General features: G+C 36.1%; 1 protein-coding gene and 1 pseudogene across 1 annotated transcript; one reads left to right on the forward strand and one right to left on the reverse strand.

Annotated features, from left to right (window-relative positions):
- The first annotated feature begins 15,217 nt into the window (after window positions 1–15,217).
- Window positions 15,218–51,703, forward strand: LOC132434240 (telomere zinc finger-associated protein pseudogene; annotated as a pseudogene).
- Window positions 51,704–62,626: 10,923 nt separating this feature from the next.
- On the reverse strand, window positions 62,627–71,472 carry RERGL (RERG like). The gene is made up of 5 exons (XM_060026130.1): window positions 71,388–71,472; window positions 70,221–70,277; window positions 65,822–65,895; window positions 65,187–65,335; window positions 62,627–62,909 (listed from the first exon to the last, which is right to left on the reverse strand). Exons 1-5 carry the CDS (start codon window positions 71,437–71,439, stop codon window positions 62,627–62,629), a joined length of 615 nt encoding a protein of 204 aa, XP_059882113.1. The 5' UTR covers window positions 71,440–71,472.
- Window positions 71,473–72,089: the final 617 nt, after the last annotated feature.

Genomic DNA, 72,089 nt, shown 5'->3' on the forward strand with positions numbered 1-72,089 from the left:
TGGTCTTCAAATGTCAAGCTTCTGGCATCAAGGACTCAATTATTTATCTTTTAGACCAACCATACACCTCAGTCTCAGCTTTAGTCGTTATTGGTGCTACCAAAAAAAAAAAAAAAGACTAAATATATCTTATAACCATCTTGCACTCAGGCCTTCTGTTTCTATAGAAAAGAAAAGAGGGCTGTTTTATTTTTTTGAGAATACAAATATCTTTATATTTCTTTCTTTCTTTTTATAACTCATTCATAAGCAAGTAATAATCTGCCCCCTGATTAGAAGACTGAGCTTTTTCTCCTCTTCATAAAATTTATTATTCTACATACCAAAATAAAATGCCCCATCAACTCAGTGTATCCAAAACACCTTAATAACTCCAGCTACACCTTGAGCTAGTAACTTCAATGAAAACCACCTTAAGTGAGAAGATCCGTATCCCCTTACACAGATTCTAGTGTTTAAAAGCAGAGTATTGCTGATTTCCTAAAATCATATCCTTTGACATTTTTGTTCTCCAACTGAAATGGAAATTTTAGAAAAATTGCCTTTGGATGGTTTGGTTTCTGTCCCTGATATGAGTGTTCAGTTGTGAACAAAAGCTGAAATAACATATGAGCTATAAGAAATAAACTCTTTTGAACATGAAATGATGCTTGAATTTTTTCTTTTATTTAAATAAAGAAATAAGCTTAGAAAAATCTTTTAAAATATTCAATGCAAAGGATAAATTTAGACAAATACACATTTTTACAATAAACTAAAATTAAAGAATATTTTAAAATTAATTATCTATTAAAAGGTTTAAAATACTTAATCAATGTAATAAAAAGTAGAGTTCATCAATTTATATTGCTGAACATCTGTTCCTACTTATAATAAAGTTGGATTGGTTGCAGAGTGTACCTTCACATTTCAGATCATCTAAAATCAGATGCTTTGAAAAATTTTAAGTGTATTAAACTTGGTGATAGATACCACAGTCTTGGAAAAAATTTTCATTCTGTATTGTTTGTACTGTTGAAAATAGACATTATTTAAAGATGAAATCAATATGTAAAAAATTGAAATAAAGTTGGCATATACTAAGACATGACAGTAGGGACCATGAAATGTCTTTACTATCATATCTACTGGTATATAAGTTTTCAAATTTTTCAAGTTTTATTTCCTATGTACCAGGTATTAGCAAAGTTTGTCACATTGGACTCTATAGTATCCTCAAGTTACTGTGGAATGCAAATCTAAGTGTATTTTTCAAATCTGTTAAGCTACATATAAAATATTTCTGTATTTAAATAAATTTCTTTAAATCACTTTAAAGAAGAAAGGCATTCGCTCATACAACATAGGGTTTTCAACCTTGTTTGTATGCCAACAATATGCTAGCACTATCCTAGGTGCTGGGGATGCAGTAGTAAACAAAACTTTTCTCATACTAGTATGCATTCTAATAAGCAAGTTGCATTCTAATAGAAATAAAAAAGCTAAGCAACAAGTTTTATTTTAGCAATTATACCCAGCTGTATACCTCTCTTAAATATATCATCTAGTTCTACTTAGATTTAAATCATATCTTCTCACTTTTCTATCTGGTGGAAACTACTCAGCCTTTAAATTTCACTTCTTCGAAGCTTCCTTTTATACCACTTCTATCACTTCACCCTTGTGTAAAATCAATTACTTCTTCTGAATTCTGATAGTAGCAACTGCATTATATGTGTGTTGTGTGTGTGTGTATATATATATATATATATATATACTCACTAAATTGCTTTATTATTAATCACATCCTTGACTGTGAGCTTTATTATTAATAGCATACTTGACTGTAAGCTTTTTAACATGTCTTATTTGTTTTCACAGTTCCTATACCTAACACAATGCTAGATATATGTAGCCACTAAAAAATATGTATGTATATTATTTATATATCACATATATACTCCTATGTATAGGAATATAATATATATATATATTATATATATGTAGGAAAAAAGTCAATGAAAAATGAATGGAAAAATTTTGGGATGTCTTCACAGATAGCATATCAAAAGGATAAAATGGTTCAATGAGGAACTAATATTCTATTAGATTCTAATTGCTGCCATAACAAATTACCACAAACTTAGTAACTTAAAACATTAAAAATTTATCATCTTGCAGCTCTGTAGGGTAGAAGTCTGACCTGAGTGTCACTGGGCTAAAATCAAGGCAAGGCTGCATTCCTTTCTGTAAACTTTAGGGGAGAATCTGTTACCTTGTCTGTTCCAGCCTCTAGAGGCTGCGTGCATTCTGTCGCTTACGGTCACCTTCATCCATCTTCAAAGCCAGCAATGTCTCATCTCTCTGACCTGTCTCTCTCTGTCCCTAGCCAAGAAAGTTTCTCTGCGTTTAAAGATTTCTGTGATTAGATTGGGCAAATGAGATAATCCAGAACAATCTCCCTATATCAAGACTCGAGGTCTTTAGCCTTAATCATATCTACAAAATTCCTTTTCCATATAAGGTAAAATATTCACAGGTTCCTGGGATTAAGATGTGGACATCTTTGCTTTGGGGTTGGGAGCATTATTGTGTATATTATGATTAAGAGCATAATAATAGCTTGGACATGGGTTGTAGTGACTGTTAGTAATATGTAAAAATAAAAAAGACCAGTAATAGACTAAGTTGTAACAGTCAAATTAAGACATTATAGAAATGTATCTAGTGAAGATATTTTCTCCATACTTTTTGAAGAATTGAATAAGTAAATAAGTAATTGAGTAAATGGAGTCAAGGAAAATTACATAAAGAAGTAAGCAAGCAAAAAAAAATTGACAGTAAATATAGGTCTAAAAGCATCAAAGCCCAAAACAAGGTTTTTTGTAGAAAATTAGTTTCAGAATTATAACTCTCTTCCAATAGAGAAGCAGAAAATATGAGGGGAAATTCAGAAGTCTGAACTTCAGACTTCAGTTGTCAGATATAAGTTTTGAATGTACTGAAAAAAAAATAGATCTTTTGCAATTTCCCCAAAGAGGTCAAAGCACTGTTAGGGCAATTGTCCTGATGTCCAGGCTGCAATTTCAGCGGCTCAGTTTTGTCCCATCTCTTCTACTTACATTCCCAGGAGCCATCCACAGTAATTCCTCACCATTTTGATAAACACATCCATCAAATACTACTACTTGTCAGTGACATCAATTTAATTTTATTGGAGACAGGGTCAGGAGCAAATATCCAATTGACTACCATCCTCTAAATCACATATAAAAATACCCATATTTGTTGTTGTCACCACCATTTATTTGAAGGAGAGAAAGAAAGAAAAAAAAAGAAACTTTACCCTTGTAAATGTCAGCAAGGAACTAAATTTGGATAAAAGGAGAGTGGTGATCTCTCAAGGAATTTTTTTTTTTAATTAAGCTACTTTTTCAATTCTGGTTTTATTTAAGTTGAAAAGCTGGGGGATTTTTTGTATTTTTAAATTTTTTTGGCCTTGCCTCACGGCATGCAGGATCTTAGTTACCTGACGAGGGACTGAACTTATGTCCCCTGCAGTGGAAGTGCAGAGTCTTAACCACTGGACAGCCAGGGAAGTCCTGAAAAGATCTTCTTATTCTGGTTTTGAGCCTATTCATTTGGCTTTTCAACATCTAACAAAACTGCCATTCAGACAGTCTGTCTATCCCCATAAGCATGTGAGGTTTGCTTATCTCCATAAATCAAATGATTTGTTCATTTGTGTAAAATACAGTTACAATCCTGTGCTCTGTTATAGAAGCAAAGTTTCATTATTCTCTATTTTAAAATATAATCAGATGATTTCAGAGTAATACTGTATTTAAGAAATTATCTCATTTAAGCCCACACTTTAGAGATGAGCAAACTGGAGGGATTTAGTGATTTGTCCAGGGTCACATAGCTAGTTGGTGGCAAATTAGGAAGTAAAACTCAGTTTAAATATATTTCAATATTCTTCCTCACAACCAAGCTTACCTTCAGAATTTCTCCTTTCTTCTAGCAACATCAACATTTGCATTCACGTTGTTCTATAATATACGTGCATATTCTCTCTCCTAATTAATGGTAAAGGACCAGAACACTACTGTCAGATAACATCTGCCATGATGATATTTGCATTTTTAAAAGATCACTCTGACTTTGGGAACTAAGGCAGGGATTAGAAGATGGAAAAATAGTACACATAAGATGAACTGTTAAAAATAGATTGCAGTAGTATAGGTGGGAGATGATGGTAATTTTGTCTAAATGAATGTCCATGTAGAAGCAGAGAACATGGTTCTAAATTAGTTAAAATTAATAGGATATGGTGGTGGGATAGTTATGGAGAAAGAGGGAGCAGAAGGTGACAAAAATGATTTCCAGATTTTGGGATTACACAGTTAGAAGTATGGTAATATTATTTACTAAGATAGGAAATGTTAGAGAAGAACCAAAGTATTAAGCAGATTTTGGTAGGCTACGATGCATTAAAATAATTCCCCAAAAAATAAAATAAAATAATTCCCCAATTTTAGTAACTTTTATCAAAACAAAGTTTAGTTTTTTTCTTCATTATTAAAATACAGACTCTGGAGTTAGACTATCAGATTATGAATCCCAACTACACTTACTAAATGAATGTTCATGAGAAATTTACATAACCGTGCTCTGTCTCAGTTTCCTCATTTGCCAAATAGGATTTTCAGATGAAGAAAATAATTGTAGTTTCTTCCTACAGTTGTTGTAAGAATTACATATATATATATTTTTTCAAACAGCAAGATTTCAATGAACCTTAGCTAATATTATTACTATTCCTATACTCATTCCAATGAAGAGGAAACTAAAGTATAAGAAGTTGTCTATGGCCATACCACCCTGAACGCACCCGATCTCATCTGATCTCGGAAAATAAGCAGGGTCAGGCCTGATTAGTACTTGGATGGAAGACTTTTCTTATGACCTAGAATATTGTCTTACCTAGTAAATGATTAATGTATATCTAAAAAGAGTGTATATTCTCTTAGAACAGTAGAGTGATTAATGACAAATTTTCTGGGGGTGAGTGCTTGGATTTGCATCTGCACTTGAGCACTTTCTAATAGGTGATCATGGAAAAACACTTAACCTCATTGTGATTTTGTTTCTCTATTTGTGAAACGGGAATAGAATGAAAATACTTAGCTCATACGTATAAATATCTTGCTCATCTTTTATAAACAGTAAACATGCCATATATGTTAGCTGCTGTTTGTTTTATGATTATCATAATACTTGCCTTTGTCATCATCATCCACAGCAGCAAAAATTACATCAAATAAACTTGAAAACACATTGAGACTCAGTAACCTGATACAGGTTACTATGTATCAGGTTACTGAGGGTGATTGGAAAGTGTGTGATTGGAGAAAACATTAATAGATCATCTCCAAGGTCACCTTCTCTTCTACTCTATACTTCCTCTATAGTCAATCTCATCCACCTAACTTCACACAGAACTTCATATACTAAACATACATTCATTCATGATTCCCATATTTAAAATTTTGAGCCAGACCTCTCTGAACTCCAGCTGTCCTAAGCCACTGTTTACTAAAAAGCATTACTTAGCTCTTTCAAAGACTCTTGAGGGTCCACATGTCTGTCTCTTTTGATAGATGCACGTATATGTCTCTCTGTAAGTGCCCAGTTGCATGTCAAAGCTGCATTTTGAAAGATGAACAGTCCTGTGCTGCAGAGGACAAGGTCTTGGACCAGCAACCTACGGTTCTCTGCTGCTACATTCTTAGCCTTTTCCTTGGGACTTGCCAGAAATGACATCTAGTATTCTCATTTTATCACATATCATTTGTTCTAAAGCTTGAGTCTGTGCAGAGCTTTCTCTTGCTCTGTAGCCTACTCTGTACCAGTGGTCTTTTGAGTCACTAAGTATGTTATTAATGTCTACAATACCCTAAAAGGCTCACCAAGCACTGTGCATCTTTCTGAGAGGTAGGAGTTACAAAGAGCAATGACTTATTCTTTATCTTGGATGGGATATATTAGATCATTGTACATCTACAATATTCCCTAATAAAGTAGTCCACTGTATCTCTGTAGGATGAATTTTGTATCCTCTTATGCTCATGTCTCCTACTTTGTCATAGTTCTTTCCATCCCCTGCTTCCCAAATATAATTAAAATGTGTCATCAATATAAGAGAACAATTTGAGATTTCATAGAATATCCAGATGATCAAGTTTTCTTTGGACTATATTGTGACAAAGAGCAAGAAAATAATTCACGCTATAGCATACAACAATGAAGATGTATTGCTGTCCAGTCCAAAGGAACACAAATTGTTCTGTTCCCCTTTCTCCATAAGGACAAAAAGAACGCATTCACCAGATCAATACCTGCATATGAGTGCCAGAGGCTTTGTTGATTTGTTCTTGTACCAAATCCATCTTCAGCATATCAGCTGTGATGGGGACTATTATTTGGTTACCTTAACAGAGTCGTCTACCATTTGCTAATCCAGAGGGTTTTTGTTTTTTGTTTGTTTGTTGTTGGTTTTTTTTGCTGTACGCGGGCCTCTCACTGCCGTGGCCTCTCCCGTTGCGGAGCACAGGCTCCAGACGCTCAGGCTCAGCGGCCATGGCTCACGGGCCCAGCCGCTCCGTGGCATGTAGGATCTTCCTGGACCGGGGCACGAACCCATGCCCCCTGCATCGGCAGGCGGACTCTCAACCACTGCGCCACCAGGGAAGCCCCAGAGGGTATTTTGATGAATTGAACTGTGATATGGTAAGACTACCACACCTAGATCCTTTAAGTCTTTGAAAATAGCACTAATTCCTGCCATTCAACTTGAGATAATTGTATTGCTTCTGATTTTCTGAGCCAAGGATGTGTATACAGTTTCAAAGGCATCCTCTTCAGCTTCCCTACAGTAAAGTCTTGGTCCTTACTCCACAGGAAGCCAGTGTGAAAGTTTTATCAGCTGCTAAATGTTTTTATCCTTATTATGTACCCATGACTGGAAAAACGACCACTGGTTGGTGCTCTTATCCATTGGATCCACTGTGAGGCAAACTTAGGGCAGGAATGCATTTATCACCTGACCTGTGTGTTCTTCCTCTCTAATGGAGGGCCATCGTGGTGTTTTAGCTTCCTTGGTATTGCTTAAGTTCCTGATTTATATCTAATAGCCCTTGGAAGACCTATTGCAAGTAAGGAAACTGGATTATGATTTTCCACTGTGGTGACTAACATCAGTCTTCTGCTCGCCAGCTGTTTATTGTTTTTGATGTTTAGTCAAATAATGACCTCACTGGCTGCTCATCTTTCTTAGGTCTAATAACTTAATGGTTTATTCCTCCTTATTGTATATTCTATGTATCAATGCCCCCTGCTGGCCGTTCCAGTCTTGTTGCTCATTGCAGTAATTGCATCCACCTTAGGTCTGACAATTATGTGCTGCTACCTGGCTTCTGCTGTTCTTGAACCCAGTCATCCCCATTGACACCATAGTTCGAAGTGTCATATCTGCAAAGAATTGCTTCTTTGGACCTCCTGCCCTTTTCTCCTCCCAATGCCATCCTAAGCACCTATACTTCTAAGCCCATGTTAAATTCATTCTTTGTCGTAAAGCATTCTCAGATACACCAGCCAGAATGAGTCAGTCCTATGCTTTCCTCATATTTAGTTTGTAGTAGATCATCACATCTTCTCAGGGTCTGTATTGGAGGTAGTTATGTATTTTATTAAAGTATAGGATCCTTGAGTAGGGAACTTTGTCCAGTTTATCACTGCATCTCCTAAAGTTCTTTTCCTAACAGTCTGCTCTCCTCCTTTTTGAAATAGATGAAGTCACCTGAGTAAAATTAATGGATATTTTGAGAAAATATAAAACATAGAGTACAAAGGTTCTAGATGCTTATTTATTTCAATAATTAATATTTCATTAATTTGTAGATACTAGAAATTAAGAACTAAAAAACAATTCAGAGTTGTGATTCCCTAGATCTATGTAAGGCAGGTGCTAAGGTGTATTCTATAAAAGTGCATTTATTGTATATGAGAATCTCATCTGTAAAGAATGGCAGGTAAAAAGGAAGTTTATTAATTTTAATGGAGAAACTGATATGTATTACACCAAAATCCTTCTACATCTAGTACACTTACCAGTGACTAATTTAAATAAAGTAACATAGATGAAGTACTTTTAATGATCCACTTATATATACATTTATATATTTTATATATCTACATATCTATAGATATAGATATATCTTGAAATTGTTAGAGGAAGGAATATAACAATAGTGATTTATTTATGTTAGCAAATCTGCGCTAGTTTACTTTATCTAAAGATCTCCAGGGCTTTACAAACATCAGCATCTCCTTCTTATCCAGTGAGATAAGTATCATTATCCAAGTTTTATAGTGAAATGACGGAGGCACAAAAAGAGATTAAGTGATTTCTTCAAGGTTACCGTCAGTTGTGACAGGAAAAGGATAGAAATTAGATTTACGAATCTCAGACTTATGCTTTAACTACCCTTGGGCTCTCTGTGTATTAGTTACCCAAAGTATCCAGATAAGAAGTTTGAGACTACAGTGAACCAAGACCATATAGTAAAAACTAAGTATTTGGCTATTCAACATCACTGATTAAATAAGTAAAAGGTTTAAGCATAAATCTGGAAAGCAGATTTTATTGAACAGGAGGTTGTCCATAGTTTGTAATTACATAAGATTGGAAGAGATTGTGTTACCTTACGTGCCAATCAGTTTGTATATAAGTGTATACAACTGTGCTTTGAGAAAATTCTAAAACTTTGTATCAAGTAATACATGATTACATCATTTGAACTCATTAACCTGGCTTAAGGCAATCTATAGACCTAAAAGCTACTTTTGGGTAACATGTTTTCATTGTTTTTGTTTTTTTGTTTTTTTTGGCTATGCCACACGGCTAGTGGGGATCTTGGTTTCCTGACCAGGGATCTAACCGGGGCCCTCAGCAGTGAAAGCGCGGAGTCCTAACCACTGCGCTGCCAGGGAATTCCCTCATTGTTCTTTGTTTTAACAACCCATCCTGTCAGATTATAAAGGTTAAAATTAAGTGACCTCTATGCAAAGCAGAATTCTATTGTGCAAACAGAACAGAATTTATTCTTTTATTCTGGTGAGTCAGACAAAAGAATTATCTTTGTGCAGATTGCCTAAGTAATCATAAGTCTGTACTTGTAATATGTATTTGTTTATCTAATGATTGTTTATAAGAAATAAAATTGATCACAGGCAACTACGACAAAGTTCTGGGCATTCTTTTTATTTATACAGTGGACTTCTGAGTCTTTTGAAGGCAAGCAATGTTAGCAGAAAATGAGGCAAGTCATGTGAAGTTTCTTCACTGTGAGCCAAGCTTTCACTTTTGCAAATGAGGGATGTCTGCAGATGCCTTAATATTTGCAGTAGGAGTTTTTCTATATCCCCAAATGTGTTGTCTTCCCACTAATACACCATTACCCTCTTCTATTTGTAGTCAGATGTGAAAGGACAACAAAAGGGAGAAAGGTCATTTGCACCATAGCTCATGGATTACCCAGTCTCCGGCAGGCTTCTGTTTTCCTTCAATCCCTTTGACCCGTATCCCTCTGCAAGTAACATAAAATAAACTGCACATATTTAAGGTGTATATTTTGATAAGTTTTGACATATGTATACCCCCTTGAAACAATTACCACTGCCAAGATAATGAAACTTCTATCATCCTCCAGGTTGCCCCGTTAAAATTCTCCCTTCCTACTGCTTCCTAACCCCACCACTCCGTTCCCAAGCAACCACAGATAAGCCTTCTGTCACCATAGTCTAGTTTTCATTTTCTCGAATTTTGCATAAGTGGAATTATGCAACACATACTCTTTTTCATGACTTATTTTACTCAACGTAATTATTTTGCTAGTTACCTATGTAGTATATTTAAATAGTAAATTTTTGTTTGTTTTTTGAAGTTTTTCCGACTGTCTTCATCCAATTCCCCACCTCCGCATCCCATGCTTCCATCACTTCTAGTAACCACAAATCTGATCTCTTTTTCTATGAGTTTGTTTGTTCATTTTTGAAGTATAATTGACCTACAACACTATGTTAGTTCCTGTTACGCAGCATAGTGACTTGATATAGTTATACATTTCAAAATGATCACCACCATAAGTCTAGTTAAGGTCTGTCACCATACTAAGATACTACATAGTTATTGACTATATTCCCCACACTACTTTTCATATCCATGACTCATTTATTTTGCAGCTACAAGCTTGTACCTCTTAATATCTCTCACCTATTTCTTTCCTCCTCCAACCCCACTTCCCTCTGGCAACCACCTGTCTATTCTCTGTATCTATGAATCTGTTTCTGTTTTGTTTGTTTTGTTTTTCAGATTCCACATACAAGTGAAATCATAAAATATTTGTCTCTCTCTGTCTGACTTATTTCACTTAGCATAATGCCCTCCAAGTTCATCCATGTTGTCACAAATGGCAAAATTTCATTCTTTTTTATGGCTGAGGAATATTCCAATGTATATATGCCACATCTTCTTTATCCATTCATCTATCAGTGGACACTTAGGTTGCTTCCATATCTTGGCTATTGTAAATAATGCTGCAGTGAACACAGGAATGCATATATCTTTTTGAATTGGTATTTTCATTTTCTTTGAATAAATACCCAGGAGTAGAATTGCTGGATCACATGGTAGTTCTATTTTTAATTTTTTGAGAAATCTCTATACTGTTTTCCATAGTGGCTGCACCAATTTACATTGCCACTAAGAGTGTCTGAGTGTTCCCTTTTCTTCACATACTCACCAATGCTTCTTATTTGTTGTCTTTTTGATAATAGCCATTCTGACAGGCATGAGATGATATCTCACTGTGGTTTTGATATGTATTCCCCTGATGATTAGTGATGTTGGGCATCTTTTCATGTGCCTGTTGGCCATCTGTATGTATTCTTTAGAAAAATGTATCTATTCAGGTCCTTTGCTCATTTTTTAATTGGTTGTTTGGGTTTTTGATGATGAGTTGTATGAGTTTTTTATATATTTTGGATATTAAACCCGAATTGGATATATCGTTTACAAATAGCTTCTCTCATTAAGTAGGTTGCTTTTTCATTTTATTGATAGTTTCCTTCACCATGCAAAAGCTTTTTAGTTTGATGTAGTCCCATTTGTTTATTTTTGCTTTTGTTCCCCTTGCCTGAAGAGACATATCCAAAAAAATATACTAAGACCAATGTCAAAGGGCATACTGCCTATGTTTTCTTCTGGAGGTTTTATGGTTTCAGGTCTTACATTTTAGTCTTTAATCCATTTTGAATTTATTTTTGTTCATGGCATGAGTGAGTAGTCCAGTTGTTGTTTTTTTTTTTCCTGTAGCTTTCCAGTTTTCCCAACACCATGTATTGAAGAGGTTGTCTTTTCCCCGTTGCATCAATTTATTTTTGCCTCCTTTTTTGTAGATTAATTGCCCATATAAAAGTGGGTTCATTTCTGAGCTCTCTATTTTGTTCCGTTGATCTATGTGTCTGATTTTGAATATAAATAGCTGGTTTTTTTTATTGCTAGATAATTGTCCATTATGTGGGTTTACCACATTTTAAAAAATTCATTCACTGCTGATAAACATTTGAGTGGTTTTCAGTTAGAAATAAAGCTTCTGTGAATATTTGTGTACAAGTATTTCTATGTACATACATTTTTATTTTTCTAGGTAAATACCTAGTAGTGAAAAGGCCACATCTTAGGGTACATGTATGTTTAAAGTTGTAACAAACTATCAAATTGTTTTCCAAAGTGGTTGTACAATTTTACATTCCATCAACCATGTATAAGAGTTCCAGTTTCTCTACATTTTTGAAAACTCTTGATATAGTAATTATTTTTAATTTTTGACATTGTATTAGGTGTGAAATGATATCTCATTGTGGCTTTCATTTGCACTCTCTTAATGACTAATGATTCCCAGCATCTTTTCATGTGCTTATTGTCATCCACATATTATTTTGTGAAATAATTATTATTATTTATTTGGTGAAATATCTGGTCAAATCTTTTACTGATTTTTTTTTATTAACATCCATCAAAAATCTGAAAGATACTACAACTGAAATCTACAAATGATGTGAGACCAGATCTTTAAAACATAATATGCTTACACAATACTTACACAATCTAATGACCTTACAAATATGGTAGCAACCAGTTACTTGGTAATAGTATAAACAAATAGATGCCTCTCTACATTTTTATTGAAGCCATTGTATTAATTGGTTTACTTTGTCTTAGAAAAATATCCTAATTTTCTACAATATTATTTGCTCCCTCAATGTATTAACCAGGAGTCCTGCATATTTGTTCTTCCAGAAACTAGCAGAAGAGCTGGCATAATATTTGAAATAGGCAAATATTTTATTTTCATGTAATTAATAAGGTAATTGACTAAACAAAATTTTTAAAAACTTCTGTGATCATCTACTATGCACAAACTATTGTTTTTGCTGTAATAAAAAGTAGAAATAAATACATATTATCTGGATGCAGACTCAATTCACAAAAGCCAGATAACCAAACAATTTATGCCTCAAAAATATTTTTACAGACTTTTAAAAATATTTATAAAATGTCATGCTTGTGCTAATTCATGTTAAAAGTCCAGTGCAGTATTTTTGGATAGATACTTTTGTGTCTATTCTTTCTATTTTTCTATTTCAAGAGTTGCGCATGTCACAAATGTCAAGGTTTTATAAAAGGTGATGAATTTCTTTCTTTTAACACATTTTAAATCTAGTCTGTGTTTTTCCTATTGCGTGATTCTGCAAATTTCTACCAAATTGATAAAACTTCATGTTCTCTATTTATTTATAGTATATAAATCCTACAATTTTAAAAGACATAGCAATTAGGATAGTTGTTTTAAAGTGCCAGTGGTGTATAATTTGTACTGATTCAAAAAACATCACAACAGAGAAAAACAAAAACACGTTCCATGTATCAGATATCTAAACACATAATATGCTCAATATTCTATATGCACAATGCAATTTTAAGTTGTCTTAGACATGTGAATAATCATGTGCAGACCAAACTTCCATCTGGTATATTGACAAGCCAAGTTTGATTTTAATATGCAGGAATCTAAGTGTGTATGTGTTTCTCTGTGCACATGATGGATATAAAAAGACATATAGGAAAAACTGGTATCCATTCCCTGCAGCTCCTCTCTTTTTCCTAACTCTTAAGACAGGAAATGTAGTACATATAATATTCCCAAGTTCCGACAAGTTTTTTGTGACTCAATGTTTCCTCCCATTGAAATATTTGACAAATTGTTTTTTTGTTTGTTTTTAAGCAAATTGCTCTTGGGGGAGGAGAGGGCATTATTATTCATTAATTTTCAGAAAATTGACATAGAATAAAATCTGAAGAGTTTAACCTCATTGAGGACCACGATTGATTCTGATGATTTGGTCAAGTGAAGTTCCTCATCATCCTTTGAGTAAAGGACGCATGGATTGATGCCTTCCTCTACTTATTCCACCTATCAAATTCCTGCTCAACCTAAAGGTAAGGTCCAGATTCCACCTATTTTCTTAAGCCTTCCCTGATTTCTTTAGAATATTCTCTCTATTAATATATACTGCTTTATTATCTATCTGTCTCTCCAAAAGGCTGTACGTTTCCTGATTTCAAGTATGGTATTTTTTCATATCAATAAGTATTACATATATATCCATAAATACTACTACTACTACTACTACTACCTCTGTTATTACTACTAATTTTTATCTAAGTTTACAGAAATAAAACATAAAAAAATAGGGCTTCCCTGGTGGCGCAGTGGTTGAGAGTCCGCCTGCCGATGCAGGGGACACGGGTTCGTGCCCTGGTCCAGGAAGATCCCACATGCCGCGGAGCGGCTGGGCCCGTGAGCCATGGCTGCTGAGCCTGCGCGTCCGGAGCTTGTGCTCCGCAACGGGAGAGGCCACAACATTGTGGCCGTGTACCGCAAAATTGCCCACGTACCGCAAAAATAAATAAATAAATAAAATAAAAATATCTTTATAAAAAAATTATCTTTCCTTAAGTTTCCTTAAAGTTTAGCACAATAAATGGGCAAAAAATATTAGACAGCAATATAATAAGTGCTCTGGCAGATATATATATATATATATATATATATATTATTTGAGACCATACCCTGAGGGAGTCAAGGAAAGCTTCCTAGAGGAGGTGGCCCCTAAACTGAGTAGCAAAGAACAAGTAGGCATTAACCAGGTAAAGGATGGGTGATAGGCGGTAGACCAGACAGATGAGACAGCATGAAAAGACTTTGAGATGTGGAATAAGAGAGGCAGATATAGAACCTGGATGCAAATTTTGAGATTGGGATCAGAAGAGTTGAGACTGGAGCAGAAGTCAGATAACAGACTATAGAAAGCATCTTAACCTAAGCAGCCATATATTTCCATTGGACCAGATTTTGTTTGCACTGACACAACTAGAAATAATATTCCCTTTTACTCACATGTCCTAATTTGAACAATAAATTGTAAGGTCACTGTAACTTAAGACTATCTCCTATTTTTTTTTCCTGCAAATAGTAAGAAGCCTTTGAAAGATGTTTAAAAATATTAATAAGGTCAGGTAAACCATTTAGAAAGATTAATCTGGCACCTGGTTGGAAGATGGCATTCAAAGGAGTAAAGCTGAGGCCAGGAACCTCAGCTTTTTAAGGAGCCTCTGAAACAATCCAAATGAGAAATGGTAAGGACCCGAATGGCGGGAATAGTAAATAGGGCTGTAGAGGAGAAGTAATTTCCAGAAGTATTTAGGAAGCAAAATAACCATCAATTGAGAAGGGTGGAGAAAAACAAGGAGAAAACAACTAGACATTAAATGTTATGCAGAAGAATAAATGCAAATAAATGAAGCCACAGAGATGGGGAAAACTATCGGATGTGTTCTCTGATGATGGAACCGCAAAAAATAGATAAAGCATGAAATGTGTGTGGAAGTAATTGTAAGGTAACTCTGGTAGAGTTTCTTGGACACAAATACCAGACAACTTTGATGTTAGCTCTTTGAAGTGGGAAGATAGAGAAGCATAGGATAATCAGGAGCCTGTCTGGACCGAACATGTGTGGGGTGAGGGAAGGCGGGCTGCAAAGTTGTGCAGTAATGTCTAGGTATGAGCTGCCCAGTGAGTCAGCTGTCAGAGCCAGCAAATCAGAGCTGGAATCCGGTAAACAGTGTATTTTATTGAGACTAAAGTTTGAGAACAAGATAAACAGGCTGAGGATACAACAGGTAATCAGACTAAAGCACAGATAGGAACAAGGTTAAGGACTCCCTACTGGGGCAGGGAACCACAGCTGAGAAAATTGTCAAGAAGAGATGACCATCTGTGAATAGAACTCACATATATGTAGTTGAAAAGCTGCTGCCGACCACAGAAGCTGGAAGAATGACAAGGCAAGAAGCAGGCAGAGGAGACAGCATAACCAAGTGTTCACTCAGTGAGGTTAAATTTTACCCAAAAAGGCAAACTGTCAAATGCTACTACTTAATAGATCCCTCTGTGGATCCACAAGCAACTCCATCCAAGAGCAGTCTATGCAAGGGCAGATGATTTTGCTAGGGCCATGGTAGTTTAATTTTTTATGTGCAATTAAAAAATAAAATAAAAACTATGAGATGATAAAATATGTGTTGGTAACTATATGATAAGGTCTATGCTTTATAAGATATCTAGAGTATTCTAACTTATAATTAGCTTTTATTTCATAGAGGCAATACATAAAAAGTTAAACAGCTCTACCTATTGTCATGTGACTGAATTTTTTCAGTGAAACAAGTTATATCAGTAAAAATTTCTCTTCTGAAAGAATATTTTACCTTGTAGATATCCTTATTCATTTTTCCATCAACAACCCTCATATTTTTCAAAAAACTAGGATTTTGCTCCTTCTCAAAAATTCCTCTCTTTAAAAGGATGTGTTCTATTGAGTTACAGTCACAATTAATAATCAACAGGAAGCAAATTGGGTGCAAAAGCTACCATGACATTAAGGTTTGGAATTTAAAATAACAATTTTCAAAGTGGTATCTGTCAGATGCAAGACAATATGTCAAATCTTACATATCTGCTTGAAACTAGGATGTTCCATCACTATTTATTTATTGATTTATGCACTTTAAAAGCTTTGTAGATATTTTGCATCATATCCAGATGAATTGTGGCAAAATGCAACCTACCCTCTTATTGAACAGACACTCCGTTAAACCAAAACAAAATGCTAAATCACCTTTTGTACCATAATCTGGAGATCATCTGTTCCAGAAATAACTATCTGTGGCTCTATGGTTAGGGAAGATTACACACAAAGAACTGATATATTAAGGAGCAATAAAGACAATAAGTATGAATGTAATCTGTAAAGAGTCAACATAATTAGTATTTGCAAAAGAAAGTGCTTATTTTAAAATTTGGTTAATAGGATTTAAGCAAATAAAGTTACTATTTAATTCTGAGTTTTTATAGGTAATATAATTAACATGTCATTAAGGCCCCTTGTTAGTTTCACTGGGAAATTATCTTTTCATTGCATATGTCCAGGCTGACTACAATTCATTTTATTGTCTCCCATAACTCACTTCTTCTGGTTTTATGAAAGTACATGTAGCAGTTTCACCTCTGGCTCTACCCTTCATCACAAACTCATTTAAATAGTGATATTAATGATTTTAGAAATCACTACAAATGGTTGGCAGCATCGTTGTCATTAATGTCTCAAGGGAGCCACACAAGCGAGTTTTATCAGCTTGAGGCTGAGGTATTTGATGAAGTAATAACAAACTAGCTCTGAATTGTCTTTCATTACCCTTTATCTCTCCTAGAGAGAATATAATCTTATTCAAATTATAATGGCCTTTGTTATCAATGAGTTTTACTATTTATTTACCTGCATCCACACATGCAAATGCACATGCATTCTGCTTTTTCAACCTATCTATAATGAAATTTCTTCACTATCAGAATCATGCACAATCACAAATTACAAACTAGTTACTAGTATAATTTGCTTAGTATAAAAAAACCTTAGTCATTCTTTTAAGATACTATCTTGATTAAAGGAGTAAAATCCAATCATTAGGGTTGAAATACAGAATATGCTAAGCAACTTTTAAAATAAGATCACTATTTCAATTAGAAAGTAGTTCTGTTCGGCTTTTCTCTTAAGCAACTTATGAAGTTAAATTGTGCTGAGGCTAACTTAGGTTAAGTAGAAAATTGTTAAAGACTGTGGTTCTCCTGTTCGGCACAGATCACTTGGTATCTAGATAATTACTTTTTGTTTTAGCCTAGTTACCTTTATTTATGATAATATTTTGGTATTTGTGTAAGCTAGATGATTTCAAAGAGCTTTCACACTCCGTATCAGTTTTATCCCCTTAACCAATCTGTAAAGCAGGGTAAGGAGGTATAATTATGTAGAGCTGACAGAGAGGAACTACAATTCAGAGATGTGCTCTGATGTCATATAAAGAGAATCAAGGCAAGAGTGTCCACTAGGCTATTTTTCTTTTCTCTCTGCCTAGTCTGTTTTTCACCTTGACAATAATTCTACCTTCCTTGTCTCTTTTAACATATGCTAACAATGCAAAAAATAATTCTTACAATGAAGTTAATGGTGATTTGTAAACTAAACCCCTTTTTAAAATTGATTCATTCATACAACAAATATTTACTGACTACTTACTCTGTGCCAGATACTGTTCTAGATATGGAGGATAATGTAGTGATGATATCAAATCATCTAACAATTCCAAATATGTTCTAAGCATCAGTAACTAGAAAGCACTTGAAATTAATAAAACTAATATTCATTATATCAGGTTCTTTCCTTAGCATTAAATGATTGAAACACCACTACTGTTATCATGTTTCAGATCAGAAAAGTGAGGCACAGAGAGAATTTTTCTAACAGCCAACAACTCTCAGTACCAAGATTTGGGTACATAATCTTAACTACTTCACTCTATAAAATTCCTCTTTGAACTATCCCAAAAGATTATGAATGTTTCCTTTGAATTATTATAATTATAATATTTCCTTTGAAAGATTGTAAATGTTTCCAACACATTGCCCAAGTCTAGGGAGTGCCATTTGCATTACTGTTACATAACCACAGAAAATAATGTGAATAAATTCCCTTGGGTTGGGCAATATGAAGGTTATTGTTTTATTTGGAATGCTTTGAACAATGTCATCTTCTTCCTAACTCTACTTTCTCCTTCTCTTTCTGACTGGTGAGTAGTTAAATACTTGCCCACAAACTCTATTTATCATTTTTCTATTCACCACTAGAAGAAATGTTAGAAAAAGTGTATATATAAGAAGAAATGAATATCTTAATTCTACAATGTTTGTACTTAAATATGCATTGGAAAGCTTGGATTTATACCTGGAGGAAGGAGGAAACCCCATCAAAATCATAACACAAATTTTGGTGATAGTTGCTAAGAGTTGGGGAGGCTTATGCAAGACTTTTCCACATACTATGAAAAGTGAGCTCTTTCTTCTTTGCCTTAAGGTGAAAGGAAAGGTGTAAGATAGAGGAAGCATGTCATTAGCTTGTACGCTTCATGAGGATCTACGTAATGGCATGAAGCTCTATACCCTGTGCCCAGTACACAATGTTTATGAAATCACAGAAGTGAGTAATAATTCCTCAGTGATCTATATTAGAGTTATTCAAAGTATATTCTGCAGAGCACATAAGTAGAATATTAAGAAGTGTTATACAAAACAAAATTCTAGCAGATACATTTTAAAAATGCTTAAAGAAAGTTAGTCAAGTGTTATTTTTGAAAAACTTCTTGGAAGTTTTAGTATTCCAACATGAGTTGTAAGTATTCAAGAGGTGGTTATAGGTTGCAGTGCTTCCCACATTAACTTGAACTCAAAATTACATTTTCATAAAAAAGAATGATGAACCTTGGAGTTTACTTGAGGTTACTGATTATTCTGATTGGTAGTGATAGGAAAAGCAAATTAGCTTATCTCACTCACCAGTTAATCATGTAAAAATAGTAACTAGTATGGTTATGATGGATAGAAGATAAATGGAGAGAAATGACTTGATAGGATTTTGATATAAGGTGTTGACTGTTCCTAGAGGTAAAATTCTCTATATTCAAATACATGTTAAATTACATTGCTATCATCTTAGAAAAAACTTAGGGTATATTAAACTGTAGTTGAGATTTTAAGATTATTTCCAAAAATGTATTTTAAAAGGGTCTTTTTATACCTAGATATATGTATTTCTTTTAATTCTTCTTAGAATCAATTATTGTTTATATGTATTATAAAATTTAAAAGATTTGTAAAAAATCATTAATAATTGCAAAAAGGATGTGTATTCCTATAGGTTCTATTTTTTACCTAAATGACAAATTTAGCTTTTTAAACCTTGAGCTCATTGTAAGAATAGATACCATTTATAAGTAGCAGTTTTCTCGGAAAGAAGTAGCCTCTAGCGTTCTAATTTTGCATATTCAGTGGATAAAATAGTAGAACATGTGAGACTAAAATTCACTAACTAGGTCTCTTCCTGAATCTAGGATATGTAACAAATAAAATACTGAAGAGATGAGTATGAAATTTATTTCATAGAATTTTTTGAGTCTTGGAAATGAAGAGGATTATACCAAACAAATGAAAAATCAAATGACAAATAAATAAGAATACTGTTACCTCCCTCTTCCCACCTGGCCACAAGTAAGCACATAGGCTTCCTTAAGTTAATGCCCAGAGCAAATATCTTAAGGGACCTCTTCCCTTCGAATACTGGATGTGACCACCAAAGTAACTAAAGATAAATGATGATGCCTGGCAGAATATTAGAGGGGTGTAAGGTAGTAAGGAAAATGTGGTGAAAGAAAGGGGAATCCATAGAGCTTGACCAAGTAGTTAATACAAATATAGTGTTTGGTGAACTTTTTAGGAATTTCTAAAATATGTTTTATTGAAGGATAACACAAAAAAAGGACAGAGTAGATACATCATTAATGTGCAATAAAATTAATCATCATAAAGAGAATACAGCCAGGTAAAGATATGCCAGGGAAATGCCCTTGAATCCCTGCCAAATATAACTACCCCTCTCCTTTCCAAAAGGAACATCATAGATTTTCTTGTCTCCTTTTGAATCTTACATAAATGGAATCATATACTATGTACTCTGCTTTCACTCAACATTATGAGATTCATCCATGTCATGCCATCATGTGATAACTGTACTGATTTGAAATTTTAAAAAATAACCAAGTTACTTATGGCAAATCATAGAAAGTAATATATAAAATTTCCAACATTTTGAGACAGATGTTTATTTGGGTAAACCAATGACTTTTTATTCTTTATTTCAAATATGAAGCTGATGATTAATAACTAAATGTAAGCCTTTAGTTTCCTACATTAAACTGGACATAGAATAGGGCTAAATATTTTCATCATTGGGCTATCATCAAAAGCCAAAGGATTATCCTGAGTGCTTTACACAAAATTATGATAAAAATTAAATACAATACCACATGAACATAGGAATTCTCTTATGCACATAGGAAGTGTAACTACAATGTAGAAAGAGTGATTTTCCTGTACAGTCTATAGGATCCTTTTTGTTTCTTGGCCTTTGAATCATGGGACCTTTTGAGAATCTGGAGATAATTTACATTGGAAGATCATTCACTGGAAAATTTTCCATATCTACATACACAACATTCTGCATTTAGCTTCAGAGTGTCAGAGACCACGTGAGGGAATTCACAAATCTATGATGCTGAGATGAAGAACATTAATTTTGAGTTATACTCCTGCAAATGTTTCTTTACGAAACCATGAAAGACTGTTTAGAGCAATACTCATACTCTTCTGTAGAGAAAAAAGTCACAAAGGCTTTTGTCATCTTTTAAAACATAATGATAAGTCGGCAAACAGTTTGCTTTTCTGGTAACTGAAATGAGGCCACTGAGGTAGAACTGGTTTCGTCTTTGAGTTGTCTAAGAATTGTCTCCTAAATCATTTCAAATTCCCTTGTTCTACGCTTGTCCCTCGCTTGTCCCCAGATACGACGTATCGGGATTCTCTCTCAATCTCTTCATCCTTCTCCCTCTCTCTCTCTCTCTGATACTCTATTCTAACAGGTAATTTTTTCAAACATCTTCAGAAATTCTTCGCTTTGTTCTCATTTTATCACTGAATCATTTTGTGAAAATACCAGCATCAGTCAGGGTCTAGCTCACAGCTACCAGAAACTGCTGTAGGTATTTCTGCAGAAAAGGCACTTAAAAAGAATTCAATGCTAACAAAAATCAATGTTTGGGCCTCCTTAAATAATTCCAAAATCACGTCACAGAATTGACCACTAGACTGCCAACATCAGGAAACGGAAGGAGGACACTGGGGAACACACGGCCTGCTGTGATCCAGGAATAAAGAGGCTCTACCAGAATGGCTGGCTGCAGGCTCTGCTCCCCCAGCCAGATTGATGCTAGGCCCTTCTCTCCACTTAGGGCAGCTCTGAATTCAAGTCTTACATGAGTACACATGATCAGTAGAAACCAAATTACATCCAGAATTCTTGCTACAAAGTATTCCTGAAAATGCAGTCTTTAGCATTTCACATCTGCACATCACAGGAAAGGCCGCAAGGAAGTGGAAGAGGTGCTGATAAGATAATTTACTTTATGTGCCACAGCATTCAATCCTGGCTTCACGACCATTAGGATGTGATTATCACAAGAAGAGCAATAAAACTCCAAAATAAACTTGATTTAAAGGCTATTCATTTTTTTAAAAAAAGGTTAACCTGTATTTAAGCATCAGGGCTATTATAGAACTAAAGCCATGTCTATTGAATCACATACAGTGAATAACAGAGATTGCTCAAAATATCTTGCTCTACTGAAATTATTTTGCATTAAATATTGTTTGAAATAAGAGCTTGAAATCTGCTAGGACTTACCTTTTTGAAAAAATGTGTGTGTGTTCTACTTACAGAGGGATTTTTCGCTTCATTAGCATTTTTTGTAATAGAATTTGATATTCATGTTCCAGACGTCTAGAAAGACAAGAAAAGCAGAACATTATTTTTTTCTGTATTTAATTAAATTTTTTCTTTACACAAGTTAAAAAGAGTATTGTATTATAAATATATTTTTTAAACATTTGCCTCAATAATGCTCTATAAAAGTAATGTCACATATGCATTTACTGAAAGCAGATGTTTTGTTTTTAGTATATAAAAACAAGAGATCAGAATTTTTTGTTCATTCTTTGAATGTCCAGGTAGCTGATCTAAGTGTCAGGCTGCTTTTGAACTCTAAAGAAAGGCACTTGAATTAGTTCCTTTTTTTGGTAATTTATGTATAATAAAAATAATTCTGGTTATAATCAGTAGCTAGAAAAGTTCTTGTATAGCATGGTAAAATATAGGGAAAAATAAGTTAGTAACTGAGACATTCATCATATGTCAAATACAAGGTGTCAGATACACCCTAATATCTTTCATTCATTACGACTAAAAGAAAAACTCTTTGGTATGCTAATACAGAAATTTTTAGGACATTGCTCTGTAAAATTGACCTTTATATATAAGCCTTGTTAGTAGGTGATAATACTATTTGATATACGACCTCAGTTAACACTGACTTCCACCCAAAGAACTAGGAAAAGATACCAATTTGAACAGCCCAAAACTACTGTATAGGCATTGTTAAAGCAAGATTATAAACAATAATATATCAAACAAAAAACGTGCAGTGTAATGGAGCCTCAATTATAAGGAAATATGCCTGCATTTCTCACAATTGCAGAAAGGAAAGTGTGTCTTCATTTCCACCACTGCACTTCTCCACTCTGACTTTCAGTGATTATTACTCCATTTTCAGCAGGAGGTGAGAGAGCCACAGTAGACCTCTGGTCAGTCAGCCATGCAGCTTGGTGCCCTGATCCCACCTCTGGCGATTTCTGGTGTATCTCACACTGAGAATCTGTGATCTTTGTGTGTCTGTGTCTGTGTGTCAATGGGAAAGGAAGTGTCGGAAAGGGAGTATCAGAAAGTGGTGGGGATAATGAAAACTCTTTCCAGTGTTGTCATAATTTTTCTCAACCCCTCCTTCTACTATCAGGAACTATCAGCACCCTCTACTGGGGAGCAAGGATGTAAGCCTGGGTTGAAATTCAGGCTCCGGTGCTTTCTAATTCTATTCCCTGGGGCCAATTCCAGCATTTGTGAGTGTCAGAAAGGCTATTTACCCTTAAATACAGAAGTCCTATCTTCAAAGCTATTGTAAGAATTACATAATTGTACGTAATATATATATAAATGCCAAGCCTCAAGGTCCAGGGAGAGTAGATTCTCAATACATGTTAGTCCCCTTCCTTTTCCCCCAGGTCACACAAATCTGTATTTGCCCTCCCCCTAGTGGCAGACCTCCCACATGCATTATTTGCGTAAATTACTCACCCCACTGTTTTGCTTTCAACAATCCGCCCCAAAAGTCAAAAGATAAGACAATATTATGACCAAATTAAACACTGTGGAAAACAAACAAAATGCAGACCTTCTAGAAATAAAAAGAATACAAATACTAAATGGAGTAATTCTTTTAGCCAGAAAAGCAGATAAAGATGAGAAAATATAAACAGCATAATTACAGAGAAGGAAGCGCACGTGCTGCTTGCCCAGCCTGGATGTAATTTTTGGTTCTGGTTGTCACAATTACAAGTTAAGTAGCATTATATTGTTCATGGGTAATTTACTTCTGGGCTGTTTGAAAGGACCAGCTCTCAGTGCGTTTTTTGTGTCGACACATCTGTTGACATGGCCGCCATCTTAGAGTCAAACTGCATAAGTTGACGATGATTAGGGATTCCATCCTCTGCTTAGAAATAAGACTGCTTTCTAAGAAACTTTTGTTTCTGTATTGCAAAAATCTCTGCTGTAATGTCAAACATTGCAAACCATGTTTTTTTTTTTACTATAGCCCTATTTCTTTTAGTGTTAACTTTATTGGTCACGTTTTAAGGGTTAGACACAAGGTAACTTCTTTGTTCTTACTGTACGTAACACTGACAGTGTTGTCTAGTCATTCACAGAGGTTTTTTATTTTTATTGTACAAACACCAAAAAAGCAAAAAATTTTAAATTTCTAATAGGTATGAATGGCTTAAAATTTTTATTGACTTGTGAATTAAAAGTTAAATTCTCTTAAAGAGAATAAATTTTTACCTGAATATATTTTTGAGAGAAAAAGGAACTTTTGTGGCACCTTTTATATCTATGTTCAAGTATCTCCTAAATACCCTGAAAAATTCATATTTAATAATGTTTATTAAATAAAGGTTTCTAGAATATTATTTCCAGGAGATAATTAATATTAGTTATAGAATTAGCTATTTTGTGGTGACTTTTTTCCTCCTTTATAACTCTACTTATCTTCATTTGTTTTCTTTTACAGATAAGAAACATTCAGGTCAGCCACATCAATAGGTTTTATTACAAAAAAAAGATGTTATCATCACCTATTATGTCAGTGTAATTAGAAATACTGAAAGTGTGTTATATCCCTGTTAAGCTTAAGACTGCGGAAAATAGCTTATTTTCCAAGTTCTTCAAATTCTTACACAGCGACTACTTCAAAAAATGAATCACTGTTCACATTTTAATGGGACCAGAGAAGAAGCAAAATTTTGGCATTTTTTAAACTTTTAAACAAATAATCTAGAATGTTTTAGTAAGGTCTGATAGCTTTCAATCCTACAGATCATGACACTATTTTAGAGGCATAAGCCCCAAAGAGATGAATTTTAACAAGCAGACTTTGCAAGTTTCCTCCCTGTCTACACACCTAGTTCATGCTATAGTTATTTATGGTGAGAGCTCCCTTTCATGGAACAGGTCATCTGTCTACATTCTTTTTGGCAATTATGGGGAAAGTCAACGTTTCTTCCTAAGTCTTTTGGGGCTTAAAAAAAAGTCAACCTAGGGCTTCCCTGGTGGCGCAGTGGTTGAGAGTCCGCCTGCTGATGCAGAGGACACGGGTTCGTGCCCCGGTCCGGGAAGATCCCACATGCCGCGGAGCGGCTGGGCCCGTGAGCCATGGCCGCTGAGCCTGCGCGTCTGGAGCCTGTGCTCCGCAACGGGAGAGGCCATAACAGTGAGAGGCTTGTGTACTGCAAAAAAAAAAAAAAAAAAAAAAAAAAAAAAGTCAACCTAAATTAATTCTCATGCCAAAGAGACACCATTTGGGGTGTTGCTCCCTTACAACTCTGTCCTTCAAAGTACTGGCAGCTACACAGCAACAATGAGATCATCTAAATAGTGGGCTTAAAGGGGAAGGCAAAATCTGTTCATGAGTTTGTGACTTTTTTATATATATTTGAAAGATTTCTTCATTGTATTTCTGATTCTCAGCTACATTTTGAGTTAAGTTATTAAATAGAAAAATTCTGAGTGATTTGAGTGCCATGTGGAAACTACAGTTCAAATAGGCAAAGAATCATGCATATACACGCATATACAGAATAACTGTTGTATAGGATTTAGATGTAAGTGCATGTTTCAGAACATCTTATTAATATTCTCCCTAGTTAAAGTTAAATCTTCCCCAGTGGGCATATTTTTTTTTCCCTGTATTTACTGGTGTGCACCCGTGTAAGGCTAGATCCAGGTTGGAAGAGACCGGCACATTCCAATTTAAATAGTTTTCTAATTCCCTGTTGCTGTCTTAAATTGTAAAACAAGTGCTTTAATGGAATGAAGCCACTGAATCTACAAGAGTGCTAGAGAACCACTCAGCAAATAAGAAGACGACTTTCACATAAGTGCAGAATATGTCTGATAGACTTGGCTTCCTAGGTATAACAAATAGCAAACTAAGGTTTGAGATTATCAGAAATACAATACTTATGAAACAATAAAATCCTGGCATAGACACAAAAATAGAGGCTCACACACACATATTCATGCACCAACAAAATCATCTTATACAAAATTGCCACAAACAAAACCGTATAAAAACTATTTCTATCCCATAGAAAATATTTCCAAAATGTCTCCTAACTTCCCAACAGGAAAATTAGCCTTTCGTATGGAATGTGATATTAAAACTGTGCCCAAGGAGAGCAATTCACGTTCAGAGAATACCATGTCTGTATTCTGTTCCCTCATGAATGAAGGCATTGAATTAAAATGTCACAGTTGGAAACTGCAACTAGGAAAACTGGAGTTCATTTTTTCCAGCTTCAAATGCTAGTTAGGAAAATTAACGTCAAATTCTTATTAGTAAAATTCTGGGGCACTTCCGGGAAGATGGCGGAAGAGTAGGACGCGGAGATCACCTTCCTCCCCACAGATACACCAGAAATACATCTACGCGTGGAACAACTCCTACGGAGCACCTACTGAACGCTGGCAGAAGACCTCAGACCTCCCAAAAGGCAAGGAACCCCCCACGTACCTGGTTAGGGCAAAAGAAAAAAATAAACAGAGACAAAAGGATAGGGACGGGTCCTGCACCAGCGGGAGAGAGCTGTGAAGGAGGAAAAGTGTCCACACACTAGGAAGCCCCTTCGCAGGCGGAGACTTCGGGTGGCGGAGTGGGAGAGCTTCGGAGGCGGAGACTGCGGGTGGCGGAGTGGGGGAGCTTGGGAGCCGCGGAGGAGAGCACAGCAACAGGGGTGCGTAAGGTAAAGCGGAGTGATTCCAGAGCAGAGGATTGGGCCGACCGGCACTCACCAGCCGAGAGGCTTGTCTGCTCGCCCGCCGGGGCGGGTGGGGCTGGGAGCGGAGGCTCCGGCTTCTGTCGGAGCGCCGGGAGAGGACTGAGGTTGGCGGCGTGAACACAGCCTGCAGGGCGTTAGTGCGCCGCGGCTAGCCGGGAGGGAGTCCGGGGAAAAGTCTGGACCTGCCGAAGAGGCAAGAGACTTTTTCTTACCTCTTTGTTTCCTGGTGCACGAGGAGAGGGGATTAAGAACGCTGCTTAAGAGAGCTCCAGAGACAGGCGCGAGCCGCGGCTAAAAGTGCGGACCCCAGAGACAGACATGAGACGCTAAGGCCGCTGCTGCCGCCACCAAGAAGCCTGTGTGCGAACACAGGTCACTATCCACACTCCCTTCCGAGGAGCCTGTGCAGCCCGCCACTGCCAGGGTCCCAGGATCCAGGGACAACTCCCCAGGGAGAACGCACGGCACGCCTCAGGCTGGTGCAACGTCACGCCGGCGTCTGCCGCTGCAGGCTCGCCCCGCCCTCCGTGACCCTCCCTACCCCCCCGGCCTGAGTGAGCCAGAGCCTCCGAATCAGCGGCTCCTTTAACCCCGTCCTGTCTGAGCAAAGAACAGACGCCCTCCAGCGACTTACACGCACAGGCGGGGCCAAATCCAAAGCTGAGCCCCTGGGAGCTGTGAGAACAAAGAAGAGAAAGGGAAATCTCTCCCAGCAGACTCAGAAGCAGCGGATTAAAGCTCTACAATCAACTTGATGTACCCTGCATCTGTGGAATACATGAATAGACAACGAATCATCCCAAATTAAGGAGCCGTGTGGATGAAAGGCTCTTGGTGCTGCAGCCAGGAGTTAGTGCTGTGCCTCTGAGGTGGGAGAGCCAACTTCAGAACACTGGTCCACACGAGACCTCCCAGCTCCACATAATATCAAACAGCGAAAATCTCCCAGAGATCTCCATCTCAACGCCAGCACCCAGCTTCACTCAACGACCAGCAAGCTACAGTGCTGGACATCCTATGCCAAACAACTAGCAAGACAGGAACACAACCCCACCCATTAGCAGAGAGGCTGCCCAAAATCATAATAAGTCTACAGACACCCCAAAACACACCACCAGACGTGGACCTGCCCACCAGAAAGACAAGATCCAGCCTCATCCACCAGAACACAGGCACTAGTACCCTCCACCAGGAAGCCTACACAACCCACTGAACCAACCTTAACCACTGGGGACAGACACAAAAAACAACAGGAACTACGAACCTTTAGCCTGCAAAAAGGAGACCCCAAACACAGTAAGATAAGCAAAATGAAAAGACAGAAAAACACACAGCAGATGAAGGAGCAAGGCAAAAACCCACCATACCTAACAAATGAAGGGGAAATAGGCAGTCTACCTGAAAAAGAATTCAGAATAATGATAGTAAAGATGATCCAAAATCTTGGAAATAGAATAGACAAAATGCAAGAATCAGTTAACAAGGACCTAGAAGAACTAAAGATGAAACAAACAATGATGAAAAACACAATAAATGAAATGAAAAATACTCTAGATGGGATCAATAGCAGAATAACTGAGGCAGAAGAACGGATAAGTGACCTGGAAGATAAAATAGTGGAAATAACTACTGCAGAGCAGAATAAAGAAAAAAGAATGAAGAGAACTGAGGACAGTCTCAGAGACCTCTGGGACAACATTAAACGCACCAACATTCGAATTATAGGGGTTCAAGAAGAATAAGAGAAAAAGAAAGGGACTGAGAAAATATTTGAAGAGATTATAGTTGAAAACTTCCCTAATATGGGAAAGGAAATAGTTAATCAAGTCCAGGAAGCACAGAGAGTCCCATACAGGATAAATCCAAGGAGAAATATGCCAAGACGTTTTAATCAAACTGTCAAAAATTAAATACAAAGAAAGCATATTAAAAGCAGCAAGGGAAAAACAACAAATAACACACAAGGGAATCCCCATAAGGTTAACAGCTGATCTTTCAGCAGAAACTCTGCAAGCCAGAAGGGACTGGCAGGACATATTGAAAGTGTTGAAGGAGAAAAACCTGCAACCAAGATTACTCTACCCAGCAAGGATCTCATTCAGATTTGATAGAGAAATTAAAACCTTTACAGACAAGCAAAAGCTGAGAGAGTTCAGCACCACCAAACCAGCTCTACAACAACTGCTAAAGGAACTTCTCTAGGCAAGAAACATAAAAGAAGGAAAAGACCTACAATAACGAACCCAAAACAATTAAGAAAATGGGAATGGGAACACACATATCGATAATTACCTTAAATGTAAATGGACTAAATGCTCCCACCAAAAGACACAGATTGGCTGAATGGATACAAAAACAAGATACATATATTTGCTGTCTACAAGAGACCCACTTCAGACCTAGAGACACATACAGACTAAAAGTAAGGGGATGGAAAAAGGTATTTCATGCAAATGGAAACCAAAAGAAAGCTGGAGTAGCAATTCTCATATCAGACAAAATAGACTTTAAAACAAAGACTATTAGAAGAGACAAAGAAGGACACTACATAATGATCAAGGGATCGATCCAAGAAGAAGATATAACAATTGTAAATATTTATGCACCCAACATAGGAGCACCTCAATACATAAGGCAAATACTGACAGCCATAAAAGGGGAAATCGACAGTAACACATTCATAGTAGGGAACTTTAACACCCCACTTTCACCAATGGACAGATCATCCAAAATGAAAATAAATAAGGAAACACAAGCTTTAAATGATACATTAAACGAGATGGAGTAATTGATATTTCTAGGACATTCCATCCAAAAACAACAGAATACACATTTTTCTCAAGTACCCATGGAACATTCTCCAGGATAGATCATACCTTGGGTCACAAATCAAGCCTTGGTAAATTTAAGAAAATTGAAATTGTATCAAGTATCTTTTCTGACCACAACGCTATGAGACTAGATATCAATTACAGAAAAAGATCTGTAAAAAATACAAACACATGGAGGCTAAACAATACACTACTTAATAACGAAGTGATCACTGAAGAAATCAAAGAGGAAATCAAAAAATACCTAGAAACAAATGACAATGGAGACACGACGACTCAAAATCTATGGGATGCAGCAAAAGCAGTTCTAAGAGGGAAGTTTATAGCAATACAATCCTACCTTAAGAAACAGGAAACCTCTCGAATAAACAACCTAACCTTGCACCTAAAGCAATTAGAGAAAGAAGAACAAAAAAACCCCAAAGTTAGCAGAAGGAAAGAAATCATAAAAATCAGATCAGAAATAAATGAAAAAGAAATGAAGGAAACGATAGCAAAGATCAATAAAACTAAAAGCTGGTTCTTTGAAAGGATAAACAAAATTGATAAACCATTAGCCAGACTCATCAAGAAAAAAAGGCAGAAGACTCAAATCAATAGAATTAGAAATGAAAAAGGAGAAGTAACAACTGACACTGCAGAAATACAAAAGATCATGAGAGATTACTACAAGCAACTCTATGCCAATAAAATGGACAACCTGGAAGAAATGGACAAATTCTTAGAAAGGCACAACCTGCCAAGACTGAATAAGGAAGAAATAGAAAATATGAACAGACCAATCACAAGCACTGAAATTGAAACTGTGATTAAAAATCTTCCAACAAGCAAAAGCCCAGGACAAGATGGCTTCACAGGCGAATTCTATCAAACATTTAGAGAAGAGCTATCACCTATCCTTCTCAAACTCTTCCAAAATATAGCAGAGGGAGGAACACTCCCAAACTCATTCTACGAGGCCACCATCACCCTGATACGAAAACCAGACAAGGATGTCACAAAGAAAGAAAACTACAGGCCAATATCACTGATGAACATAGATGCAAAAATCCCCAACAAAATACTAGCAAACAGAATCCAACAGCACATTAAAGGGATCATACACCATGATCAAGTGGGGTTTATTCCAGGAATGCAATTCAATATACGCAAATCAATCAACGTGATACACCATATTAACAAATTGAAGGAGAAAAACCATATGATCATCACAATAGATGCAGAGAAAGCTTTTGACAAAATTCAACACCCATTTATGATAAAAACCCTGCAGAAAGTAGGCATAGAGGGAACTTTCCTCAACATAATAAAGGCCATATATGACAAACCCACAGCCAACATCATCCTCCATGGTGAAAAACTGAAAGCATTTCCACTAAGATCAGGAACAAGACAAGGTTGCCCACTCTCACCACTCTTATTCAACATAGTTTTGGAAGTTTTAGCCACAGCAATCAGAGAAGAAAAGGAAATAAAAGGAATCCAAATCGGAAAAGAAGAAGTAAAGCTGTCACTCTTTGCAGATGACATGATACTATACATACATAGAGAATCCTATACATAGAGAATCCTAAAGATGCTACCAGAAAACTACTAGAGCTAATCAATGAATTTGGTAAAGTAGCAGGATACAAAATTAATGCACAGAAATCTCTGGCATTCCTATACACTAAGGATGAAAAATCTGAAAGTGAAATCAAGAAAACACTCCCATTTACCATTGCAACAAAAAGAATAAAATACCTAGGAATAAACCTACCTAAGGAGACAAAAGACCTGTATGCAGAAAATTATAAGACACTGATGAAAGAAATTAAAGATGATACAAATAGATGGAGAGATATACCATGTTCTTGGATTGGAAGAATCAACATTGTGAAAATGACCCTACTACCCAAAGCAATCTATAGATTCAATGCAATCCCTATCAAACTACCACTGGCATTTTTCACAGAACTAGAACAAAAAATTTCACAATTTGTATGGAAACACAAAAGACCCCGAATAGCCAAAGCAATCTTGAGAACGAAAAACGGAGCTGGAGGAATCAGGCTCCCTGACTTCAGACTATACTACAAAGCTACAGTAATCAAGACAGTATGGTACTGGCACAAAAACAGAAATATAGATCAATGGAACAGGATAGAAAGCCCAGAGATAAACCCATGCACATATGGTCACCTTATCTTTGACAAAGGAGGCAGGAATGTACAGTGGAGAAAGGACAGCCTCTTCAATAAGTGGTGCTGGGAAAACTGGACAGCTACATGTAAAAGTATGAGATTAGATCACTCCCTAACACCATACACAAAAATAAGCTCAAAATGGATTAAAGACCTAAATGTAAGGCCAGAAACTATCAAACTCTTAGAGGAAAACATAGGCAGGACACTCTATGACATAAATCACAGCAAGGTCTTTTTTGACCCACCTCCTAGAGGAATGGAAATAAAAACAAAAGTAAACAAATGGGACCTAATGAAACTTAAAATCTTTTGCACAGCAAAGGAAACCATAAAGAAGACCAAAAGACAACCCTCAGAATGGGAGAAAATATTTGCAAATGAAGCAACTGACAAAGGATTAATCTCCAAAATTTATAAGCAGCTCATGCAGCTCAATAACAAAAAAACAAACAACCCAATCCAAAATAGGCAGAAGACCTAAATAGACCTTTCTCCAAAGAAGACATACAGATGGCCAAAAACACATGAAAGAATGCTCAACATCACTAATCATTAGAGAAATGCAAATCAAAACTACAATGAGATATCATCTCACACCAGTCAGAATGGCCATCATCAAAAAATCTAGAAACAATAAATGCTGGAGAGGGTGTGTAGAAAAGGGAACCCTCTTACACTGTTGGTGGGAATGTAAATTGATGCAGCTACTGTGGAGAACGGTATGGAGGTTCCTTAAAAAACTACAAATAGAACTACCATATGACCCAGCAATCCCACTACTGGGCATATACCCTGAGAAAACCATAATTCAAAAAGAGTCATGTACCAAAATGTTCATTGCAGCTCTATTTACAATAGCCCGGAGATGGAAACAACCTAAGTGTCCATCATTGGATGAATGGATAAAGAAGATGTGGCACATATATACAATGGAATATTACTCAGCCATAAAAAGAAACGAAATTGAGGTATTTGTAATGAGGTGGATAGACCTAGAGTCTGTCATACAGAGTGAAGTAAGTCAGAAAGAGAGAGTCAAATACCGTATGCTAACACATATATATGGAATTTAAGAAAAAAAAAGTCATGAAAAACCTAGGAATGAAAAAGGAATAAAGACAGAGACTTACTAGAGAATGGACTTGAGGCTATGGGGAGGGGGAAGGATAAACGGTGACAAAGCGAGAGAGAGGCATGGACATATATACACTACCAAATGTAAGGTAGATAGCTAGTGGGAGGCAGCCGCATAGCACAGGGATATCAGCTTGGTGCTTTGTGACCACCTGGAGGGGTGGGATAGGGAGGGTGGGAGGGAGGGAGACGCAAGCGGGAAGAGATATGGGAACATATGTATATATATAACTGATTCATAAAAAAAATAAAAATAAATTTAAAAAAAAAGAGGAGAGAACACATAGAGACACAGAGACACACGGGGAAGAAGAAGGTGGAGGAAGAGATTGAAGATATGTTGCTCCAAGCCAAGGAATGCTGGCAACCACTAGAAGCTAAGAGAGAGAGGCATGTAACAGATCTTCCTCAGAGACTCTAGGAGAAACCCAACCCGACCAACTCCTTTATTTTTGATGTCTCACTTTCAGAACTGTGAGAGAAAACAATTCTTTTGTTTTAAACCACTCAGTTTGTGGTAATTTGTTATAGCAGCTTTAGGAAACTAACACAAACTTGTAAATCAATTTGGTGAGAATTCATTCTTCACTGTGCTGAGACTTTCAATCCATGAACAGCATGTCTCTCCATCGGTTTAAGTCTTCTTTTATTTCTTTCATCAGCATTTTGTAGTTTTCAGCATACAAGTCCTGAACATGTGTTAGAGTTACTCCTAAGTATCTTATTTTATTTTTGAGCCATTATAAATGGTCTTATAATATTAAATTTCAATGTCCATGTGTTCATTGCTACTATGTATAAAAACAGTTGATTTTTGTATATTTGTCTTGTATCCTGTGACCTTGCTGAACTCAACTATTAATTCTATGAGATCTTTGTAGATTCCTTAGGATTTTCACAAAAAAAAAATTCTGCAATTAATTGTTTTCTAGTGATTGATGCTTACCGTATAATTTAACCCACTGAAGGATGCAAGTAGCTAGTTAAGACATGTGCTCTACAGTAATATTTTTTCAATTATTTTGTTTTATTTAAAAACTAGTTTCTGATGTGTTCTACTAACATATTAAAGACAGCCTGAAAAAAAAACAAAGGTTCTGAAGAACCTAGGGTCAGTACGGGAATAAAGATGCAGACCTACTAGAAAATGGACTTGAGGACACAGGGAAGGAGAAGGGGAAGCTGGGACAAAGTGAGAGAGTGGCATGGACATATATACACTACCAAATGTAAAAGCGATAGCTGGTGGGAAGCAGCCACATAGCACAGGGAGATCAGCTCAGTGCTTTGTTACCACCTAGAGGGGTGGGATAAGGAGGGTGGGAGGGAGGGAGACACAAGAGGGAAGAGATATGGGGATATATGTATGTGTATAGCTGATTCACTTTGTTATAAAGCAGAAACTAACACACCATTGTAAAGCAATTATACTAATAAAGATGTTAAATAAATAAATAAAGAGCCTGACAAAATAGTTGACAATGACAGTGTGTCCACTGCCAGCACATTCTAGAAGTTTTCAACATCCAAAGTAAAGAAATACCTTTCCAAACGGTACCTACAGGCTCAAGTAAGACAATAGATTACTATAAATAACATTACACTTCTGGAACATGATAAAGAAGACTGCCAAGAGTGAAATTCCTCTAAAAGAGACAACAGGAGGATTCGGAAATCGAAAGACTGAAGTTCTAATCGCTGCTTCACTTCTTGCAACACAAATTAAGTGAGTTTTTTTTTCTTATAACAAGAGTACTAACTCAGAACCTCAGTATCTTGATCTGTAAAATGAGAATAATAACAATAAGTTTAGTATTTATTATTTAGTACAAGGTAGTGTGAGTGAACACAGATGTGAATATAATCCAGAGATATACTAGTTTAATTTTCACACCAGAGTATCATTCACTTTTCTGAATTGTATGCAAACCTCATGTGTTCCCTTCCTAGATAAATAAGGGTGAGTTATGTACCTGAGTTTGGGAACCAGGAGAGAAAGAAAATCCTCACTTTTACAAAGATGCTCTCGGGATGTATCAGAAATGCCCCAGGCCAAGACAATGTTTCTGAGTCTATTAATTGCCTCAGTGCTTGGTCACAATAACTGATATCAAGATAGGAGTATGATATTTTGCAGTTACCCTCAAAGTGTTTTTATCCTGCGTAATGTCAGAGCATTCTGATTATGCAGTTCCTGAAGAACTGTGACCGTAAATAAAAGTATGATGTGATAGAACCACTAGAAAACTCAGAAAGCATGATTGTACCGACTTAACAAGACGACAGCAACAGGACATTGGAAGCTATCGTTGGAGGAAAAATATTCCGAGCAAGTAGGTTGTTTTTGGTTGCTTCTCCAACATTCATTTCCCCTTTATGTCTTCTTAATGAGGCTCTGAATTTCCAGAGGGCGTCCCCTGACTAGGCTAAATCATTCGATGTATGCCAAAACCCCTTAGCTGCAGTGTAGGTGTGGGGATGGTCACTTTAGCCATAAATACTTGTTCTACTTCAAACCAGTCAAAGGAAAACTCGAGATTTGTTGTTGATAAAGGAAAGAAGTCCTCTCTTTTTCTGTGAAGGAGGAAGCCTTTAGGCCCTGAATTGACAGAAGTCATCTTGTTACCATGATAAAGAAGCCAGTTGAAAATGGAGGGCAAAGCTGAGATCCACAGAAAAGCCTCATTCATGAGCTTCTGCTCCTGGATATTTGTTCATGTGAACAAATCCCAGTTTGAGTTGCATTTGTCTATATCTTGCTACTGAAACTATCATAACAGATACACAAAAGTAATAAATCTGCCACCAAAATTTGACGCTTTGTGATATCATGTAATGAAATCAGACTAATAATGATTAACTTAAGAATGGTATTATAAGCAAAACCTGTGAGGGAGAGAAAGATATTAAGAATTGGAAAGAAACAATATGTAAGTGTGTAGTAAGAGGAGAAGAATAATGAGAACTTGCAGACAAAGTAAAAACTCAAAAGTGGCTGTGAGCACATTGTAGCATTATTCACAGTAGTAAGAAGTGGTAGAAATCTGAATGTCCATTGTCAGATGAATGGATAAAGAAAATGTGGCATAAATACACAATAGAATATTATTCAGCCTTAATTTAAAAAGAAGAAGAAAATCCTGCCAGATGCTCCAACACTGATGAACCCAGAGGGTATTATGCCAAGGGAAATAAGCTGGTCACAATAGGACAAATAGTGTAGGATTCCACCTGTGCAAGGTATCTAAAGCAGTCAAACTTATAAGTGGAACGGTGGCTGCCAAAGACTGGGGTAAGGGTGGGCAATTGTTGGTGAATGGGTGCAGAGTTTCAGTTTTATAAGATGAAAAACTCCTAAAGGTTTGTTGTACAACAGTGTGAACCTGGTTAACATTGAACTGTACACTTAAAAATGGTTAAGATGGTAAATTTCATGTTACTCGTTTTTACCACAGTTTTTTTTTTTTTTTTACCACAGTTTTTAAAAAATGGCTCTGGAGTGAGTGGAGAATGGAGATAGATTGCTCGGTAGGTATGGAGTTTTCTTTTGGGGGTGATAAAAAATGGTTTAGAACTAGGTAGAGGTGGTGGTTGCATAACATTTGAAGGTACTGCATACAAATTTACTAAAATGGTGAATGTGAATTTGTAATGGTAACTTTTATGTGAATTTCACATCAACAAAAAAATGAAGAAAAAAAGTGACTTTGAAATCTATGCAAAGCAGTAGCAAAGTTCACACATACCTAGGGTTTACGGTGACCCAGTCAAAATTTAACTGCTTTAGATGTACTAAAATCATTTAATTATCACAAGCCTATAGAGTAGGTGTTATTATCATCTGTATTTTACAGAAGATGAATGAAAATATTTTCCAAGAACACAAACTTGTAGGTCACTCTAGTGAGGACTGAAGTGAAGCTATCTTCAATACCACTTCTTGGGAAAGAAATAGAAATGAAGCTGGTCTCCAGAGGTGTTTCATTTACTGAAAGAATTCTTCTTCCAGATTCAGTCCATGTGATTCCTAATTACAAATCACATGTTTATTAAAGCAGCTGGAATGAGTCTCTGTTCCTTGCAACCAAATGACCCTACCTAGAACTCAAATGGAGAGGGGATTATAGAACACGATGGTCCCTGGTGCTCAGAAGAAGAGCCTGAAATCAGGATCAGATTATCAGCAAAGTAAAGGTGATACTGAGTAAAAACAACAGAGGGTGAAGAGAAGTGGGACCTGGAAAGACCCAGTTGGTCAGAATCAATTTATTTCTGCTTGATGAGGAGAAAGTTGTAGTGGATTGAAATCAAGTTTAGTCAGATGGTTGAATCGGAATCTCAAAAATTTTAGATAGGACTCTCACCACCTATATAGTCCCTGGAAAGTAAATTAATTTTGCTTTCAGCTACACCTGCAAAAAGTGATCATGTTGTTCATAGAGGGATACTATAGCTTAGGCTATGCTATTTTCTGCAGTATTATTAGTTATGGGCTCATGATCCATCACCCTTTTAAAAATGTGAGGTCTTGGAGTTAGAATAGTTTGAGTCCAATTTGCCACTCACTAGTCAAACCATTTGAATATGTCCCTGAGTATCAGTTCTTCACATGTAAGATGGAGACGAAAATATGTTCTTTGACAAGCGTGGAGAAGGATAAAGCAGAAAATATGTAAATTAACTACCCAGTGCCTCATTGTTGATTCCAAGTGGTTCACTATTATGTTACTATAATACCTATAATTATCGTTACATGTGTAAAATATCCAACCACATAGAAAAATTCCTAAAATAACAATCACTCTGTAAAAGCAAGTTCCGATTTTTTCCACATATTAATTAATTAGCTATGACTATATTTCCCACATTGTACATTTCATACACGTGGCACAAATTATTTTGTAACTGAAAGTTTGTACCTCTTAATCTCCTTTCCCTCTCTCCTCCCTTCATCCCCGCTCCCCCTGTGGCAACCATCTGCTTAGTTTCTTTATCTATGACTCTGTTCATATTTAATTATGTTTCATTTCTTTTGGTTTTTAGATTCTACATATAAGTGAAATCATTCAGTATTTGTCTTTCTCTGTCTGACTTACTACACTTAGCATAATACCCTCTAGGTCCATCTGTGTTTTGGCAAATGGCAATATTTCATTTTTTATGATATATATGTATATACCATATGTGTGTGTATGTATATATATATATATATATATATATATAATCTTCTTTATCCATTCATCTATTGATGGGCACTTAGGTTGCTTCCATATCTCTATATCTTAACTATTGTAAATAATGCTGTTGTGAACATTTGAGTGCATGTATCTTTTCTAATGAGTGTTTTCCTTTTCTTTGGAGAAAATCCAGGAGTGGAATTGCTAAATTGTATAGTAGTTCTATTTTTAAGTTTTTGAGGAATTTCCATACTGTTTTTCCATAGTGGCTGCACCAATCTACATTTTCAGCAATAGTGAATGAGAGTTCCCTTTTCTCCACATTCTTGCCAACACTTGTTATAGTTTTGTCTTTTTGATAATAGCCTTTCTGACAAGAATGAAGTGATATCTCAATTATTATGGTTTTGATTTGCATCTTCCTAATTATTAGTAGCACTGAGCATTTTTTCATGTGCCTGCTACCCCTTGTATGTCTTCTTTGGAAAACTGTCTATTTGAGTCCTTTGCCCATTTTTAGTAATCAGGTTGTTTTTTCAATGCTGAGTTGTATGAGTTCTTTGTATATTTTGGATACTAACCCTTTATCAGATATACCATTTGCAAATATTTACCTTTACTTTTGAAAAATATTTTCACTATATAGATTTCTAGGTTGAGGGTGGTTCCTATCAGCATGTTGAAGATTTCATTCAACTTTCCTCTGGCTTCCATCACACCCATGAAAAAGTCAGCTGTCAGTTTCATGGTTGCTGATTTGAAGGACAAGTGACTATTTCTCTGCTTTTATTTTTTTAATCTTCGATTTTCAATGGTCTTAACAGTATGTACTTAGATGTAATTTTTACTGTGTTAATATTTATTGAGTTTTCAGTACTTCTTGAGTGTGTTTTAACTAATTTTTCCAATATTTTCTAGTATGAAGTATTCCACTATTTTCTAATATTAATGGTTCTTATATTAATTTTTCCCCACATTCCATGTTCTCTATTCCTGGACTTCATCAATATTAATGTTAAACCTTCTTTCTGAGTCTGACATTTACTCTGACACTTTTTCCCCAATGTTTATAATTTTCCTCTATGCAAATGTTCAAATATCTTCCATTGTCATAATATTTAGTTCTGTAATCCTATCATCTGCTGTATCTAATCTAATGTTAGACTCTGTAAATGAGTCATTTTGCCTAAAGATAAATATATATATAATAAAAGAATCTACATCTGTCTGCATTACATAGATGTCCATTTATATTTTCTGTTTTCCTCTTGGTTTTTGTCTTATGATACTGTCTTTTGCCATGCTTTTTAACTTCTGATTGAATTTCAGATATTATGACCCTAAAATATTGTAGAGCTTCATATCATATTTCAAATGTTATTTTCTATATCTGGGAAAAGCCTATCTTTTGTTTCACTGTACAGATAGAGCAGTGACTGATCATCTTAATCCAACCAGATTATGATAAATTAAAGGGGGTGAAGTTCTAGTAAGGTTTAATCTACCTCTGATTTATACTGCTTTCTAGGTTTTTGTTTTGTTTTTGTTTTTAACTAAGAATATGATGTACTCTGTGGGGTGCTTTCCCTACTAGGTAAAAAACTCTAATCTCTATTCTCATGAGAATGCTGAAAACTCTCTTATATTCTTCATTTTTTTCTGCTATTCTTACCCTTGGACTCCATGGAGTCCCAGCATTTGGCAAGTGTACTGAAGGGAAATTAGCAATGTACTTGAGTCTCTAAATTTACATCCAAAGTCTTTGATTTTCTCTGCCCTTTCTCAGTAACTTCTCTTGGATTTTGTAATGGACTTCCAGCTTTTTCAAATGCCTGGGCTTAGCAAATGCCCACAGGTTGTTAAGTGTTTCAGAAGCCATCTTTCATCTCCAAGTTTTTTCTCTCAGAATTTTCTTGAGTTCTTTTGACCCCAGCAACCCTCCATTTCCTTCAGTTTTTATTTTTTTCTGTATTTTAGCTATATTTGATGTATTTTATTTTATTTATTGTATGTATTTTATTTATGTTTATCTATACTAGATGGGAATGTTCATCTGCTGTTAAGTACCATATCTTAATCAGAGCTGAAAATTCCCAAGGCAACAATCATAAATACATTTGTAACTTAACAATATATAAAGTTAATTATTTTCTTTAATCTTCTTCTGAAAATTCATGCTCTTTTCTAGCATTCTAGTCCTGTTTTGAACATTGATCTGTTCAATTGACATAATATTCTTACTGTTTTACACTGTCATTGTTTGTCTAGATTCAACTACCTTTACAATATATCTGATGCATTACTGTTACATCTTGGACTTTCCTTCTGGGAGTATTTTTATGTTTCTTATATGTACATCCTTTGGATAATAAACATAAATCATAACTAATTAAGTCTGTTGTGTAACTGCCTGAGTTTCGAGGTGCTATTCTGTTTAACTTTGAAATATAAAAGAAAAGTAGACAATTGTAAAAATATATTAATGCACTAAGCTCCCAAAGATAGTTTTAGAACCAGGAAAGGGTCACATTCAAAATTATATACATTATTATTTGTTTATATCTTTTGTCTGATAGCTTTGGTGGTACTCTGCAACTATGAGACTCCATGAAATTAAGTCTGCTTTCTTCTCATCTTTTCGTGAAACTAAAGCTAATGATGCTGGTCTTTAAAGTGCTGCCTAATCTATGTTAATAGAATGCAGATTATTATGGAAGCTGTAATAATCACAGGGAAATTGATAATGACTTGAATCAGTGCCTAGCTTGTTAATTGTAAAGCTTTTGCTATAAAAGGAAATTATTTAACAACTGCACTTAACTAGTTATGAAGTTTTAATAGACATAGAGATTAATGGTTCTTATGATATCTAGCACAGGATATAAAATTATTGTGTTTATGGTAAAACTGTGATCTTCACACATTGATAATCTATATCCATGTAAAGATTTGGAAATCCTAATGTTTGATTTTTTCCATGATTATATATTTAAATGATTTTATTGACAATAATATAGTGATAGAAGTTTTGTGACTAATAGAGCCAAATATTCAAATAGAGTGACACTTGAACAACACAGGTTTGAACTGCTGAGGTCCACTTATACACAGACTTTTTTCAATAAATACATACTACAGTACTACATGATGCATGATTGATTGAATCCATGGATGTGGAACCTTGGAAACAGAGGGCCAACTGTAAAATTATACATGGATTTATTATTTCACAAGGGGTTTTCACCTCTAACCCTCACCATTGTTCAAGAGTCAACTGTATTATCACCTCCTACAGATAAGACTTACTGAAAGAAACTGTATCTCAATTCCACCAGCTTAAACATTTTAGAATCCACTTTAATACAGAATAAATTTGATACTTTACTATTACATTATAAAGCTTAAAATTTGAAGGCCCTCAGAACAAGCAATTCACTCACAAGACTCCCTTTACTGTAATTTCCTGATATTAGACCCTTTCAAGAAAATATATTTTAATAAAGAAAAGTAGATGAAGAGGTAAGAAACACTTATTGACTGGATTTTGCTTGTTGTACAGTATACTAGTTGCTTTAAATATGCTAGCTGATTTAACACCTCCAATTTTATAAGATAGACATTGCTATTTTTATGTTCAAGATGAAACAACTGCATCAAACAAAGTTTAGCACCTTGCCACAAATCTCGAGGCTACTGAGTATGAAGCTTTAATTTGAAAAGCAGGTATGTCCAAATTTTCCCACCCAGTAGATATTAAATGTAAAAGTTACAGACCAATAGATTGTGGAAAGTTTTAAAGGAGAAGAAGAGAATGAGTGCCTAAAAACAACTTCATTATCTTCATGAACTTCTGGTGAGGCAGTGCTATAGATTCCCCCAAATCCAATGACCACTTGCTTAATTTTTCACATCTTCTCCTTCCATTTTATATATAGTCCATTTTATTGCTTAGAAGATTCCATTAGGAGTGACCTAAGAGAAGGAGGTGTAGAGAGAAAGAGAGGAATAGAGACAGAAACAAACAGAAAGAGACATAGACAGAGAGAAAGGATGCGCTTTGAGTATATTTGGTGGTGTTCACATGATTACAATATTTACCATCATCCAAATTAACACCAAGAATTAACTGCAGTCATTCTCAATGGCTTTGTATTCTGTAACTAGATGAGGTCCAATAGGTTGACACAGGAAGATAATAGAGAAAGCATTTCAGGCCACGGTAAAGATTATTGACTTTAATGGCAAGGAAGCTTCTGGAGAAATGGCCAATTTGTATTTCCCTTTGTGAAACATTTTCTAATCTGTACAAGAGAAAAAAATAAGGGAAATAGACCTAACAAAGAAAAACTAAAAAGGAAAGAAAAAAAATAATAGGAAATTAAAGAAAAGAAAGGAAAGCAAAGGAAAAGAAAGAAAAAAATAAAATTAAAGAGAAGACAAGAAAACTCCTCTATAGTCCCAAGGCACTTTTATACCACTAGTGTGATCCAGATAAACAGCAAACTTTTCCCCTTACTCTGCTTTATAAGGAGATTTCTAGCTGAAACTATTGAGTTATTTGTGATAACGGAAGGAGAGTTGCCAAGTCAGGGGGAATTAAATTAGGCTATAAAATAATACAAAAGAAAGAGAAGAAAATATTACCAAGTTGGGAGTAGTGTTTTGAGAGAGAAAAGACTTTTGTTTTATATGGAATTACAAAAATTGTAGGAGGACATCTGTAATATTAAGGACTTTGGGGAGACTAGCAAAGGTAAGTGGAATTTTAGGGGGTTTGCTCTGTGACATGTGATATAACTTCTTTTGCCACTTATTTGAGAAATTTTAGTGAAGATATAAATTACTTTTTGGTGCTTTGCAGACTTCAAATTGGTGACTCTTTTGAATATACATTGATGCTGAAATTGGCTTCGGGACAGCTCAATAACTAGAGCAGTGGAATGGATGTTATGTTAGAATTAATTGTAGGTGTTCCCACTGATAGTGAACTCCTCGAGAATAAGTGTCATGAGCATCGATGCTTATTTTCCCAGTCCTTTCTCTTCTATACTATAGGTGACACCATTTCCTCTTGCAGGAGCAGGTATATCCATGTGTAGCCCCAACTATGACCTCAGTCAATAGAAATTTAAGAGCCTGCCGAGGGTTCCTTATTCATGTATGAGAGAAATGCACACAAGCATGTCATCTGTCCTTTATCTAGAATTTTAGGTGCTTTTGTAATTCACTGTCTTCCTCCTTGTACAGCTAATGACCCTTATATCAAGGTATTCTTCTGAGGAAGTAGTGAATCTGTTAGGTTCTAGTTTGTGTGAAACCATAAACTAGAAAACACATACAATAGCTACCACAAGAGTACTTTTAGCAAGTAGCATATAAGATTTTAATTAAAACTCAGTGAATGTATAGATTAAATGAATTCTGGGGCATCTGTTCTATTCTTTAATTCTAAGCTCTCAATTCTTAAAGAAATATAAACTTCATTAATAATAAAACCACAGTTATTTCAAGACTGCAGTTAAATTATTGCTTGATAGAGCTTATTTCGTGGCAACTACACTAGTTGTTCATCTCTTTTATGGTTGTGTTCAATGAATAGTTTCACAAAAGTATTCCACTTGATCTAAGAGTCTTGGAACTTTAATTTTACCATGTAAGTGTGAGGTCCCTCTTTCAGTTCAAAAAGGTAAAGGAACACTATTTGGTGCCTATGGAAGGAGAAGAGTTTCACTCTATATACCTAGAGAATTATTCTTCCTTAGCCTAGACAGCCACCCCTGTGCCTATAGCTAGTCATCCTCACTTGTCAAAGTGGTGAATGCTTTCTCCTATGTATTGATGCTTCTTAATCTTCATATAGGACATGTATATAATGGGATGATTCTAGTAGCAGCAGCTAACACACTCTGCATTCTTCCTGGTAACCCACAGTAGTAAAGAAAGAATCTAGAATGATTCATTCTTCCTCATGTATGGATTTATTCAAAGTGAAACTGAAAACACTGTCTTCTCTGACTACACATAATACAAACATCTGTTTCACTGTGGTAGCAGTTATACTACAGGATAAGGAAGAAAGTTCTTATCAGTGTTTAAAAATGTGCTTTTAAACAGTTGACTTTGGTGCACCAACAGAAAGCCAAGAATAAGATAACCAAAATACCAAAATCTTTTATTCTCGTGTATAATGTTATGCCATTCAAAACATACTCTCGGGCTTCCCTGGTGGCGCAGTGGTTGAGAGTCCGCCTGCCGATGCTAGGGGACACGGGCTTGTGCCCCGGTCTGGGAGGATCCCACATGCCGCGTAGCGGCTGGGCCCGTGAGCCATGGCTGCTGAGCTTGTGCGTCCGGAGCCTGTGCTCCACAACGGGAGAGGCCACAACAGTGAGAGGCCCACGTACTGCAAAAAAAAAAAAAACATACTCTCATCAGTTCACTCCTAAAAACTCAGAACTCCCCCAAGATATAGGAAAAACACTTATAAAAGTGAGTGGCTTTTCCAAGATGAAAACTTTCTAGAGATCAGCTGTACAACATTGTGTGTAGAGTTAACAACACTGCACTATACACTTAAAAGTTTGTTAAAAGATAGATCATATGTTATGCATGATTTAACCACAATAAAAACAGTGAGTGACTTGTCCACAATATCATATATTAGTGATAAAATTAGAATCTAGTACCCTGCTTCTTGGAAATACTTACCTTCTTCTCTCTCTCTCCCATTTTCCCTCCCTCTCTCTTTTCTTTTCTCCCCCCTACCCTCCTTAAAATGTATTTTTAAAAAATTTAAATGTATAGCTGCAAAAGTAAGAAAGTGTCATGTGGGAAATTACCTTCACACAAAGGTAGCTTCCAAGCACCCTACCAGACAGTTTCACAGAGATCAGGAAAAGGAAAAAATCATGGAAAATTGAATTCCTTTAGTCAATTTAAAGCACACAGCACAAAGCAAAGTGAAAGAGATGAGTGAGTTAATGGGCTTAGGATATCATGCAATTAAATTGAAAGGACACTTCCTGATTCCGGGAGATTTTAATATTCATATGTCTCTCTGCTATATAAGCCTTCCCCACTGATGGTTTGGACGCAAGGATAAAAAGTGAGGTTTGAGTGTTTCTTGGGTGCAGGATTCGTGGGGCCATGATGGGAGTCATCAAACTTTGGCTGAATTAAGACTAAAGGAGGGCTTCCCTGGTGGCGCAGTGGTTGAGAGTCCGCCTGCCGATGCAGGGGACACGGGTTCGTGCCCTGGTCCGGGAGGATCCCGCATGCCGCGGAGCGGCTGGGCCCGTGAGCCATGGCTGCTGAGCCTGCGCGTCCGGAGCCTGTGCGCCACAACGGGAGAAGCCACAATGGTGAGAGGCCCGCATACCGCAAAAAAAAAAAAAAAGACTAAAGGAATACTAAATGTCTCATATATATTTCGTATGTCATGGAATACCTAATGTCCCAGGTACCTCGTGAATATTAGGTAGGTCACACACAAAGATGAAGAAAATCAGATTTTTAGTACGTAGGCTCTTGATACATAATGACAAATAGATTATGTGAAGTTGAATCAATGTGTATGCTACCAGCAGGGTATGGAAATGACAACCTCACTGTACTTGTTTTGGCATTGAACATTATCTTCATCTTAACATTTGTCAAAATGATAGGCCAAACAATATTTTCAGTTTTGTATTTTAAGTTCTCTGGTTAAGAGGAACTTGAATGATTTTTGATCTATTCATTGGCTATTTGTATTTTCTTCTTTGTGACCCTTACTCATTTTATATGGCATTGCTGCTGTTTTTATTTTCTTTTGATTTATGAGACAACATTAAGTATTGAAGACATGACATTTATCACCTAAAAATTAAAGAAATATGCTCTGGAAGTTCACTGGTTTTATTTATTTCTTACCACAAATAAAATATTTAAATTTTTATGACATTCATACTCATCATTAACTGAATTTTTTTTGCAGCTCTTGACTTTTATATTTTGTTTTTAATACATATAATGTGTGAGAAAGAACACTTTCTGATCAGATCCTGTACAAAGGCAGATCTATTATAGTGTCTTTTGTTATATTTTTCATTATTTCTAAGGATATAATAAACCTTAAATTAGGAGAATGTTTTACAGTTACATTGTGAGATGTTTCAATAACTAAAGTATACTTACATGGCAACTTCAATGCTTCTGTAAATAATAGTCAATTTATCTATCCCTTTACTAAGGGATACTCAATTATCCAAAATGATCCAGTGCATTTTGAAAATCCCCCCAAAAACATTAATAAATGCAGAGAATAGAGTGGGACATTTTAATATCAAGCCCTTCTACAAGAAGGGCATTTTCTGTCACAGGGACTAGGTTATCAGTGCCAACGTTTAAATTTTCTGCATCTACTTTATACAAAATACAATTCCCTACTTGAATAATTCTGAAATTTCATTCCCTTCAATAAATGATTTTTGCATACTTATTATATTCTTAGACCATGCATGTAAATGTCCTACACCATTATGGCTTCATAGTATTATTAATGGACAAAAATACATCTATCAAAGATTAATTTTTTCCACACATATATTTACAAAAATCTGAATATATCCACTTAGAAACAGCATAATGAACTAGAAATATTTTATGTGTTAAGAGACAGTTATAAAATAGCCTAAGTGGTATGAAGGAAAGAATTAGCCACTAATACTACAGGGAATGAAAAAAGAAAAAGGAACCTATTTGGCTAGAGTATGCTGGAAATGTTTATGGAAGAATAGGAAATTGAGTGGCATTACTAGGCACTGAGATTACTCTTCTAATAAGAGACACAATTGATCCTGAGAATATTCTCCTCATTAATTTTAAGAAAATAATATCAGCAAGTTCATATCAGGTTACCAAACTGAAATAAGGCTTAAGCCACAATTTGAAATTATTATCATAAAAATGTCACTCTCCGAAAAAAAAAAAGTTCACAAAAATAAATAACCACAGATTAGATTCGTCATATACAGATGTCTTCCCAGAGATGTATACTTAAGAGATCATTTCTGGGCAGCATGAGATAAAGGGGGCTGCCTAATCTTCATTATGATTTCTCAGTGTTTCTCTAAAAATGAAGATATTATAGAGTCTTTCAAGAAGCAATATAAGTTATGGTAAGTTTTCATAGCAAATGAAAAATACTGAAGAAAAAAAGAGATGAAATTTCCACTGAAATGACCATTCAAATCCATTTATAAATTTTATCCTTATATGGAATACAAATTTGGATGCAGAAGATACTTGGGAAAACCAGACTAGACAAGTGATCTTTAAATGATTTTTCCTACCTGTTTGTACTCATTGTGAGGACTGGAACCATGATTAAAATTGTAGGCTTCATGAAAGTAAATATGTTTATGCCATATAAGTATTACAATAACATTATAGACCCTCCAGGTTCCAGGTTAACACTCTCAGCCGGTTTTCTTCCTGCCTTTTAAAATTCTCATCTCTCAGCCTCCTTAGAGAAGGGTGGTCATATGTCCTGGCTGGTCTGGATCAGAACCCATTTATGCCCATCACCTCTTATTACTGCAATTATTACTAGTGTCTCTTTCACTCTTGAGTGACCTCTTTTGAAAAATAATGTGTTAATAGTCTTAGTTATTTCCTCCTCTGCCTGTTATTCCTCTCAAGGTTTCTGTACTAGGCCTGCTTTTCTTCTCCCTATATTCAAGTCTCCAGACATTAATGTCCATTTATGACTCTGAATTTCTCCTATGCACATCTGACTCTTCAAACTGTAACACACACACTTATATCCTGAACTCAAAAATGTTATACTCATCTCCTACTGGACATGCTACATGGATGTTCCAGAGGCGCCATAAACCCAATATGTAAAAATGAATGTATTCTCTTTCCTCTCTAACCCACTCTTATTATATTCATTTGTGCCAGTGTAAAGCATCATAACCCACCTCAGATCCCAGGCATCATCTCCATCCTCTCTATCTCTTTTGTCCTATAAGCAACCATCAATCCTATCAACTCTACCTTCTATGTAGCTCCCTATTCTGCTGCTTCATTTGTTAGACAGAATAACATAGCTGTTAAGAATGTGGTAGCTGAGTCAGAGAGAGGTGGACCTGAATCCTTGTCTTACCACTTACTAATTATATAAAGTACTTAATTACCCTGAGTTCAGGTTTTCTGTTTTGTTTGTATAAGGATAATAATAGTTCCCATGTACCTCATAAGGTACTTTTAAAATATAGGTGAGAAATTCTTGTAAAGCGCTTTTCCTGGTGCATAATTGTTCAGCAAATGTTAGCTTTGACTTTTACTATTGTTAATTGTTATTAGTGCAAGTCACTACCACCTCATGGTTAGATCATGGCAACCACCTCCTAACTCTGGTTTCCCTGATTCCATTCTTTCCTTCACATTGCCTTTCTTTATGTTGCAGGTAGAATCATATTTTTAAAGCACAAATGTGTGCACATTACTCCCTTGCCCCATGGGTACCCGTTAGTTTCAGCGTAAATCCCAAACCCCTAATCACCATGCCTAACCCATTCCTGATCTGTCTCCTGCTTATCATGCCAGATTTTTTCTTGCATTCTTCTTTGACAAAAAGGTTTACAAGCTTGAGTGTGCCAAGAATTACTAAAAAGTATATTCAGACTGATTCTTATCATATATCCACAGATTTTCATTTAGTAAACCCAGGGTGGGGCTCAGAACTTTGCATTTTAAATTAACTTTACCTCCTGCACCTCCTTAGGCTGTCCCCACCCCACCCAACGCCAAGAGATTCTGACGAGGGAACACAACTTCAGAAACTTTGGCTTGTATTGTATTATACTCCAAAGGCCTTTTTCAGCATTTTTTGCCTAACTGCCTCTTTTTTTTTTTTTTTTTTTTTTACTCACTTCAGAAGTCACTTTTTCAAGGAAGCAGTAAAATGCTGAGCTTCTTTTATTTTAATTCTTTGGAGAAAAGCAGACTTCTGATATTAATTTGGTCTCTTATACACGTTTTCCTATTGAGAAGATAACTCATTGTGTAGTTGAAAGTTACTACATTTCCTCATTTTACATTAATACTTTGTCATCTTAGTGCACGTGTCTCTCATGACTTTGGTCAGCATGAATAAAACGTTCCTGAAATCTGAACTCTACCAGGCAAAGCAGTAAAACCGAGATCATTAATATTTAGAAATGAAGAGTAGATCTTGAAATAGAATACATCTTGTGAGGTATCACCTAAAAACAAAACAAAAATACACGCATCTGTCTTAGGTTTGGCTTATTTTCAACAACATCTGGGATGAAACATAACTGTTGTCTCTCTGCACCCAGTGGCTTTGTACCTTTTGTCCTAACGGTGGCATTTCTATTTACTGAAATACTCAGCCATTTCATTTAAGACATAACATTTAAGAGAATTAATATTATTTATTGTTATTTTTCCCCTTTTACAACGAGAGTCATCCCTTGCATGCTCTTGATTTTATTTAAATTTTCCCTCGGGTCATAAGTAATTTGATAGCTAGGGGTGTGTGTGTGTGTGTGTGTGTGTGTGTGTGTGTGTGTGTGTTAGAGAGAGAGAGGGAGATAGAGCAAGAGAGAAAGAGAGAGAGAGAACTTGTATCTGTGTGATTTATTTTTTAAAACTCTTCCCAGTAAAATCAGTAAGATTTTGCCTTTTTTTCTCCCAGCATTTGACAGATATAGACATAGAGATAAGAATCATGATAGGCTGTTGAATAGTTTATCTGTTTGTAGTTTAACTTCAAATATATGACTCTAAATTTCAGAATAGATATATCACTTGGTGTAGTTCAGATAATTGATTCATAAGTCAGCTGCATCAGGCAGGTTTTGATGGTATCTTTATAAATAGGCCGGAGCTTTCAAATGCCTGATTGTATCTCTCATGCTGACATGAAAGGCACTTAGAGGTTGGAATATGCTAGCAGTACAACTTGTATTCTAGATACAGTTCATGAGGCCTATTAGCGTCCTATGGTACAAGTAACAAAATATCACTGAATGTAATAAATTGAATGATAATCCCAGAAATGCTTTTCTAATTGTGTTTTAAAGGAGCCGTGTGAGTTATGACTTTTACATTAGATGTTTAGAAATAAAAACACAAGCCATTTTAATACATTTAAAACATAAACCAGCATGATAATAAAATAAGAGGATTAAAAATTCCAGAGACATATCCACCAGCGCATACTGCTAAGATGGTTTCTCATCCATATGTGAGTCAGATGGAGCCTGCTTTTACAAAGTGCATTCACTCAATCTGTCTTCATAATTCCAGATGTACGCACACACACCTTTTATCCTAAAATTAGGTAAAGGATTAGGAATTTGCATAGTGAGATATTTGTCAGACAACAGTAAACATACAAGATTCTGAGCTAGAAACAATATATTAGACAAATTTATCTGTTTAATTCTAACCAGATCCCCTATACGCTTTGTGAATTTCTTTGGGGTCAAGTATTCTATACCATACATTATACATTGTCTCCTCCCTGACTGCTGTCCTAACCTGACTTTCTGGTCAGTTCTCATGTACATAGAGGATTTTTTTTTTTTTCTGGATAGGCTTGAAATCTTGAAATACTTCATTCTAAGTACTGTTTCCCCACTCCATTCTGTATCACAAAAATAAGCACAGAACCCTATAATCCTAGAAGATAGCTATATCCGTTTGAAGAAAATCAGAATAGATCACCCCAAAATATGCCACTTTGGCATATTGAGTATTTTGACTTCAAGGCACTTAAACAGCAGGTGAAAGAAAGACTCTTACCCTCTTTTTTCTTCCAAAAAGTTCCTCAGCAAATATCAAAAAGTGCACAACAGGAAACACACTGGGGAGAAAACTTTCTAGCGCCCCAAATTTGGAAAACTTTCTAGCGCCCCAAATCTTCCAAAGGAGAATATCTTGAAGCATGAAGCCTAGAGTTGTCTGAACCAATCCTAACAAGTCTTCACATGCGGGAAGTGCCTGGAGACCTTCTGCTGGAGGATGGAGCTGCCAGTACACTTGGCATCCCACACGGGGGAGATGCCCTTCAAGTGTTGTGCCTGCTCGCAGCAGCTCATGAAGAAGAAGTTCATGCAGAGCAAAGGGACCAAGCTGCATGGAGCTCCCAAGCTCCATACCTGTCCCACCTGGGCCAAGTTCTTTTTGTCCCAAAGGGAACTGCAGCTGCACCAGGCTTTTAAGCACTGCGGGGAGCTGTTTGCGTGCAAGGAGTTCTGCTGTGTGCAGCAAGAATGGCCTGCAGATGCACACCAAGGCCAAACACAGGAATTAGAGGGCATGTGTCTGCAAGTTCTGCAGCCACGCCTTTACCCAGAAGGCAGGTCTCAACCTGCACCTGAGCAGGCACGCGGGCCAGAAGCCCTTCCAGTGCCACCTCTGTGGCTACACCTTCTGCACCCAAGCTGGCCTGGAGAAGCACAACCTCACCACACCAGTGAGAGGCCTGCAGCTGTGAGTTCAGTACCCAGAAAGGCCCCTGCTGAGAAGCACGGGACTGTTACCAAACGCGAGGCCCTGTGCCTGATGCACAGTGAGGCCAAACACCACCAGAACGTCGGAGTTTGGAACATAGAAAGGTTTATTTCAGGGTTATGCAGGAGAAGGGTGGCTCATGCCTTAAAAACCCCGAACTCCCCGAAAGATTTCAGCAAAGCCCTTTTATAGGAAAGGTGAGGAGGGGGCGTGGCTAGTTGGTGCACACTTCTTGGTGTCAGAGCCTTTGTCCTTGAGGTCAGGACACCGTCAGGTCATGATGTTCCTGTAAACCTCCACCAAAACAAATGTTACTCTCTGTTCTGAAAAGAAAGGGCAAGGTCCCAAGGCTCAGCTTCCGCCCTCTGAGGTCCAGGCCCTGATTAAGTGGGAGGGGAGTGGCCTGTGCAGGCTGGCCGCCCTGCCGGGGAGCACTCATCCAGCACCCGGTCTGGCTCCTCCCACCAGTGCCCAGGCTGAAGAGGCAGATCTCAGCTGACGGCGCCTCAGAGCCAGGTGCCCAGACCCTGCCCAGCTGTCATCACCGAGGGAGCCAGGTGCCAAGACCCAGCCGGCCCTCAGGCTTTTCATTTAAACTGGAGAGAATCATTTGTATAGGATCAATAGGAATACAGGTTGTAGCAAATACCCATCAGGTGAATTCCCAGCTCACAGCAATTGCCCTTCTTTGAGAATAGCCCCAACACAGAGGCAGACCTGAAGTAATGATGTGCAAAGTCCTTGCAACTTAACCCTGACCTCTGGCCAGCCCCTAGGGGTAGACAACTGATCTAAGCTGGACCAAGTTTTGCAATTTGAACAGAGAGACTGAAGCTGGCGGAAGCTGTTACCTTAATGGCAGCATCCGTATACTCCAGTTGCTGAGGCCTCCGTGGACTGCGGCCCATGGAGACGGCTGCCGCCCTTAGGTCGCAGAGATAGGGATGGGGGAGAGGTTCACTGCTACTTCAAGGCCAGCGGGAGGCCCTGGTGAGGGCTCTGGAGCTCTGCGGGACACAGCCCTTAGCCTGTCCCCGGCCCCCAAGCTCACCTGCCGGCCCGGAGGCCAGAGGGCCTGGAAGGCCCTGGGGAGAAAGCCAGAATCCACCTGCAGCCACATTCAATGCACCAAGACCACTGTTGCCTGAGCAGGACATCTGACCCCCATGCTGATTGTTGAGCAATGATGGTTCCTCGCTAATGGCTGCGTGCCCACTCTGCCCTATTACATGACTGGCCGCCACCGGGAGGGTGCCACCAGGAGGGTCCCACTTCTGCCGGATCTGTGGGAAGACCTTTATAGTGATGTCCCAGCTGTGTGGGCACGCCAGACAGCACAAGGGAGTGAGGAAGTTCAACTGCACCGAGCGTGGCTCCAAGTTCACCCAGTAGGCCCACCTATGACCTGTGCAGAACTGCAATCCACCAAAGCACAAGGTGGACCCTGGTCATTGAAAACCAAACAATGATGGTGGGCTCAGCTGAGATGGTGAAGTCCCTGGCCCAGGGCGGCCTGGTCAGCGTCTGTGTGCAGAGGAGAGCCGGGGGTCCTGCATCCCTCATTCATCCTGACGGCTGCCATCTCTGAGAAAGGTGACACGTAGCTCCCCTGCCCACCACAGCCCACTTGGCCCTGGCCCCCAATAAGCCACAGGGCTTTGGACTCTAAAAAAAAAAAAACTGCTTTTTTTTTTTGAATGCTTTACTCCCGACCACCTTCATGTTTTGCTCAAAAGATCTTCTCAAGAAGTCCATACCTAACTCCCATTTAAAATAGCCACGCTGCTTTCGCCCACTCCTGAGACATGTGTGTCCTTCTTGGCTGCCTAGTTTTCCTCTGCAGTCCTTGTGCACTCAACATTATTTAACATCCTGTATCATTTACATACTTTCTTTATCATTATCTCTTCCCATTAAACTATAGGCTTTATGAAGGTATGGCATTTAATATATTTTGTTTGCTGCTGTATCTCCAAAGCTTAGAACAAAGCCTGACCCATAAGAGATTATTGATAAACATTGTTTTATTTGTTTTTTAAAAGAATATACGTGTTTTATGTTTGTAAGTGCAAAGATAAGAATGAAAGAAATACACCAAACTAATAATATTGACTACTCTGGGAGTGATCATTTGAGAATGGTATAAGAGAACTCTCAGCATTTTTGTTCTTTATACTTTTATATTATTTTAAGCACTTTCTTCTTATTAATAGCATGTATTTCTACCACCAAATAATATTATAATAAAACTAACCATTAAAAAAAATAGCGCAGTGCCTGCTATATATTATGCACTCAAACATCTTTTTCAATAAGCATGTTATGGGCTCCAATTATATGCCAGACACTGTGGTAAGACCTGGGGTAGATGGTAGTGAAAATGAATCGCAAGAACTCCACTTTCTTGGAGCTTGAAGTAATGTAATATGGGTCTGTTCATTGCCTAAAGATTGCATGTACTTTCTATTGTCTATAAAGGTATATTTATATTTGTGAAAATACGGCAAACAGATTTCCAGATTGCTTGGAAAGGAGCACGAGGGCAGTTTCCAGAATGATGGAAATGTTCTGCATCATGATTTGACAGCAGTTACACAGGTGAATACATATGTTAAAATTCACTGAACTGTGCACATAAAATATGTGCATTTTATTGTATGTAAATTGTCTTAATCAAAAATGCAAAAGTGTATATATTTTGTTTTCTAAATTATAACACCTGGTCTTGTAGGAAATGAGTGAGAGGTAATCCATCTTTAAAATAGAAAATTAATAAATGTGATTAATAAGATTTGGGATTAGATTTAGATTGACAAATAAAAATCTGTAGATATTAGTAATAAACTGAGGAGAGTTTTAGGATCCATATAAAAATTTTACTGTGCAAATCAGCCCAATAGACTCTTTCAATATTTGTAAATATGAGTAATCTTTAGTTGTCCTTTGATTACAAAATTAATCAATGTTTATTTACAGAAAATTTGGAATCACAGATAGAAAATTATCCAAGGGCTAATAATCATTTGACATATTCTATGGCAATCATTTTTCAAAGATACGTTTGTACGTGAATGAAATTATACTTACCTATACTTTTGTATCTGGCTTTCATATTTACTATCAAAACATAGGCATCACCCCCCAAATTAAAAAACATTTGTAGATGTGATTTTAAATGTGTGTCTGTTTTTCAGTGGTATTGAGGGAGTGTGGTGCGGTAGAGAAAACAGTATAGAGACCCAGTTACATTCCTTTCTGAATCCCAGCTCAGCCGATAGCTAGCCTTTGACTAGATTAATCTTTTTGTCTGTGTTGAGGTGTGAAAATGATATAACTAAGTTAGGCAAAATGAGATAACAATATCTTTTTTGCAGGGCACCTTTATATATTTATATAAAATATATTTAAACCATCTAGCACTGTGCTATGTACCTAGCATGTACTCAGTAAGTGATTATACAGTTCACATACCACAATTATTTTAACCACACTTTTAGACAATGTTATTGTTTAAAATTTTCTCTGTTTTAACAACGTGTTCCTGAACTAGTCTGTTTTTCGGATTAACCATAGCCTAGATGTCAAGACTTGTCAGTATAGGGTCACTGATGATAAATAACATCACATATATCATTCTATGCATATAATCAGTCTTATCACAATTTTTTATACTATAGCTTTCTAGTTCTTAAACTCTTAATTTTAATTATTCTCTGTTTATTGGAATTGAAACTTTGATAATCTTCCAGTAATACTAATTGAGTATATTTTTCAGAGCACTTGCATATTTGAAATTCTTTGTCTTCATATTTCAACCAGAATTTTTGTCTTTATAACTAGAATTCTGCAAAAGTTCCCCTCAAAACTCTTTAGACTTTTCACTTTTCTTAACTAACTTATGTAGTTGCAAAGAAACTTAAGCCGTATTAAAATATTCCATTTACCTGCTTTTTCTTTCTGGGAGACCAGACTATGTGATTTTTTTTTTTTTTCCTGAAACACGCTGAATCCTATTTGAGACTTACAATTTTATCTATCTCCTTGCATTACGAAGGCAGGGACTGTTGTTTCTACTATAGATTTCTGAGTTTATTATAATTATTTTAAGCTAGATTCTAATCTTCAGGCCTATAATATTTATTTATATTGTATTATGATATGTTTTAATATATTCATTCCTTTATCCTTATTTAGATTCTTAAAAATCTCCTCTTGTTTTACATCAGTGTCACTTAACTGATTTTCTGTAATGCCAATGCAACTCTTCATTGCCTAAAATGCATATTTTAAAGTCTGTTCTAGACTTTCTATTTATTCTTCATTTAAAAAATTATCTTAGGGTATATACTTTCCCATTTCAGATTAATATTTCTATGTTCTTGTCTTGAGTAATATTTTCAAAAATCCATTATTATTAATGTGTACGTATGGTGGGGGGGCATTTAACTGTTCTATGTTTCTTGATCCTTATAAAAGGAAGGATGTTTTGTGGTCTGGTTTGCCAACATATGGTGCTTCCATTTTTATCCTTATCTTCATCACCCTCTCAACCATTATTTTGGAAGGGGATAGTGTAGCTTTCTCAAATCTCATACTTGAAGTCTGGGTGTTGTGCCATCTCAGCATAATTTCTATGCATGATCAGAATTGACTGAGTTTGGCTGTGCTTTGTGGAGGTGGAGAGGGTTCCCAAACTTGCCATCTTCTCATTACAAGGAAGAACAGATATGTAATGAATAACATGACACAAATTGTTTTGTTTTTGTCTATCTTTAACAAATGCTATCCATGAATAATTCTAAATCACAGCTCTTTTGAGACCCTTCCCCAACATTTCCAACAACCAAATCTCTACCTCATCTGTGTTTGCCTTTATCCATGAGTACAATACAGATTAAGAAAGTTTGCCACTATTGCTCTTCTTATTCCTCAAGCTGTGCATGTTTAGAGAAAGACAGACGTTGGTAGTGGGTCCTGAGTAATAAGAGATAAGGTGTATGGTTCAGAAAATCACTCTCATGGAGGGAAGAGACAGCTGGTCTCTTTTCTGGTTGTGCAGAGCGTATGTGAAGCGAGGACTTAAGAAAAGGGTAATATAGGCAAACTGCATTTTTATTCCAGAAGGTAGCACAAAGATAGCTATGATTTTATCTCTGATTTCTCAATTCAGTTAGTGAAACACTGAATTTCTGTTATATGACTTCTGTTATATGAAACTTCAATGTTATTATAAAATGTCATTATTCAACTTAAAAAATTGAATTTTAACAGAAAATTGTGAAATGGCAGATTCAGTCCTCTTACCTAGTCAATATCTCATTTAAACCCCCATGATTAAATAATATATGCCAATATGTGTCCAATATCAAAGTTCTGTAATAGATGATCCCTTTCTGGTGGTTATGTAAAGGTAAAATAAAATCATTAAAGCTGTGTTGTTTTATATCTTTCTTATAGATGAATTCAGTTTGTTTAAATATATTTAATAAAAGGACATCATTAGAGAGATATAGAGACATAGATATATAGTATAGATATACAGTATATCTATATACACTATACCATATGTGTATATCAGTTTTAAGTCTACCAACAAATATGTTTATCTTCAAGAAGATGTTATTAAGACAACAATAAATATTAATTGAGAATGACCAAATTTCATAAGTTTTAAACTATTTTTGAGCAGGTTTTGCTCAAAACCTCTCCTGTTGTGGAGAACAATATGAGTAAAATATAGACTTCTTTTACATAAGGCTTCAAAATCTTCTGATAAATGTCAACCAACCGGTTATTTTTTTTACAACTATTGTTTGAATGAATTAAACTTTCTGTCCCCAACTCAACACCAAAATTTTAACCCCAAATATGTTTGTGTGTAGAAATAACCCCAAATTTTGCAAACCTAAATAGTTTCTTACCTTGAAAGTAAATTTATATCTGGAAAAAATATCAGATTAATTTAATATGTGTTTTGAAATGTTTTCACGTATCTAGTTGTTTAATACTCATTTTTAAAACCGAGTTGACTAAACAACTAAAACTGAGTTGTTAAATAGTCAGTCTTATAAAATGGTCTAAAAACTACAGAGGTAACGCATGGTCATACTTCCACATAATGGGGCAAATAATTCTGTATCTTACTCTTCTTCAATTTTCTGTTTTTTCCTAATTCTTTATGTCTTTGCTGTTCCAGGATCACTAAAATGTTGGTCAAATTTCACATTGCAACTGATACTTTTCATCTGCTAATTCCCTCCTTACAGGAACTAATAGTTCCATTATTAAAAATAAACAAATTATATCTCTATCCAAAATAAACAAAAATAATGTTTGGTGGTTTATACATTTGAATATTATGATGAACTTCTTCTTTGCTTTGAAATAATATGTTGTCACTAAGAAGTATATTCCCAGTTTATAGTGTCTTTTTTTTTCCCCTTGGGAATTTAAAATACTTTAAATAATTTGGGCTTTGCCTGATTCCCCCAGAAGCGTAGAGTATGACAGATAACTGCCTTTAGAATCCCTAATAGCTAAATTACAATTATTATGCAAAGTCCTACAACAGACAGTTATATGGATTGTTAAATGACTTTGCCTTTTTTGCAAACTATAATCATTTTCCTTTATTAGCTGAAGGATTTCATAATTTAAGGAAAATGAAAAACCTATAAGTCACACTTTCAAAGAAGGAACATGGATATTGCAAACATTAAATTCCCCCATAAAAATGTTAAGGCATCATTAAACTAGGTTCAGATTAATACAATTCAGTCAACTCTAGATAGATATCTCCCATAATAAGCTGAAACAATACCTAGTGATCTAAGATGTAAAATATTTTACTACAGCCAATTTATAAGCCTATAAAACATATAGGTATCATTCAACTTCTTTATTAATAGTGCATGCCTTGTATTAAATCAAAACCATTTTAAAGGCCCCTCCCCTTTGACATTCCCTTCCTCAGCTGTTGCCCCTCATCATGTGTTATCTCACTGAAGCTCATCCAAAGTGAATGACAGCATCTTTTTTTACTAGAGCAGCATAGGCAATTCCCAGTCTAGTGCTACAGCTTAACTATCTTTGAGATTTAGGCACACTTGCTACCTTCAACCTACAACATTCTATGGCCTTATGTTGATGTATTTGTTTCTCTACTGTAAGTAGATGTGGTTTCTCTCATTTTGGAAAACTGAAATTTATTATTTCTAGGTTTTTGCAAGTTGCTTTACATGTGAATCATATTCCCAAGAAAACTGATACGGGGAGAACTTTATGTTGTAGTCAATTCTTTTGAATCTGGAAGATCCATTTTTCACCCTGTTTTTGCCCAATAAGAAAGCCAAACATTTCATATTGGCTGAGTTACTGGGGGTTTTAATGAGTTATCGGTTCTGGTTATCTACTGCCATATAACAACCTAACCCTAACAAAACAAGGATGTACACTGGGCTCACAATTCTGCAAGTGGGGATAACTCATCCCTGCTCTACTTGGCATTGGCTAGGGTAGTCCTAGTTTAGAGGCTGAAATCACCTGAAGATTAGTTTGCCTGTTTGTTGGTTGTTTGGTCACTAACCCCATGTGGTATCTCTGGCCTAGTGTCTTCAGGGCAGCCAGGTTGATCCATGCTGATTCTGAACAATGCAGAGTCCCAGGAAGAGATTGGTGCTCGAGCTCTTTCCAACCTGGTCTCATAAGTCCTTCCCATTACTTCCACCTCATCCCATGTGTTAAAAGAGAGCCAACATGGATGATCCATAATCAAGGGGAGGGGAATCCGACTCAACATTTTAATTGGAGAAGTATCAAAAAATATGTGGACATGTTTTATAACTGTCACATTATAAAAGGGGAAATTAACCCAGAACTTTTAAATATCACTATGAAAAATAATCAGTGGTTCATTTCTAAGGTTGCCTCACAGAAACTATTTTTAAGATATAAATTCTTTTTTTTAATGTAAAACAATTTTTTCAGCTTTAATGAGGTATAATTGACAAATAAATTTTCAATTTATTTAAAGTGTACAACATAATGATTTCTTATCTGTATAGAGTGTGAAATGATTACCACAATTAAGTTAACTAACACATCTATCACCTCACATAGTTATCTTTTTTTTCTTTTTGGTGAGAATGCTCGTTCTTATTCCTTTGTTCCATAGACTCCTTACAACAAGATGTGTCATATCAGATCATCTTGCTAAAAAATCAGGGTATAATAAAGGAAAAAAATTTAATATATACAAATATGAGTAGTATGCTTACCAGAGAAATTTTGAACTCTGACTCATCACAGATACATATGCTATGAAATTAAGATTAAGCTATGATTGAGATTAAGATTAAATCATAGATTAAGCTATGAAATAATTTTCATACCATTTTGACAGTAGAGTTCTTCCATATAACATGGATAAATATGTTATTTTTAATACAAAATCATCCCAGAAGAATCTTTCTTTAACTAGGAAGAGAATTTTAAAGAATGAAGACCAAATCTCTAAGATTATTCAGACAAATAATAAGAACAAAATAAAACCAAAAAAAGATTAAAGTATAAATGCTTAAGCTGATATATATGTACATATACTTACATAGTCAAGATTAATGTCGTAAAAGATTAATAAAATCGCTATAAATAGTTGATCAAAAAAGTATATAACTGAATTTACTAGAATAACTACACAATAAAAGTTTATTTCTCATTTACAAAGCAATCTAATCTGAATATTCCTAGTTGATGAGAAGCACTCCTCACTTAAGCTTGATATGTTAGTGCCAGGCAAAAGAAGACTGGGCCTCATTACAGTTCCACCCAGAGGTAATCATGAAGCTCATCGGTAAAAGGAAATTATCCCATTTGCCAAAGCTTCAAGAAGTACACTTTGCTGTGTACCTCATAACTCAAGAAAGGTATAATGTGGCAGAGAGTCCTAGGCTGTGATCAGTGGTTTCGCCAGTTGGCCAGAGGTATCTGTAAAGAGGTAAGACTGGAAGAACAGTGCCAAGAAGGACTGGAGAATAAGCACGTGAATGGATCTCTCAGAGAGGGCATCATATTTACAGATCTTTATGTATCACTTTAATGCCAACCAGAAAGCATCCACCAATGAGAAGTCACTTTACAACCAAATGGACAAGATGAACTGCCCTACAGATAACCTGCCTTTTTTCTTGACTACCTTTGTGCTTATATGTAATGGACCCATGATAACAGTGGCCTTGGGGGCAGGGATGGGAGCAATGCTTGAGCCCACAATATGGACTTTGTCTCAATATAGCTTCTAAGTTTCCAACCAACCAGCATCAGAAATGGAGCCTCTATCCTGGATATGGCACTATTTCTCTGGGGGCTGAGTGAATGGGTAAACAGGTTACGAGGTTAAACAGGCACCAGGTTAAATGCTGGCATCCAGATTCTGCTGTCTCAGGAGTCTATCATCTGTATTAATATTGAGGAGCGCAGTTCAGTGGAAGCATCCCGACTGTCAACTCTGACCCACGGAGCACAGTCACTAGGAAGCTTGTCTAAGTTGTCTTTGCCTCCTCACCACGGCTTTCCTCACTTCCTTAGTAAAGGAAGTTCCTCTGAATCGTCCCAGAGAACACAGTCAGATGGTAGGTTCTTGGGTCCAATCTACCATAGCAATTCTAACCCCCCCATCTTCATGAACATCTGGACTATTTGGTATACTACCACACAAAGTTCCCTTACTTCCACTCTTTTTACTCTAGTGCATCATCCAGGTTAGATTTCCACAGATCAAAAAAGCTAAATGTTGGATCGTGACTCACGATGAGCAAAACCATGTCAATGACTTAATTCTCTCCTGCCCAGACTAATAGTCTGTGTCACCCTCCCTGACTCCAGTCTACCACCCTCTACTCAAGATCTTCTACATGGTCCACCAGTTAGTGCTCACACATGTTAACCAAGTGTGCACGCAGCATTGCATGTATGCCCAGGTTAACTTCTCCAAAATCTAACCTTACTTATCAGCGATTTGGCTGAAGTTAGGCCTAGGGTTGCAACTTGAAACGCAGCAGGTGACAAGCTCATCAGGGACAGCAGAAGGGATGCTGCAGTCCAGGAGGTGGACAGTTGACCTCTGAAGGAAACTGTACCCAATGTAATCTGAGAAGGCCCAAAATGTTTGTATCTAATACAATATTTCTTTCAGGACAATAAGGCTTTCAAGGTTATATATTTACCAAAGAGTTTTTACTTTTTTCTTTTCCTATGATGTATTGATTTATAAATGAACTTAAAAAAATCCCTAATCTTTTAATCTAAAATGTATCTTAGTTGTACAAGTTAATTTCTCTATGATAATTGCCCTTGTTAGCTTAGCATACAGTAAGGAAAGGCAGACTTTTCATCATCAGACCAACTGTAAACTATGCACTTACGGGTAAGGAATTTAACTTCTTAAGGCCTTAGTTGTAAGTAAAATTTATGTAATATCAAATAATTCACTGGTTTATTATAAAGACACTTTCAAAAATAAATCCATGTATTTCAATTAAATAGATCATGAATTTCACAAATTGATAAGTTAAGCCCTATAATATATTAACTAGATGAATATAACTATATATTTCATTAAAATGATATATATATATAAAATAAAGGTAAATTGAGCCCTGTAGAATGGTAATTTTATAAAATTATATAGTAATCCACCAATAGGTTATACTCATATTATTCTGTGTAATAAAGAAAAGGTTAAGTGTGAAGCAAAATGTACAAGATACAAACAACTAAGAAGGCAAACTATATATTTGAAAACACAGTTGTGGTTCATGGCCAATTATTTCATATCTCTAAGAGAATTTTTTAATTGCATACAAAGGGTAAATTTAATTACCATACAAAAGTTTGAAACTCTCTGATATAATAAATCCCTTAGGATCACATGTCAATTAAACAGATTTCCTTCTCTTTCCAAATACATTATTGATCAGTTTGGCCATGGATTTAGATCCACTGGGTCTTCTCTTTTCTTTGAGTTTGAAGTTTGTCAGGATGCCCTTGATAATTCTGATAAACATCATTTCCACCTCCAGAGATTGCTCTGCTGCAGACAGTTCACAGAATTGGCACCGGTTATCCAATGCCAGTTTTTGCCCTTCTTCCCAGCCAACCTCTCGCACATGACAGAGATCTTGCTTGTTACCCACCAAAAGCACAGCTGATTCCACAGCTCTGAAACACAGATACACAATTCTTTGGCAAGACTGTTTTAACAACTCTTTTTTTTTTTTATTAAGTAGGTTTATATCAAAAAGAATTATGGACGAAAAAAAGAATACTGTGTGTGTATGTGTGTTATTTGTGGTCATGTGTGTGTGTATCTCATTTACTTACAAAAATTAATTTAGATAAAATGTAGTAAATGACACAGAAGCAACAAGGCTCTTAAAGCATAACATTTGAAGTGGTACAAACCTATTCCCGGAATTACGGCTCTGTTTACTAACAAGACATGATTGTAACATTTTCCACTTTCAATTCCCTTATATGTAAAAAAAAAAAAAAAAAAAAAGGGAAAATAGTCCTCGTCACACAGAATGCTCACAGAGGTTAAATGAAGATGTGTATAAAAATCTAGCCCAGTGCCAGGCAATAAAATGTGCTTACTAAGTATTATCTTTCATTTCCTTATCAACTGAAAAAGAAGGACTAACTAATGCCTCTTTACTAATTCAATACTTGTTGCTGTTTGTTAATATTCATTACAGCATACTTTAAAGAAAATTTTACAGTCTCGTGACCTTGTACAATTTTTCTGTTTATTGAAGAAATATATCGCTTTGGTAAGGTAATGTCTTTGGCAAATATCAATATAATCTCCTCGGTTACAGTGTAACATTCCTAAAGCAGAGTTCCATTTGAAGAATACAGTAAGGCTACTAGGTCTTAAATGGCATGGAACTCTGCCAAGATATCGCCTATAGGGAAGAAATGGGAAAATGAAAACAGTCTTCAGGCTGGTTTCATTCACATGACAGTGTGAGCCGTAAGGGAAAAAGCACTGTATGTGTTGGATTTTGAAGTCACTAAGAGTATCTTTTTCTATAGAGTTCAGAAAATTATTGTGAAGAATTAATGGGGAAGAATAAATGAAATATTTTGAAGGGTGAATCACAAATATCAGATGTAATTTTATAAAACAATGCCATAATTTTGCTTTTTATCTACAAATTAGAGACTCTAGTTTACCTAGAGATTGAGAACTGGAAAAACTGAAAATTTATTTTGTCAATATATTAAAAAGTTTGCCTGAAAAATGTCAAATATAGGGATTTTTTAAATATACTTTTTTTGCCTATTCATGAGTGATTCTTTTGATTTGTAAGAATAGAAAGTAGTTTTAATTACTTTCCCTTACCTAAGTTATGGTGCTTAAATATAAGGCATTTAACACTTGAAACAATGGAGGTCCCTCAAAATCAATAATATTATAGGAAATCAGAGCTATGAGGTACCTTAGTAAAATCACATTCTTTTCCCCTACCGTGTTTCTATCAGTTTTATAGTCAGAAAAAGGAGGTCTAGAGATTAAAGGGTTTACCCAAGGTCAATCAGATATAAACAAGAATTTAGATCAAATGACTGTAGGGAAATATAACTTATCAATTATTATCTGATGATTTCTTGATAGTAGGCATTTAAAATAGATATAAAAAGCACAGGTACCAATTTTCAGGTATAATATTGTGCTTTTTTGCTTCCCAGATTAGAATGCTATTTTAGATTTTAAGGGCAAATCTGGTTACGAGCACAAAGAATCCCTTATACCAGCAGGTTAAACAAAAATAAATATTTTAAATGGAAAGGCTAAAACAATAAAAAAAGGAAAACTAAAATGGGAAATTCATAGGTTTAAATTTATAACTACTAATGCAAAATTAGTTTAAGGCACAGTTATGTTTTTCCTTCATAGTCACTTGTGTCAAGACATTAGCAATCGGGAGTCGTTGATCAGCTCTTTGTTTTAGGAGGTGAAATGGAGAAAAAGGTACTCTCATACTTAGAATCTGTAACAGTTTGATTATTCAGTCTATTTTGCTTTGACTGATTGAACAGCTCAATGACTAGGAATTGGATGCCAAGTGTAATAAATCTGGATTTATTTAGTATCCTTCACATTTTTTGTGGGAATGAAAAAGAAAGGTGGAAAGGGAACTATCTGTGTACAGAGGACCATTATTTTGCAAGTGAATGTCATGTTAACAATAGAAGCTGTCTTGTAAAATAGCCATTTACTCGGGGCAAGTAACTGTTTATGTCAGCCAGGATATAAAGTATTCTCATCTTATTCCTTTTACTACATGTGTAACTCCTGTGGAATGGAAGGTGGATCGTTCAGGGCTGTTAAATTTTGTAATTGGAAGCCTGTATTAAACTCTTCCTAATGATGCTTACAGCTCTATGATGATTTACTAAAAAGAAAGGAGAGAGGAAAGAAAAATACCTCACCTTTTACAATGACTAGTCTGTGGCTCCCGAATTCTGTAGATTAGTGCTTTTGCAAAAGCAAACGAAGACCTGTCACTGATGTCATACACAATAATAAACCCATCTGCCCAATGCAGCTCACTTGTGAGGGAAAATTTTGCTTTCTGTGGCTGAAAATAAACCAAGCACATTGAAAGTGGTGGGATCTGATCCCTGTATTTTATCCGTTAGACAGTTAATTAATGGAGACCCATTTCACCTGGAAGAGAATTCAGCAAGCCAAATACTGATATTTTCTAAAATGTAGTCTCTGTTTCTTTTTTATCATCCTCTTTCTTTAAACAAAAGTGATTAAATTTTAAAAAATAAAGAGCTATAATAAAGTTATATCCATCTCATTTGATACCTTTTTTCTAAAAAAACTCTTTTTCTGAAAATTTGATAAGCCCTAATAATTCCATTTAAAATCAATATCCACATATATGTTTGAAAAGAGATGATATTTTCTATCCTTATTAGTAAATGGAATAGGTATTGATTTTTGGTACTAGATTTAAATCAGTAAAAAAAAACCCAGTATTGATAAGGTTTAGCTAAAAAGATTTGAGGGATATCTTCTTCAAATCACAATTGAAAACATATTTTGTTTTACTTACCTGAGAACAAGAGTCATATATTTCTAGATTCAATTGCTTCCCTTCCAAATACAAATGCTTTTTATAGATAGATTCTGAAAAATATGCATATACTCATTGTCAGTATGGAAATCCTCCAGAGTTTAAAAAATGGTCTTATAGGGCTTCCCTGGTGGCGCAGTGGTTGAGAGTCCACCTGCCGATGCAGGGGACGCGGGTTCGTGCTCCGGTCCGGGAAAATCCCACATGCCGCGGAGCGGCTGGGCCCGTGAGCCATGGCCGCTGAGCCTGCGCATCCGGAGCCTGTGCTCCGCAACGGGAGAGGCCACAGCAGTGAGAGGCCCGCGTACCGAAAAAAAAAAAAAAAATGACCTTATATTTGGACCACAGTCCTGCAAATTCAACCAGTCATATTTTAGTTGAGTACTACAGTAGCTTTTCTTTATTGCTAGTGGTCAAAAAACCATATATTTGCTAATGTATATTTCTTACAAATGAACTTTACCACTGTATCTATTCACCTACATGTTTTTCTGCCTATGTACTTATCTTCCATTCTATTACTACGGATGAATTATCTGTGTTTCTATCTAAGGCCAGTCCATTCACTATGAACTAGTTACTATTTCCTCTGACCTGCTGAAAGACATGGCTCCAACAATTCAACCTCTTTCTTCTGCATCATAAAATTTTCCTCTTTATTATATCATTACTAGCAACTGAATTTCTCCTAACTTAACAACACTTTGGATCCCAACTATTGCTCTATTTCTCTGCTGGCCTTTTGGTAAATATCTGTACTCCCTGTGTCCAAATCCTCTCCTTCCATGACCTTCAAATTATTACAATCAGGCTTTAACTCCAATTACTTGACTAAAACTGTTTTTATCAGGGTTATGGTTTTAGACTCAGTGAAAAGTTCTTGATCTTACCTGCCTTGTCAGTAGTATTAGTATAGTTGATCACACCTACCTCCTCAAAATGTTTTTTTCACATGGCTTTCAAGGCAACATACACTCCTGGGTTTTTTCTTTATTCCATATTGCTTTGTATTAAGCTTTTTTATCTGTCCCACAATATCTTCTCTCACTCCAACTGTGATTCTAGTTTATGGATTTCTTCTCTATCTACACTTACTCCCTTGCTAATCTCATCCAGTCAGAGTCTTTATGTAACAATTATTGCTGATAAACCCACTTCTGTAGTCTGGACCTCTTCCCTGGACTCTAGACATCTACCACCACTGGGAGCCTCCAATTAGATACCTGATAGACATCTCAACCTTAACATGCTTAAAATGGAACCTCTGATCTCCCCGCAAAGACTGCATATCCCACAAGTTTCCATTTCATTAAATGACATATCCATAACTAGTCTCACAGGTTAAAAGCCTCAAGGGCATCCCTGATTCTTTCTTTCTCTTACATCCTATATTTATCCTATTAAAAATTCATTTTTACTCTATCTTCAAAGAATATTTTGAATTTGTCTGCCTCTCATCACCTCCTTTGCTCACATTCTGGTCCAAGCCATCATTACTTTTGCCTGTATTATTAGAAAACCTCCTAACTCAGCTCTTCGCTTTATCCCTCCCCTAACTCCCTTCTTGCTCTCAGTTTATTCTCAATCCAGGAGCAAAAGCCAATTTGTAGCCAGATCATGTCACTTGCCTGATCAAATCTCTCCAATGGCTCTCCACCTCACTTAGATAAACCTCAGCTTTTAAAATGCCTGAGAATTTCCCTAGTTATCTAGTCTCCCATGACCCCTATGATCTCAGTAGACCTCTTTGGCTATTGTCTCCCACATTCCTCCACTGAAGCTACACAGTCCTCCATACCATTCCTCACATTTTTCAGAAAGTTCTTTCCTCTGAACTTCGGCAACTGTTTCTTCTACCTGGAATGTAACTGCCCAAATATCTTCATGGCTCAGTTTTTATCACCTGCAGGTCTGTTCAAATGTCTCCATCTCAGCCAGGTCTACCCTGACTACCCTATTTTAAATGACTACACACCACTCCCCTATGCTTTCTTTTCCTTCATAACATTTATCATCATAAGACATTTTATATATATAGATAGATAGATCTATATATAGATATATATATGTATAGATATAGATATATAAATGCATTTTTAATTAGCTGACCCTTCCCTCCAGAATGTAAATCTTATGAAGGCTCGGATATTTGTTCATTACTATAGCCTCTCTACCTAGAAGAGTACCTGCCACATGACAGGTATTCAATAAATATTTGTTGAATGAACGAAGGACTTCGTTTCTGTAACTGCCCCTACAGGGCTTTAATACAAGACCTACCTCTCTCCAAAATTGCATACTGACACAAAATCATGACCCATTCTGGTAAATACTCTGTAACCTGTGGTTAGCAAAATGTAGCGGACGTTTGGGAAAGCCGACTTCAGGAGGTTAGGGATGAATTTTAAAATCCTTCTAGGTTACATTTAATGAAATTTGTTAGTGTTTCGTTAAATCTTAAAATGTCTTCAGACAGTTTATTCTAAACTTTATGAGCTTACTACTGTGAACCATATACTTTCCTTCCAAGACATTTTAAAATACCCACTCTCAAAACTCAAAACCTGCCAGCAGGGGTCACCAGCTCTTAACTTTTTAAAATTTTATTATTTTCCCCTTCTAGCCCTCATTTACAAATGGGGCCATTTTTTTGCTAATTAACCCTCATGTGGTGGTGAACTTTTGCTCATTTGGTTGTCTTTAAGAATGTCTCTAGGTCTTATATTTTTAATAGAGATGTAACAGCCAGAAATGTGTACACTTCATTTGCTTATTTATCTATTGATATATCTATATATCTATTGATATATCTTATAAAGATGATGTTTTTATTTTGTTGTTGCTGTTACTGCTTTTTGTGGGTGTTCTTTTATTTATGTTTTGTTTTATAGTTTTAGAACATTTTCTCATGCCTGACTCCTAGTTTGTGTGTTACCTTTTTTGACTGAGGTTGTTGACCTGAGATATGAAACAATAAGAATTTCTCTTCCTATATATTTCTTCTTTCTATAATCAGTTTTCAAGTGCTTGCCCTAAAACATTTACAATGGCATATGGATTGAAATACTATGTGGGCTACACATAGGAAACAATGAAATACTTTAAAGTTATTTTCTAAAATACTCTAATAATGCTATATCATAAATGAATGCTAAAGATTTTTGTTGTTTATTTCTCATGAAAACACTTCCAATCATAATTTCTTCTTACTCTAAATAAGTATTATTGAACAAAAGAATAATTTCCCTTTCTCCCCATTCTCATATTTCTTAAAATCTTTGTTCTTATTAAAAAAAACCCACAAAACCTTTCCCCACCACACCTTCAGTCAGGTAAGATATTAGTAGCATTATATAGATTAATTGCTGAGCCAAAAATATATTCAAACCTCTGGCAAAATTCCCCACTTATTAATTCCCCACTGTGGCATTTCCCATATGTCATGCTAATTCTGATCAAAATAACAGAAATTTATAGTAGAGTTAGTGAAATGATCTTAAGATTATATCAAGGTGCCCTGGCATCTGTTTTAGAATTTCTCTGAAACTTACATAAGCAACCTAGCTAATTATGATATGATCTTTAATCACAGCATAATTTTCCAGTTATTGTCACATCGTTTTGCAATAAAAATAAGCATTTATTTTGTAGTTACTTGTGCTTTTATAATTAATTTATCTTTATTTTTCAACAGATGTTGCTTTAATTTCAAATTGTTTCAAATTGCTTACAAAAAAATCCACACTCACATGCTCTACAACACTTGGTACAGGCGGTAGGTTCCTCTAGACTGAAACCAACTGGATTTCTAATCCATTTTATTTAACATCAAATTGGATAACTTTTTATCATAAAAGAACAATTAATTAAAATACTTATTTGGGTTTTTCTAACCAACCCATGAATAAATAAATTGCTTAAAAGTGCAAAAATGGGGGACTTCCCTGGTGGTGCAGTGGTTAAGAATCCACCTGCCAATTCAGGGGACACGGGTTCGAGCCCTGGTCCAGGAAGATCGCACATGACGCAGAACAACTAAGCCCGTGCACTACAACTACTAAGCCTGCGCTCTAGAGCCCGTGAGCCACAACTACGGAGCCCGAGTGCCACAACTACTGAAGCCCGCACGCCTAGAGCACATGCTCTGCAACAAGAGAAGCCACCGCAATGAGAAGCCCGCGCACTGCAACGAAGTGTAGCTCCAGCTGATGGCTAGAGAAAGCCTGCGTGCAGCAACGAAGACCCAATGCAGCCAAAAATAAATAAATAAATTTATTCTTTAAAAAGTGCAAAAATGGAAGATTCTATTAAAATGTTTCTCTGATACTAATTATGATGCTGAAGTTTTAAGGTGAAAGAGTCTAAAGTAGTGACTTACCAAAATTAGAAGCATATTCTCCAATAAATCGCTTGGTAAGAAACCTTACTGTAAGGGCTGCAAAACAAAACAAGCTGGATTTGGGGTCTTATCTGTTTTAGGATACAAATAATTTAGCAATGTACATAAGCATCTAGCATCTCAGCTCAAAATTTACTAAGTATTAATGAAGACCTTAAAACTTTACTAAATTCTGGTCTAAGAATTTCCACTGTACAGCCATAAAAATTAGGAGGCTAGAAAGAAAGTCATCTCAGTGTGCTGCCCACTCAAATCACTGCGTAAGTAATTTACAAATGCAAAGACACGTAAGACAACTCACCTTTGTAACAGAGACAGATTTCTCATTAAATATGAGATGCAAGAACTATAACATCTCTATATTTTCTTTATAAAATTAATTGTGGCTCCATGGTGCTGCATGCTAATAGTGGCCAGGACGGTCTCAAGCATTTGCAATTGTTTAAGGAAATAGGGACTTCAAAATCCAGGAAACAGAGGAACGACCTCTAGTGTTGGTTTATCTTATTGCAGCTCCTGGGTCTGGCCCGTTGTTAAGATTCATTAGCCTACGGTGGTTCTATTGGTGGCATGCTTAGTACCATCATAATGTGACCAAATACAAAACAAAAGAAAACAAAAACATAGCTTCCAAGGTCTGGTCTGGGCACCTCTTGCTCATTTCTGGGCATTTAAAAAGCCATGCCCCTCCAAAGTTTTTCTCACTTTGATAATGTGAAAAAATGGCATTTAAAAAATAATTCATAGGTCTCCACGCATCTCTCTCCACCCTTAGTCTCAGGGCAGCAGAATCTTTTCAAGGGCATTGTTTGGCCACTGGTAGGTGTGGAGGCAGGTGTGCTGGAGTGAGAAGTAGGTGGGATAGTGATGGGAGGGATTTCCTGTTAGTCCAATGAATTTCAAACATCAGTAGAACAAGATAAAAATTAATACTGCAAACAGTTATATTCCACAACCTGTATATAAATTTTATATACAGGTAATTGCATTACTTGCTTATAAAGCGAAAACTCCTACTTAAAAATAATATATAGTTATATCAAGTTTATATACATATAATATGTTATAATGTAATACATATCATGTCAATATATTTCTCACTCTTTATGTACTCTACACTATGCCACAGAAAACAACACCACTTACCAGATTTGCCCGTTCCTTCACCACCCAAGACAGCAAGTTTCACATCATTCATCTTGCTTTTCTGCTCCTTCTTGGTCCGTCCTGATTTCTGGAGATATACTGACTTGAGCCAAGCATGTGTTTTCCAAAATCCTTTTTATTATTGCTGCTCTCACTTCCCTAAGGCCAACTCCACCCTATACTCCTACCATCCAATAATAACTTTAAAAATATTTTCCTAGAGTAGTTTTGAACATGTCTCATAAAAAAACAGTGGGCTTACTATTTAGACACAAAGGTTTACTAAGCCAATAGTTAAGAGTTTAACAGAAGTGTAGCTCATCTTCTACTTTCATGTACCTGGAATCTACCTTCTCCTAGAACCTAGAAAGATGATCTCTCTTCATTAAGAAAGTTTTTAGGGGATGGGTAAACATTCCTGTAAATTTCCTTTGAGTGGATCAGTTTTGCTTTTTCTATTAATACCTGAGGCTACATCTTCTTGGGTTTCTCCTGTGAAAGACAAGGGAGAATAAGTTAATTCAATCATGAAAAGAAATGAAAGAAGGGAGAGGATGGCTCTCTTGGATGGATTAGCTCAGGGTTGACAGCAATGCACGTGAATATCCAGCCCATCTTTTTGTGTCATTTGAGGCTCTCAAGGAGAAATATGGGAACCCCAGAGTTTCACTTTTCCAATGTCTTCCTTAAAAAGTAACTTTT

This window comes from Delphinus delphis, chromosome 11, assembly GCF_949987515.2.
Source record: "Delphinus delphis chromosome 11, mDelDel1.2, whole genome shotgun sequence".
Classification (NCBI taxonomy): domain Eukaryota; kingdom Metazoa; phylum Chordata; class Mammalia; order Artiodactyla; family Delphinidae; genus Delphinus; species Delphinus delphis.

Excerpts from the sequence above, each read along its gene's own strand:
- RERGL (XM_060026130.1), bottom strand. The coding sequence starts at position 71,439 with ATGAATGATGTGAAACTTGCTGTCTTGGGTGGTGAAGGAACGGGCAAA. Across the intron at positions 65,896-70,220 it reads AGAATATGCTTCTAATTTTG|AATCTATCTATAAAAAGCAT; the intron begins GTAAGTCACTAC and ends CATATTTTTCAG. Across the intron at positions 62,910-65,186 it reads CAGACTAGTCATTGTAAAAG|AGCTGTGGAATCAGCTGTGC; the intron begins GTGAGGTATTTT and ends TCTGTGTTTCAG.